The 72,089-nt window shown below is 34.1% G+C and overlaps 2 protein-coding genes across 3 annotated transcripts in view; one reads left to right on the top strand and one right to left on the bottom strand.

Moving 5' to 3' along the window:
• Positions 1-1,876, top strand: part of LOC145266929 (ubiquitin carboxyl-terminal hydrolase 8-like) — a 140,578-nt gene extending 138,702 nt beyond the window's left edge. The window contains exon 24 of the mRNA XM_080122728.1: positions 1,016-1,876. Coding sequence (XP_079978854.1) covers positions 1,016-1,063 — 48 coding nt within the window. The 3' untranslated portion in view covers positions 1,064-1,876. The remainder of the gene's footprint in view (positions 1-1,015) is intronic.
• Positions 1,877-15,264: 13,388 nt separating this feature from the next.
• LOC145266930 (nucleotide exchange factor SIL1-like) lies at positions 15,265-57,473 on the bottom strand. Of its 2 annotated transcripts, XM_080122730.1 has the most exons (11): positions 57,305-57,411; positions 57,033-57,096; positions 48,545-48,713; positions 45,143-45,232; positions 41,392-41,520; positions 36,804-36,922; positions 34,096-34,281; positions 31,456-31,577; positions 23,672-23,933; positions 17,373-17,440; positions 15,265-15,950 (listed from the first exon to the last, which is right to left on the bottom strand). In XM_080122730.1, the coding sequence occupies exons 3-11, from the start codon at positions 48,702-48,704 to the stop codon at positions 15,641-15,643; spliced, it is 1,446 nt and encodes a 481-aa protein (XP_079978856.1). In that variant the 5' UTR covers positions 48,705-48,713; positions 57,033-57,096; positions 57,305-57,411; the 3' UTR covers positions 15,265-15,640. The 2 variants fall into 2 exon arrangements, with proteins under 2 accessions (XP_079978856.1, XP_079978855.1); XM_080122729.1 differs by having other exon boundaries at positions 57,033-57,473.
• Between the last annotated feature and the right edge of the window lie 14,616 nt (positions 57,474-72,089).

The raw sequence follows: 72,089 nt of genomic DNA, 5'->3' as shown, positions 1-72,089 counted from the left end.
AATTTATCGACCGGTGTTGATTGTGACACCCTGAACTGATGATTCCCGAAAGGATGAAACACTGTCTGTAGGTATTTAATAATTATTATAGTAAATTATATTTTCTTTTCTTCTTCATAAGTTTTGGTTTCGATTTCGATTCAAGCTTATGCACCCAAGTCATGGATATATTTTTTATTTTTGAAATCATAACTTTATAATATATAATAATCGATAGAAAATTGACTCTATAATATCTGCATGAATTATCATATTTAAACATTTTATGACCAGGCTACACTGGTGTCCCTACGAGCTTAGATAAATACTTTTGCAGTTTTATCAAAAGAGCTACAATAATATCAGGGCGTCTCCATTTCATAAACATCCACAGAATGCCAACATCAATCAATATATTATGCATGAAAGAGTCTGCTGTGGAATTGTCCTGCTAGTGAGAACAATAGTTTGAATAATCCAAACAATACGAACTTGATAGGGTACTTGTACAGTTTAATCAAGACATTAAAAATGAAAATATTGAAAAAAGATTATATTGTATGTATCTGTTTTGGACTGAAGATCTCCGAAAAAAAATATTTCACTTAAATTGATAGAGTAGTTGGTTTTTTTTTTTGTTACAGCGGAAAAACACGTTTTTATGAGAGCACGTTGAAGTCAGCCATCTTTGAATGTTTTTAACACGCCACGGGGAGATAACTCAATTTAAAGTGCCGACACTCCCTTCCCATCTTTAATACTAGCTTTTCTTCCTAAAAATCAAACCTTTTGCTTGGTATCATAATAAATTGTTTTTTCGCTGTAAAAAAAAAACAAAAACCTACTTGATGAAATTAAGTTAAATTTTTTTCGGAGAACTTCATTCCATAACGGATACGTACAATATAAACTTTTTTCAGTATTTTCATTTTTTAATGTCTTGATTAAACTGTACAAGTACCCTTGATGGATATATTAAAATATGGATATATAAAAATGTTAAGTTTTTTTTAATCTTTTATTCTTTGTTTTTCAGACTTCGGCTGCATTTGTCCTGTTTTATTCCAGCATTGATATTTCATGAAAGCCGCTTGGTTTATAAAAAAAAATAAAACAACCACCCCTTTTTTTTTCTCTCTCCTCCCTCCTTCCTTCCCTCCTCCGGCCAGCCTCTAGACAAAACAGCAGGATTTTAGTTTTCTGCACCACCAACACTAAAAAAAAAAAACAAAAAACAAAAAAACAAAACAAAACAAAAAAATTAAATATTTAATTATTTCATAGGACAGAAGACTCGAGTGAAAAATCATGGTACACTTTTGTTTAGGACTACAAGTGAGTTATTATACCTGATCTTTGACCTGATTAGAAATATTAGTTATTCCCCTTGCTGATTTTTGGTTTTACGATAATCATTGAAAAATGTTTCCATATTACTAGTTGCCTGAGCGGGCCTACCTAATTTTAAAACAAAATTGTAACAATATATATTGAAGCGCCAATAACATGGTATAACAATAACAAATAAAGGTATGTCAGCTTAAATGCTGTTTAGGTCTAACTTTTAAAATCTCGCAATACAAGTCTATATGTTTCGGATTATTTTAAACTAGTGCAGTTAAGAGACATTTCTCCAGTGATCATAAGATGACATTTAAACACAGAATCGGGCTGGGTTGCGCGGCTTTCCAAAAACACATCACCATTCTAAAATCAAAAATGGTGCCACAATAACTGTTAAAGTAAAAGTTTATTTAATTTATGTCGTTCCAGTAGTTTTATACGACCTAGATTGTATCACATAGACTAAACAACTAGCCAATTGCATTGTGATCTTTCAAAATCACGTAATGCGTTTCATTACGTCCCATCGTCTAATCAAAAAAAAAAAACAAAATATCCACCCTCTGTCAAACTACTTCCCTGTCTTCTCTATTTGATACAATCAGAAGTAAAGCCCTTAAACTTTTTGGCCATGTCAAATGGTCAACCACTGGCGTGTCAAAGTTATGCGTTGAGGGTATGTTAGATGGCAAAAGAGGCAGATGAAAGCCAAGGAGAAAGTGGAGAGAGAATCTTTTTGATTGGACATCTCTCAACAGTTAGGCATCCATCAACCAACTTGCCCTAGATCGGAAGGAATGGCAAAAAATAAGTCATTTAGGGTCGCGATCCACATCAAACGGAAGATGCGACTCATGATGATATCTCTTAGTCTGTCTATCTATTCGTTCCACTTTTTCTCTGAAACTACTTATGATATCCGTTCGATGCAGAGTTAAAGATTGATGGGGATTAGATGCAAAGTATGAGCACAAAGTTGACCATATTCAATCATCCCATTCACATTGATCGCACACAGACGTATCGACAATCTGCTTTTGCATTGTTTTGCAGTCCTGAACGTGCTGCCTCAGAATTGTGTGAATTAATTTTTTTTTTTTACAAATGAATCCCCACTTATCAAGGCCCAGAGGCCACTCGAGGATAAGAATTAATGAGTGTACAGTAGTCAATGGGACAATATTATAGTAATCGTTAGTAGTGAAAATTTGGTAAACTGGATTACTTAAGGGGACTGCTTATCAAGAACTTGTTTACGTTGGACTTGAAGACGACTATATTCTAGTTAGCTGGAAAGCAGGGAAATGAGTTCCACAGGTGTGCGGTTCTTAGAGAGAAGCTTTTTTCATGGAATCTACGTTTAGGTTTAGGCACAGTTAAAGAGTGGGGGAAATTATTGATAGTGATTTCAGATAGATGAGTGTTTTTCGTGAAAATTTGGCAAGTGGGGGATCACAGATTGGAGCTCAGACGAGCACTTGCCATGAATCACTGTCATATTTTCGGAGTTCTGCATTGTGATATTTCTAAGTTTTATGCATTTTTATGACCATCTATATATATAAAAGGCAAAATGTGTGTGATCATTTTGTGTATGTCTCGCAAAGGCTTCTTTCGCACACGCTCCCGGGTTCGTTACGATCGCTTACAACTGTTTATATAGGTCCTATATAATAATATGTAGGATTTAGGAAAGCGCGTAGCGTATAGATTTATTTACATCGACTTTTACAAAATTATTGCTATTTTGGCTTCTCGCGTGTTGATTTCGTATAAAAAGCGAAACTAATTCAAAGTTAAAAACGTTCTTGGCATCGTGCTGGGAAACGTCCTGAAGCAATCAGCTTTGATCAATGTGGGGACAAAGTCCTCTTATATCAGGCAGTTGCTAATCAGTCTGGAAAATGGTTTCCCCCTCCCCAACATATGTTGGGGAAAAAAACAGTCAAACCCTAACTGTTCTATTTGACCTAATTATTGAGGTCAAATAGAAGCAGCAGAGTTAACTTTTATTGCTGCCACCTGTCAATAGTAAAATAAATAAATTCAAACGTGTTCCTTTGCATGTCGCGGTGGCCCAGTGATTAGCGTTGCACGTGTTTTTTTAACACTTTAATTTCCAACTTTGCCTCAAGGGTTCGATCCTCATACTCGCGTACCAAAACTTTTTATTTTTTTTTATTTTAACCCCCCCCCCCCTCCCGGGAGTTTGGATTTACCCAAAACCAAACACACCTCAAAACACCCGGGCATCGCCGGGTACCCCCGCTAGTGGCTTAATAAAGGGGAAAAAAAAGAAATTTGGCATAAAGCACTTATTCTAATCAACAGACTATAATTTTTGCCCGTTTTTCACAGGCTAAAAAGTTTATTTTAGTATAATGAAGGATGTCTGGCTTGAGTAAAAGCTAAGAAGTCAAAAGTCAAGTATTTTGGTTTGCTTGTGCTTCCCAAATCAAAAGAAAGCCTGAATTTTTCAATATGTGCTCAGTCATATTTAAAAAAAAAAGAAACAAAAACTTATTTTCACACCTACCAAACATTCGGAGTTAAGAATGCCAACAATTTAAAAGATGAATATGAAGAAAAAATACAAAAAAAAAAAAAAAAATAAAAAAAATATTTTTTTTTTTATCAAGACTCATATTGTAAAAATAACAAAAAAGAAAAATCCAAAAACAAATAAGGTTTGTATAATACGCACTTTTTTTCTTTCTGTTTCCTTATTTGAGTTTTGAAAATCTAAAGACAGTCCTATAAAATGATTCCCACCCCTAATTGGGGGAAAAAAAATTGTTATTTCTTTATTATCAATTCAGCACTACAGTTTCAATGTTTTATATATTTCTTTTTTAAAATTGATTTGTTCATTTTTTTTTTTGGTAGGGGTTCAGTATACTTGGTAATTTGCATGCAAAACGTTGAATGTCTTTATTTGTGATTTAATTTTTTTTTTTAATGAATAGTCTTTAGATTACGATAATGATTGAACAAGAAATTCTCAGATTGTTATTAAAAAAAAAAGTTTTAAAAACTTACTGTTCAGTTTTTAGAGGCTGCTTCAGTTTCTAAGTTGAATATAAAATGATTAATGATCCACTTTTCCTGCTTGAAATTCTGAAACCATGTCTGAATAGGGTTTTCTATTTTTCTTTTTTTTCAAAAATATTGTTCAGGTGAGAGTGGGGACAGAATTTTATGCTAAATTTACTTAGAAGACTGAACTTTCTTCAAAAAATTGAACAAGTAATTACAATTTTTTTTTTTTATGATCTGAAACAAATGATGCTGAATTGATAATATTTCGATCAAATAAAAAATTATGTTTATATATTAAATTTTTAAAATTGTAATTATTACATTGTTTTGTCATTACACTTATGGTGTTCTATCCTACAGGCCACTTTGTAATGGAGAATGAGAAGGCCTATTAGAAATATTGTACTTTCAAGGATTTTTTTAAGGAAACAAAGTTAACTATTCTGAAAATGATTTTATTCAATCTTCACCTCAAACAAGGCAATTGACACTTTGAAGTAGGGGGCTACTATGGGGAACAATTTGCGGGGGCATTATAAAGGGAGATGAGTAGAAAGATGTTTGTTCACATTACACTTGAACTTCTGCATATCAGTACAGTTGGGAAAGCAGTATCCCGGAAAGGAGTTCCAAATACTTGCAGTTCTGGGGAAGAAACTATTGGAGTAAAAGGCTTTCTTACACCTAGGGATCTCTACTGTAAAGGGGTGGGACTTAGTTGCTTGTTGGGTTTGTCGGGGGGTAGTCACATCGAGGAGGTACAAGTGCTTGCAGTTCGTTAGAGCATTCACCATGAAAGTATTTGTAGAACAGGCAGAGGGATGCAACATTTCGTCGATGGGACAGAGGCTGAAGCTTAGATGATAGTTCAGGACCTATCAGGTTTGCGATTCTCTTTTGAACCCTGTCCAGGAGTGAGAGACAAGCAGCAGATGCACCAGCCCAAATGTGACAGCAATACTCCATACATGGGTGAATGGTGGATACTTTCAAGCCTAAGTTATTTTCTGACACGGTAGAGAGAGCCCACCTTCTTTGCAGCAGCCTTGGCAATGCTCTCAATGTATCTATTCCAGTTCATGTTCCCTGTAAACGTTAGGCCGAGGAGTTTAAAGGAAGTACTTTCAGGCAATGTATTCTTAGCCATTGCTATTGGTGGTAGAATGATAGAGTACTTGGTAAAATTCAGTTGTAAGGCACTCTTTTGAAGGTTGAATCCTCAGTGTGGAAATTTAGTAAATTGGATTACTTAAGGGGATGGCTCATCAAGAACTGTTGACCATATTCAACCATCCCATTCACATTAGACCCTCTGCATAATCACTAGGGCTATGACAACAACATATTCTTTTCATTGTTTTTATCCTTAAGTATATATTGTTTAGACACAGTTAATCAACCAAGAACCACATCTGATATATAAATCTCACTGTGTGTGTGTGTGTCTGTCTCTGTTTTTCAAATTGTATCTCCTCCTAGACGGATGATCGTTGGATGACGTGCAATAGCTCAAAAGATTGCATTTTTGGTGCAGAATTTCATTAGGGCTATTTAATCGATTAAAATAATTGCTAAGGGCTTCAAAAAAGGGTTCAAACTTGAAAGCAATAACACCTTGATGATAATAGCAAAATGGTGTCATTGAAATTAAATTGACGTTTCTATATGGAATTGATACCCTTGAAGTTATTCTCGCGTTGCATTAATCGAACATTTCAAAATACAACCGCTAAGATACAACACACGGCTTTTTACAAACAGACATTTGTCCGGTGCTTCTCCACTATAGCACTCTGATGTAAAAACAAACATACTCTTACCTGTGACATACCGCAAATTTAGCACAACAGAAACTTATTTAAATAATTTTAAGTATGTGTTGTGCATTACCCACCCTTAGTAAGGAATTTTTTTTCGCATACGTGCTGTAAATTTCCTGTCCAATGAAGGTACACTGATTCCATACATATGTTGTGTAATACTCGTCCTAGGGTAGGTAAAATATTATTTTGCACAAGATGGCAAATGATACATAAACATAAAAACTTCCTCTATTCTAAGAATAACAGGTATGTTCAGAATTTTTCTTATTGTCTTATATGGTCCCAAGCAACGCCAGGTGGCCTTGCTAGTCACTGTATAAAAGCATATAAGATATCAATGGATACACACTCAAGAGTCAAAACAAGGAAAAGAATATGCCGTTGTCCTAGCCCTAATAATCACACACAGATGTACTGGCGATCTGCTTTTGCACGTTTTGTAGTCCTTAACATACTGCCTCAGAATTGTGTGAATGAATTTTTTTGTTTATTTTTACAAAGGAGTAAGCACTTATCAAGGTCCAGAGGCTACTAAAGGATAAAGGTTAATAAGTGTACATTAGTCAATGGAAAATGTTGCAGTAATCGTTAGTAGCAGAAATTGTGTAAATTGGATTACTTATTACATCCAGAACTTGTTTACATTAGATTTGAAGACAACCATATTGTAGTCAGTTGGAAAGCAGGTAATCAATCATAGTTGTAAATTACACTCTTTTGGAGGTTGAAGGTTCGATCCTCAGTGCGGAGCAATACTCAAAATACAGTTGCGAATCACTTAGGTTGGTTGGTTGTTTTTGTTTTACGGCATATCAACCCTTTTCGGGTTATTTAATGCCGAATCCAAAGATTTTGAAGAAAAAATTTTGAATAGAATATATTTGTTGTTTTCAAGTCGGTTTCTATTTAACCCATAGTTGGAACCCTAACAGGTACTACCACTCCGAGTCGGAGTGGACCTGGGAGCAATGGTAATTAAAGGGTGGCTCCACACTCCCCAAAGCCCACAAGGTGGGGCCTCACCACTGGATATAGTTTAAGGTCATATCCAGGACCCCCATTGAGGGACTTTTACCCTTTGCAGGGGAGCAGTCGGTGTATTCTAATGCCCCATCGACAGGGCCGTGAATCACTTAGGATTTCTTTCCGGTCAAGGCTGACAGAGCAAGAACATGCTACCTCCATGTATTAAATAAAAGGGGTTCCATTCGAAATTCCATGTAGATTCCCGAGTTTGACAGAAAGATTTTTAGAATAACAAGATGCACCTGAAAAATTTTAAAGGTTATCTTGTCTGAAAACATTGTGAAGATAAGTCGAGAGAACGGTAGTTCGAAGAATCCCAATAATACAAAGGTAACTTTAATTTTCTCCAAAAATTTCTGAATATCAAACATTTAATATGTGAAAAAAACATCTCGTTGCACTACTCCCTACCTAGAAGGCCTCCATAAATTACAGTAAACGCTTACATCTCTGTGGCATTGTCTTATTTGGGTTGAACGAAAGTAAAAAATAAAAAAATTGCCAATAGTTTCTCAGATGCATAATGAAGTGGCCTGTCGTAGAGTGCTATCATATATATATATATATATATATATAATATATATATATATATTTTTTTTTTTTGTATATTTTGGCAGCAAGTCATTATTCAAGCACGGCAGATTGACCATGACAGAGTTCTTCTTTTTTTTTCTGATTTTTTTTGGATAACTTTTCAATTCGATGAGCGATCTTTTTTATTTTGGCTGACAGGTTGTATATTATGGCGCCCAGAAAAAAGAACTCAGTCGTCTTCAATCTGACAATAAACAAAAATGAAGAAAAACTTTTATGTTGTACCGACTTGTTATGGCATGAAGAAGGTATATACCAAAAATCACAAAAATTGATAGAGTATTTTTTTTTGTTTACGAAAACAAATTCACTGTTTTGTATCGATAAGTGACAGACGAGGCCATGTTTATCAAGAGAACATAATAAGGGGAGGTAATCAGTGATTATTTTGAGTTTCTCCGTGCATTAGGGTTGTCTGCTCTTGTCCACCAATTCATCAATTTCGGTTTTTCTTTCATCCTCATAGAAACTGAGTAAAATTTGATTTTCTTGAATAAAAAAAACCTACTTGATCGAATTATGTGATTTTTGGAAATTTTTTGTCTTCATCCCGTGACTGGCACGTACATTATACAAACATTTCTGTATTTTCTTTAATTTTAAATGCCGCCATAAGTGGCAATCTGAAGAAGCACCATTTTTTTTTCTTTATTTTTATTTTTTTGCAACAAATTACGAAATATTAAAATAGCTGAGCTATTCATGCAGAGACAGAAATGCATTGATTTGAGTAATTGACACTACTGTATCCATATCAGAAATCCGATTTTCTTCGATCACTCGTAGACGTTTATGTAGACATTAAAATCTACGGCAACACTTTGAAAGTAAACAATGATCAAGATGTTTCTGATTCTCGCCCTTCTGACCTTGAGCACGTGGTGGAATGGGGAAAAAGGTGATTCGTTAATTTTAATGCATCCAAAACCAAGCTTCTCTCTTCTCATAATCAAGTTTACACCTGGCCCGAATTGAAATTAATGGACCATGCTTTGACAAGCTTCTGGGACCAACTTTCAGTCCTGATCTGAAATGAAACACGTACACCAAATCCATTGCCAAAGTTACCAGAAAAATGGTTGGATCACTTTTGATGTAAGAGGCAAATATATATATAAAAAAGCGAAAATGTATGTATGTATGTACGCTTTTCCTCGATGTCCACAAAAGGTTTCTATCAGAGAAGCGCTCGCTCGCTTCACAACTTAAAACTTTTTATATCATCTATAAATTGTAATATCCCACAGTTAACCACGGAGCTCGCTTGTCTATTTAATTTAATTGATTTTCAAACGTTAATTATTCCACATTTCCCGCATCAGCACGCGATACATTCGGTTTTCAGTATAAGCAAAAAGTGAAACTCGACTCTAATCACAGGCCCAGAGCCAGTGGTCTCTAGAGAGCTAAGTAACGTTTGGTCAATGTCGACCTCGTCATATCAGACGGTAGCTTTCATTTCGAGACGAGGGAGCGGGTTTTTAAAAACAAACAAACCGATTTATTGACCTCATTAAAAACTGTCCCGCACAAAATGCTAACTGCTGAATAGCTATCGCTGTCACGTCAATCAAAAACGCGTACCTGTTTTTTTTCACACTTTACTATTTTCCAACTGCGCGTCGTCAAGGCTTTTTTTCACGGGCACCTGTTTTTTTTCAAACACACCTACAAACACCCGGGCAACGCCGGGTACCCCTCTCTAGTCTATATATATAAAATCCAAAATGTGTGTGTGTGTTTGTATGTCTTGCAAAAACTTTTGACAGAAGCCACGGATTTTCGGCAGATGGGTATCATTTTCAAGCTTGAACCTTCGGCAGACAAATATCGAAAAATTGACCAAAAACATTCATTCTTTCACCCTCAACCAGACCCTTTTCTACCAGGAGGGGTGGAAAAAAAAAAATCGTATCTTCATGACAAGATGGCTTCTACGCATGAATTAATTTAAATATTATAAAAACCAACCTACATTCGCCCACGCGTTCATAGCGCAATGGATTAAGTGACAGCATCGTTAACTCAAGATTGCAGGTTCAATCCGAATTATCAGATATGTTTTTTTTTGATTTTTAAACTTTTAATATTGAAACAAGGTTATTTATACCATTTTTTCTGCTGTTTTTTTTTGTTTGTTTTTCCAAACACGTTCATTTTTTTTTCTTTTTTCCTTTTTTTTTTGGTTTTTGTTTATCCGATTTTTTTAAAGAAGTTTTACATCCGTACGCTGTTTTTTTTTTTTTTTTTCCAATTTTTTAAAAATGTTTAAACAGGGTTATTACTTCGCTTATTCTTTAACCCCCCCGCCCCCCCATACACACACCTCCAAACACCTGGGCAACGCTGGGTACCCCCACTAGTCTATTATATAAATATCAAACGTCTGTTTATGTGTATGTATGTATGTCTGCCTAAAACTTTCGACAGAAGTGACGGATTTTCACAAGATCGATATCGTTTTGAAGTGCGACCTTTGGATGACAAATATCGAAAAATTGGCTAAAAACATTAATTCCTTCACCCTCAAAAAAATAGGCACTTTTTTACAAACAGGGGTCGCTTTTTTCGCCAATATTTTCCAAAGTCATCCTCCTTTTTTCGATTGACTAACCTTAATAATAATACATCAGAGTCGATTGGCTAAATAAAGAATTTCATGTATAAGGACCATTGTGTGTCTATAGAGACAATAAGTGCAGTTTGATGTCAGTGTGGGAATTGTGCACACAATTATTTGCGAGGAACTGAAGATGAAGATTTGTGTGCAAAGTTTATCCCAAGAGTGCTCAGAAAGAAAGACATTGTCATGATCAAGATGGCCATCCAGACATTTCCTCACCCTCCCTATTGTCCAGATCTTGCCCCCTGTGACTTTGTTATTCTCCAAGCTCAAGGAAAAGCTTAGAGGCTATCATGAGAATTAAAGAGATGAAATGAGGGTCATTGACACACTCACACAAGAAGACTTACATGGGGCTTTTCAGAAGTTTTTGGAATGATACAACAAGTGCATTGCAGCCTGAGGAGATTACCTAACCCTCCCCATTTCCGGTTTGGTGATGGACGCAACGGCAAAGACATCACGTTTTTTTTCTTCACATTCTTTTCCTCCTTCCTCTACTACCACTGTTTTTTTTTTTGCTCAGCACACACCTCCAAACACCCGAGCAGTGCCGGCTACCCAGGCTAGTCTATATATATAAAAGCGAAAATGTATGTTCACATTTTGTGCATATCTAAGAAAGGCTTTTTTCAGAGAAGCGGTCGGTCGCCTAACAACTTTTTAAAACTCTTTATATCACATGTAAATCGTAATATCTCAGATTTAACAACGGAGCTCGTCTGTCTATTTAATTTGCTCGACTTTGGGAAGATAAATATTCAACAGTTTTCGCTCGCCGGATGTAGGTTAGGCCTTTTCCTATAATGTTTCCCCCCTACTCCCAACGTCTTTGGGGGGGGGGAAGCATTCCCTCCCTAAATGAAATGCTACCCCGCAGTCAAAAGTTGACCTCATTAAGTCATTAAAATGTGCACTTGCCAAATCCAAGTAATTAAATAAATTCAAACGTCTTTCCGTTAGCATCTCGCGGTGGCCCAATGGTTAAAACCGTCGCACTCTTTTTTTTTTCATACTTTAATTTACAACTTTGCCTCAACGGTTCAGGTTCGATCCTCATACTTACCAACCAAAACATTTTTTTTTTATTTTAACCCCCCCTCCCCAGAGTTTTGATTTACCCAAAACCACACACACCTCCAAACCCCCGGCCAATGCCGGGTACCCTTCGCTAGTCTATTATATAAATCTCAAATGTCTGTTTATGTGTATGTCTCGTTAAAACTTTTGACACACGCAACCAACACTGACAAAATTGATATTGTTTAAAAGCTCAGTCTCTTGGACGAACAATATCCAAAAATTGACCAAAAACATTGATTCTTTCACTGTCAACTGGGCCCGTTATTTTTACAACGAGAGGTAATCTTTTTTGTTTACATTTTTGACAGTCATTCAAGCCTCACGTGAACGACATCGCATAAAATAGGTTATTTTCAACGCGCATGACATCACAACTATGGTAGGCGCATCGATAAGACTGTTTGCATTTTTCACCTGTTCCTTTTGCACATTTTGGGTTTGAGCCTTCCTAATACTCGCTATTTTTAGTTGCTTTAATTCATTTTTCTTTTTGTTAGTGCTTTGGTGGCTCAACCAACCCCCTTACACACACCTTGACAACACTGGGCACGCAGATTAGTATGTCCAAAGATGAAGTACCATTGCGACATCTGGGGAGGAACTGCTCAGAACACCCTTTGTTACGTAATTGGTCCGGGCTGAAAAATTATTATGATTGTTATTGATATTTGTAAAAATAGAAAGGGAAAGAATGTATCAAGGCACAAGGTATTTTTCAGGTAAAAATTATTTGTTAAAATAATTCCCAAAAATGTTAACTTGGTGAAAAGGAATGTAAATTTTTATAACTAACAAACAAAAATGATACTTGTTTTCATTTATTTCTTCTTTTGGTACTTGTACAGTTTAATCAAGACATTAAAAAATGAAAATGTCAAAAAAAGTTTAAATTGTACGCATCCGTTATGGAATGGAGTTCTCCGAAAAAAAAATTTCACTTAATTTCATCAAGTAGTTTTTGTATTACAGCGAAAAAACAATTTATGATACCGAGCAAAAGGTTCGCTTTTTAGGAAGAAAAGCTAGTATTAAAGATGGGAAGGGAGTGTCAGCGCTTTACATGGAGTTATCTCCCCGTGGCATTTGTAAACTCCAAAGAAAAATTAAAAAATCCAAGATGTCTGCCTTCAACGCGCTGTCATAAAAACATGTTTTTTTCCGCTACAAAAAAAAAAAAAAAAAAAAAACTACTTGATCAAATTAAGCGAATTTTTTTTTTTTTCGGAGATCTTCAATCCAAAATGGATGTGTACAATATAACCTTTTTCTATATTTTCATTTTTTAATATCTTGATTAAACTGTACAAGTACCACAAAAATATGTGACAAAGGTGGATCATCCGATTTGTGTCTTTGGTCACATGGTCAGGGTGTTGTTGGAAGTTACTGGAATAAATGCTTTTTGTATTCTACCCCCTCCCCCCATGCAGAGTCGTATTTTTTTAATATGTTTCGTTGTTTGTTTGTTCCTGTGACTGTACCATGCAACATGTGGGCCCAAAAAGTTTGATATGTAGCAACGCTGTTAAAATGTAACGGCCACGCTACATAAGGAATATTACGAGAAAGGAAGATCGGTGATGTTTAAAAACAAAATCGACGGCCGAATGGTTTTATGTAAAAACAGAAACTGACTGAAACGAAATACGAAACCAGTATGCTAATCAATAAATAGAATGAAATTTGAAATTATACATTTATTGGTTCATGAAATAGAAAAAAAAAAAAAAAAAAAGCTTTGACCGCCAGTTTAAAAAAAATCCGATAACTCTTCCCTTGAATGATGCTTTAAAGGAAGGCAACCATTAAAAAGCCTATGAAATCAATTATGGGGAGATAACTTTCTTTCAATTACTTTTCCAAGATATCGTCAATTTTGTATTTAAAAAAAAAAAAAAAAAAAAAAAAGGTAACCTACAATATAGAAGTAGCCAACGTCTACGCTAGTTTTTTTTTTTTTTTTTTTGCTGAACTTTTCCAGATTGAACCAAATTAAAATAAAAAATATCTTTGTGATGAACGTAGTCATCACGGAACAAGAATGTCATCTTCCAAACATCACATAAATTGATCAAGTGCATTGCAGCCCGAGGAGATTACTTCGAAGAGGACTAGTGTCATGTGTAATATCTAGAAAAGTGCTCACACTAAAAACGTCTGGAAACTTATTCCAGGCAGCTCATATCTCGATATTACATAACAGTTTATAGAGCAGCTGCTCTTAGTGTTATTTAAAAGTTAGGGCTCTTGTACTTCCAGTCAGAATCAGCAGCCAGACAAGATACCAAGTTTGTATGAATACTTATAAACTCTCACAATTAAAATATCCACGAAAGAAAAGAAATAGCTTTTATTGTTTATTATTTTTATTGTTTATTATTAACACTTATTTACAATCAGACATCTTTATTACAAACAATGGTAAAAAATAAATATCAGAAACTAGAAAATAACTATAATACTTTATATACATATATATATTTTGGGTAACATACCCAAATTAAAACTGTAGGTTGGCCTTGAAAGGGAAACGTGACCAAGTGACATTATCACGCGGGACTTTTTGTTTTATGGATGAAAAACGTTTTTTTTTTTTTTTTTACTTTACTCCAATGTTTGTGGATAATTCTATTGTTCAATTACCTTCCCTCGGAAGATTGTGTCACTGGTAGAAGAAATAGGCTGGTTTTATTTCACAGAGTGTCTCACTGGAGGTGATTTGGATGGGAATCATTTATTATTTCCAAATTGAGCATATATATACTAGTCTCAACCGTAGAGATGAAAAGTGACCAGATGGATTTATCATAATCAACATCTCTCATTATATATATATATATATATTAGAATTTTCAGAATGTGAGAAATGATATCATTAGTTCAGATGTGTTCAACTGATGTGGACAGTTTGTTGGCTTTAATAGTTTGTGTGAATTGCGACTTTCTTTGACTGAAAATAATATAGAAGTATGTTTGAAAAGTTCAGGATATATATAGATGTATCAATTCCTGACAAACCGTAAAAGTTATATTATGGGGGGGGGGAAGTCAATTGAATTTAGTATCTCTCTCTCTCTCTCTATATATATATATATATATATATATATATATAGAGAGAGAGAGAGATAATTGATTTATTTATAAGGTATTCTGTGATATGTTTTTTCTTTCTTTTCACTCCGAGTGTTTTTTTTTTTTTTTTAAGAGAGAAGTTATCTGCCCTTTGTTCACATTGTTGTCGCCCCACATTTTGGGACGTCTTATTTGTAATTATTACTTTGTTATTTAAATAAATATTTAACTTTTATGCGCATAAAAATATTTAAATTATAATAAATTATCTGCAGCATTTTTTCTCTTAGGCATATTTCGTTAAATACAATAGAATTAATAGACAAAAAAAAAAACCGTCTATTTCCGATCCTTTCCAACTTCCGAAGAATGGTCTTCACTCCTAGCAGGAACTGGCTGATGTAATTACCATATTTGGTGTAAGTCAGAGTACTTTCCAATCCTTCTGGATTCATCATCAGGGATAGATTAATCTAACTGGTTTTGAACAATTTATAATTTTTTTTTAATGTGCATATTTTTTTCATTGGTTAATTTATTTTAATAACTTTACAAACATTTCAGGTTGTTATTACTATTGGTGAAGTTTATTTTTATGATAGTATGTTTTGAAGTTTAGTATTAAGTTAAGCAATGCTTCTAGTATTTGAAGCCTTTTTTTTATTATTTTATCTTTTTAAGTATATATATATATATATCCCTTATAACATTGAAACAATTTGGACAAAAACCAAGCTTGAAGTTATGCATTCAGCTTGCAATATATATACTGGTTAGGTGGAACGCAACTAACAATATATTAATTTTTATTCAATGTCCAAGCATCTTTTTTCAAGTGACCATTGGTCAGTGTGTCTGTGAAATGAGATTTCCACCAGCCTATACCGCTTCAGTTTGAAATCATTTTCATTGGTCTGTCAGGCACAAGTTTGAAATAACATTTGTCACAAAATGCATTTTATACTTTGTGTAGTCGCATTTCAAGTTGTTCTTTGGTCCGGGTGTTAGTCAAGTGGAAGTTTTAAATATTTCCATTGCTAAAAAGCATGGATCGAGTTTATAATTCTTCTTTGACATTTTCAAGCTTCAGCAGAATTAATGAAACGGATTGTGAAAGCGTGCAGAAAAACTCATCAACGTCATCATCGCTGTTGTTAGCATTTTTGTCTTCCTCGCATAAGTTATCGTATTTAGTTTCCAGGCGTTTCAACTGCGGAGCAATGAGTTTGAAACTTGGACGACAAACGGCAGCAAATTCGTTCATTGTCGCCAGGACTTTCTCTTGCGTGTCGTAATCTTGCAGCTCAAGGAGAGACGTGACCTTCTCACACCATCCAGTTTCGACCATCATCTCTAGAATGTCGATCCTGAATTAAGAAAAAGGAGTGGAAATTAAAACGAGGCAGAAGATAACGAAAGGGAAAAAATAATAAAGGGGAGTAGATAAGGCATTCGTGGATAGCGAGTGCACATGAAGGACAAAGCATGAAGCCACTTGATATAAAAAAAAAAAAAAAAAAATCACTTCCAGGTCAAAAATAAGACACTGCTTAGTTTGATATGAATAGATTCTAATCTAAAAAAAAAAAAAAACAGCAATTCTTCCCTCTTTGCCAGAAACAGCACTCATGGAATGTGAGGACTAAAGGACAAAATATGGTAATTATCTCTATATTAATATGATAGCGTGTGTGTTTTTTTTCTGTGTCATCCAGGTCGTTTAATTGTAATGACTTCCATTTCTAGTCATAAATAATTTTACCAAGAATTCTTCATAAGTTTTAGTTTCGGTTATAGCTGATGACACTCAAGTCTTCTATTTTTTTTATAAATAGTTTTATTTAAGAATTCTTCATACGTTTTGGTTTTGGTTGAAGGAACTCAAGTTTTATATATATATCTTTTCATAATTTTTTATTTCAGTTTCGATTAAAGCTAATGCAGCCAAGTCATATGGATATATTTTTTTTTATTTTTGAAATTGCAACTTTATAATATATAAAAATCGATAGAACATTAACTATAATAATATTACAAAATCTGCAAGAATTAAAATATCATATTTAAGCATACTTTACGACCGAGCTTTGCTGGGCGTCCCTACTAGCTTAGATAAATACTTTTGCAGTTTTAACAAAAGAGCAACAATAATATCAGAGCGTCTCCATTTACACTGAATGTCTACAGAATGCCAACATCAGTATGTTACATATGAATGAGTCCCCTGTGGAATTTCCACAGGTCCCGCCAGTATATATAGACGATGCTTCAGAATTTGTGTATTCATTCTTTTGTGGACCTGACAATGGAAGACCAGATAAGAACACAAAATTGGATTTAGAAAACAAAATAATCCAATCTTCGGAGATCTGTGGCGCAGTGGATATAGGCGTGGAGTCTTTACGGTTCCAGGTGAGCATTGTCTAGTTTCAATCCTACTCAAGTAGGCCAGCGGATTAGTTGACCACAACATGGTGAGATAACAACTATGGAAGGCAGTAATTACTGGGGATACAGTTGCAAGAGTCAGCAGTCCTATACCAACGCAGTTAATCACTTGAAGAAGGCCAGAGGGTAAGTTGGCCGAAACGTGAAAAAACAAAACAAGATGAGGATGAGAGTCTGTAAAAAGAATGAATACACAAAATAAGGGAAGCAAGATATATGGCGATGTGGAAAATAAACCCAATGTCCACTTTCTTTTTTCCATTCTCTTTAATCTGGGCCCAGAATTCGGAACATTTTGAAAACGGATAAACACATAAAAGGTAAGTAACAGACGGGCTTACTCGTTGTATTGTCTTAATTTTTCTTTTTGTTGAGTGTCTCCATGTTGAAAATTCAGCCAGGAATCTCTCTGCAAAGAAAAACAAATTTCAGAACTCAAAAAAAAAAAAAAAAAAAAAAAAAAAAAAAAATGGCTGCCTCCATAGAATCATATCAGAAAAGAAAGGGGGGGAGGGGGAGAGAAGAAACGGTTTTATACAGAGACCTATTTCCAACAGTGTTAGGATGTCAGGACATGGCCAATTTATGCTGAAGATTTGCATCCATGGAAATATTAAATTTATTTATAGCAAAGGATTGTTGTGTGTGTGTGTATGTCGAGCTAGCTAACAGCAAAACATCAGCAAAGTTGGCATTTTCTTGATCTATAACATTATGTCCCTGGCAACGTTCGCTAGCTCTGATCAAAAAATCTGGATGCTTGATAGCAGAATGTTAATACTTAGCTTTTGAATTGAGCTTTGTCAACTAAGCTCCAACCCCTGTCCCATCACTGCATTGTTGCCTCTGATTGTTTTACAAATATTTTAATGGAATGTGCTCTGATGAACTCGTTGCACTTGTGCCCCCTTAACGTACATATCCCCGACAAACACGCTTAGCAACAAAATCTAACCCCTTCACTGTTGAGGTCCCTAAATGCCAGAAAGATTTCTATTCTAATAGTTTCTTCCCTCGGACAACTAGATTTTGAAATTCCCTTCCTGCTACCTGTTTCCCTGGTTGTACTGATATGCAGAAGTTCAAATGTAGCATAAACCAACATCTTGTTAATCTTTCCTAGGTATGGTCCCAAATGATATCCCCGCCCTTACGTCCAAGTGGCGATATGCTTTGTTAGGGATGAATGGGAGTTAAAAAAAAAAAAAAAAAAAAAAAGTATATTTCAAAGATAGGAGAAAAATAGACCCCTTAATGATAACTGAAATGATAGCTCCCCAGTAAGTTTTTGTCGTTGCTTAACTTCAGTAATCTGGCAAGAACCAGTGTGTTAACGTGATTATGCTGTATGCAGGGGAAGGTGAAGAGGTGTAAAAAAAAAAAAAAAAAAAGTGGTAGTAGCGGGGGTGGGTGGGTGGTGATCAAAACAGTGTCGAAAAAAAAAAAATGTGATGTCTTAGCCAATGTTGCCATCGCCTGACCAGAAATTCTGAACGTTGAAATTAAGCGGAGTCAACCGATATGATGACTTGCAAAAATGGCGACGCAAAAACCGACCCTGCCTTGTAGAAAACTGCCAAGTTGAGGGTGAGGGAATTAATGTTTTTGGCCAATGTCTTGATATTTGTTGTCCGAGATGTCGAGCATCAAAACGATACCAATCTCGTCAGGATCTGTCGCGTGTCAAAAGTTTTTGGCAGACATACATTTACATAAACCGACGATTGAGATTTATATTATGGACTAGCAGGGAGTACCTGGCATTGCCCAGGTGGAGGATATTGGCACAAGGATGAAGCGATGTTAAGAATTGCTTCCACGTGGTTAAAAAGAAAAAGAAAGAGAGGTGGGTAATTAGTTTTCCTCGCTAACCATTAGGCCAAAGAGGACAGTGAATTTGATGAGTTGGGTTAAGAATCATAGGAATCGCCACACGTGCAGAAATGAACGTTGGTTTTAAACCGGAATGGAGGCCACGTAAGCTTCCTGCTTTTTGTTTAATTTATTTGCTTCCCCACAAAAGCAAATTAGACACAAGGTCGTTTTTAATGTGGGGAAAAAACAGCTCCCTCCAAAAAAAAGGGGGCACTCTGGCAGTATCCAAAAAAATTAGTAATTGTCTCAGTATGAAGGGTTTCCCCTACATCGACCAAAGACCAATTAACTTAAGTGAAGTACAGCATCAGAACAGGTACTTCACCTTGATCCCAGCTGGAAGGCCAAGCTTCCCATTTGCGTTCGAATAGTTTTGCTTTATTATACGATAAAGACAAACACTAGAGACGACAGCATGGTGGGAATATTTTTTAACTCGATAAAAAAGGGGAAAAAAAAAAAAGGAAAGAAATGATATCCGTTTGCGAATCTTGGATATTATGGTCTCGGAAGTATAGGAAAACTTCTCACGGAATTTAGCTGACAGCGGAACACTGATCTGAAAAGCCTTCCGCGGACGTACACAAACTTTTATATATATGCCTTTTATATATATATATATATATATATATATATATATAGACTAGCCTGGGTGCCCGGCATTGCCCAGGTTTTTGGAGGTGTGTGTTGAGAAAAAAAAAAGTTGTAGTAGGCAGGCTCAAGCTTATACCGAAAAAGGAGGAAAAGAACACAAAAAAAAAAAAAAACCTGACGCGTTAGTTGTTGCGCCCATTGCCAAACTGGAAGTGACGAATTAAGGCCAGTCAATTGAAAAGAAGGGAGGACTTTGAAAATATCGGCGAAAAAAAACCGACTCCTCCCCGGAGAAAAGTGCCCAGTTGAGGGTGAAGGAATTAATGTTTTTAGCCAATTTTTCAATATTTGTCGTCCGAAGAGTTGAGCTTCAAAACGATACCGATCTTGTGAAAATCTGTCGCCTCTATCGAAAGTTTTAGGCAAACATACAAATATTGAAACAGACAGGTGAGATTTATATGATAGATAACAAAAGCTCTAAGTTAAATAATAATTCAACCTAAATGTTTTTTGCATGAATGTGCCCAACTACTAGGATGAAGTAAAATTTCCTTATTCTTACGTTTTTAAAATGATATTTTTATTGTATGGGTGCTACCATCCTTTATCTAAAACTAGCGGGGATACACAGCATTGCCCAGGTGTTTGGAGGTGTGTGCGTGTGTGTGTAACAATGTTAAACTTCTTTTACAACCTAGCTTAGATAAATACTTTTGCAGTTTTAACAAAAGAGCTACAATAATATCAGTGTCTCCATTTACGTTGAACATCTACAGAATGCCAAGATATGAATGAGTCCCCTGTGGAATTTTCACAGGTCTTGCCAGTGAAAGATGAATTTAATAACATTTTTTTGTAAATTAAGTTTGCAGCCATTTATTGATGATTAATTTTTGTCACATAAATATTTAAAAAAAAATATTTTAATTTGATTTTTAAAGTTTGAACTTGTGATAAAATTTGTTACCTTTTTCATTTTTTTTTAATACCATTTGTCAGAAAAAAAAAAAAAAAAAAAAAAAATTTAAATATATTTTTTTTTAAAAACTTTTATTAAAACTTTCATTTTTGTTAGGCTTATTAAAAAAATAAAGGCTTATTAAAAAAAATAAAGGCTTATTAAAAAAAATAAAGGCTTATTAAAAAAATAAAGGCTTATTAAAAAAATAAAGGCTTATTAAAAAAAATAAAGGCTTATTAAAAAAATAAAGGCTTATTAAAAAAATATAGGCTTATTAAAAAAAATAAAGGCTTATTAAAAAATAAAGGCTTATTAAAAAAATAAAGGCTTATTAAAAAAAATAAAGGCTTATTAAAAAAATAAAGGCTTATTAAAAAAAATAAAGGCTTATTAAAAAAAATAAAGGCTTATTAAAAAAAATAAAGGCTTATTAAAAAAATAAAGGCTTATTAAAAAAAATAAAGGCTTATTAAAAAAAATAAAGGCTTATTAAAAAAATAAAGGCTTATTAAAAAAATAAAGGCTTATTAAAAAAAATAAAGGCTTATTAAAAAAATAAAGGCTTATTAAAAAAATATAGGCTTATTAAAAAAAATAAAGGCTTATTAAAAAAAATAAAGGCTTATTAAAAAAAATAAAGGCTTATTAAAAAAATAAAGGCTTATTAAAAAAAATAAAGGCTTATTAAAAAAAATAAAGGCTTATTAAAAAAAATAAAGGCTTATTAAAAAAAATAAAGGCTTATTAAAAAAAATAAAGGCTTATTAAAAAAAAAAGGCTTATTAAAAAAAATAAAGGCTTATTAAAAAAAAAAAGGCTTATTAAAAAAAATAAAGGCTTATTAAAAAAATAAAGGCTTATTAAAAAAAATAAAGGCTTATTAAAAAAAATAAAGGCTTATTAAAAAAAATAAAGGCTTATTAAAAAAAATAAAGGCTTATTAAAAAAAATAAAGGCTTATTAAAAAAAATAAAGGCTTATTAAAAAAATAAAGGCTTATTAAAAAAATAAAGGCTTATTAAAAAAAATAAAGGCTTATTAAAAAAAATAAAGGCTTATTAAAAAAATAAAGGCTTATTAAAAAAAATAAAGGCTTATTAAAAAAATAAAGGCTTATTAAAAAAAATAAAGGCTTATTAAAAAAATAAAGGCTTATTAAAAAAAATAAAGGCTTATTAAAAAAATAAAGGCTTATTAAAAAAATAAAGGCTTATTAAAAAAAATAAAGGCTTATTAAAAAAAATAAAGGCTTATTAAAAAAATAAAGGCTTATTAAAAAAAATAAAGGCTTATTAAAAAAATAAAGGCTTATTAAAAAAAATAAAGGCTTATTAAAAAAAATAAAGGCTTATAAAAAAAAATAAAGGCTTATTAAAAAAAAATAAAGGCTTATTAAAAAAAAATAAAGGCTTATTAAAAAAAATAAAGGCTTATTAAAAAAAATAAAGGCTTATTAAAAAAAATAAAGGCTTATTAAAAAAATAAAGGCTTATTAAAAAAATAAAGGCTTATTAAAAAAAATAAAGGCTTATTAAAAAAATAAAGGCTTATTAAAAAAAATAAAGGCTTATTAAAAAAATAAAGGCTTATTAAAAAAAATAAAGGCTTATTAAAAAAAATAAAGGCTTATTAAAAAAATAAAGGCTTATTAAAAAAAATAAAGGCTTATTAAAAAAAATAAAGGCTTATTAAAAAAAATAAAGGCTTATTAAAAAAATAAAGGCTTATTAAAAAAAATAAAGGCTTATTAAAAAAATAAAGGCTTATTAAAAAAAATAAAGGCTTATTTAAAAAAATAAAGGCTTATTAAAAAAATAAAGGCTTATTAAAAAAAATAAAGGCTTATTAAAAAAAATAAAGGCTTATTAAAAAAATAAAGGCTTATTAAAAAAAATAAAGGCTTATTAAAAAAAATAAAGACTTATTAAAAAAAATAAAGGCTTATTAAAAAAAATAAAGGCTTATTAAAAAAAATAAAGGCTTATTTAAAAAAATAAAGGCTCAAAATGCAATTTTACAGGTAGTAAGGAGCTTTTAAAATATTTTCTCTTTCGGTCTGAGCTGGTCGTGTTCAACTTTTGTGGCCGTCACGACAATATGAATCAACGATCACCCTAAGGAAGCTTTGAGTTGGATAGGCCTGTGTTGAAAGTACGATAACTCTTACCATAGACCCTTTTATGATTACCTCTCTTTTATGTTATAATCCCATAATCCTTTTGTTCTCTCCCCACTTCCTCTTCCCGTCTCAAATAAAAAAATAAAAAAAAATATACTTCTCTTCATACCCGTCACAGACGTGTTTGGGTAGTCTTTCAAATCTTTGTTTCAGTTCCTTTTCTCTTTTCACTGAAATGCAACTCGCAACATGTTATGGACTCAACTGCTGCTCAACTCCCTACATAGTATCCTTGAAAATTATGTCCTGGAAGTCAAAAAGGCAACCTATGGTCACTATCCACGTGCGAGGCTGAGTACGTAGCGCTGGCAAAAGCAACCATTCAAGGAAATGGATCCACACTGAGAACACATCTCCATCAAAATATTCGGAGATAATCAAAGCGCTATAGCGCTTTCTAAGGACCCCCTTCATCGGCAGAGATGTAAACACATCGACATTAAATACCATTTTATCGGAGAAGCTCTGAATAATAACAAAATACAATTAATTTACCGTCCAACAGCAGACATGATCGTCGACATCATGATAAAACCCCCAACCCGGATGAAGCTGGACAAGTTTTTATTCCGACCCTAAACTGACACTAATCTGCTCTCACATTTTGTTTTAAAGAAAAAAATAAAAAATAAAAATAAATAATAGGCTATGATGATGTACCCGTCTTGTATCGAGGATTTAATTTTCCAAAATTACATAAATTTATCAAGTAGTTTTGTTTTTTTTTTTTGTTTTTTTTAACTAAAATAAATCAAGAGAGCAAGGGTGTTGAAAGTAAGTACGATAACTCTTATAGACCCTTTTTATGATTACCTCCCTTTTACGTTGTAATCCCATAATCCTTTTTTTCTCTCCCCACTTCCTCTTCCTGTCTCAAATGAAAAAATATATACTTCTCTTCATACCCGTCGCACACGTGTTCGTGTCCTCCTTCAAATCTTTGTTCCAGTTCCTTTTCTCTTTTCACTGAAATGCAACTCGCAACAGACTGCAATAAACAGACGGTTGTATACGGTTAATGCACTCACCTTTTCTCGGTTAAGATCCGTCAGAAGTGTGATCACCTGGATACGCATCTTCTCTGTGTACGGTTGTGTGAAAAGCTGTGAAAAGACGGACAGTCCACCCAGTGCGAGAAAACGTTTTTGGGCATAAGGAAAATGTCTTATCAATGCTGAAACTGCATAAAGTGCTTTCTTGCGCACTATCATCGACATATCTGTTGACAGAATTGTAATCAAGCGTTGTAGAATACCTGCCTCCATTGCTTTAATTTGGACCTTCGGGTTACTGGAATGAGAGAAGAAAAACGAAAATAAACTAAAATTGGCTCTCCAGTAATCAAAATGCTATTTAGATTCAACTTTTAAAATTGTCAAGGTTTTATTTAGAAAATTATTTTTAACGATTTTTAATAATTTACTAATAATTATAGCCATGACTGATTTTGATCTTTATTTCCGGCAAAGTTGTTAAGGGAGAGGTAACCAGTGATAAATTTTAAAGACTTGCTTCCTCATAAAATTTGATTTATTTTAGTTAAAAAAAAAAAACAAAAAAAAAACAAAACTACTTGATAAATTTATGTAATTTTGGAAAATTAAATCCTCGATACAAGACGGGTACATCAAAGATTGTTCTGTATTTTTTAATTAGGTTGAATTCTGGACTTGCACCAGAAATTACATTTTTAAATAAAACACATGTCGAAATTAGTAAAAAATGATGGAGTAGAAGATATGCTAGAACTATACAAAAAAATAAAAAAAGGAAAAAAAGTGTTTGTCTATAATTGGGCCTAAAAAAAAAATATTTCACAAGAAAAATCTGAAAAAAAAAAAAAAAAAAAAAAAAAAAAATGTACGTACTTGTCACTGTATGAAGATGTCATATTTCAAAAATCACATAAATCGATCAAGTAGTTTTTATTTTTTTTATTTAAGAAAATCAAATATTATGACACATTCTAGCGAAGAATTGCTTCATGCAAACTTGTTTGCGATTGTCGGAAATATAGGATAAACAAGGGTAGATAATTGACAAAAATGGCAAAACCCTTTATTTTTTTTCTAAAATAAGCACTTTTTTTATAATATAAAAGAATTAACTTATTTAATAAATAAATTGGCTTCTTTTAATAAAGAGAATGTCGAAAACACTGGGTTTTTTTTTTTCGTTTGAAAATTTCTTTTTCAAAGGGTTTTGCCATTTTTATATTTTCATGTTTTTCATGTTCGCTTAATAAAGTCTATTTAAAAAAAAAAAAAAAAAAAAAACTGTTTTAGACATTCTTTTTAGGAAAAGAAGTCGTTGTGTTAATTTATTATTTTGTATTTGTACTATAAAAAAAAGTTTTGGACATTTAAGAAAAAAAAAAAGAAAAGGGTTTTGCCATTTTTTTTCCAAGTCGATTGTCTGCCCTTGTTGATCCTATATTTCCGACAATCGCAAACAAATAAACAAACAAAAAAAAATTACCATGATCGATTTATGTGATTTTTGGAATATGACATCTTCATGCAGTGACAAGTACATATATTATAAAAATTTTTTTTTCAGATTTTTCTTGTAACTCGTAGACAAGCACAAAAAAGGCTTCACCCGCTTTTCCATCGACGAAATGTTGCATCCCTCTGTTTTACAAATATTTTAATGGTAGGTGCTCCGACAAACTACAAGCCCTAAATATCCCCGACAAACAGCAAAATCCCACCCCTACACAGTAGAGATCCCAAGATGCAAGAAGGCCTTCTACTCTAATAGTTTCTTCCCTAGGACTGCTAGACTTTGGAATTTCCTCCCAGGTTCCTGCTACCCTAGCTGTACTGACATGCAGAAGTTCAAGTGTAATATAAACAGACATCTTGCTGCTCAACTCCCTACATAGTATCCCTGAAAATTATGTCCCAGATAGTAGCCACTCTACATTCAAAGTGGCACTGTGCCTTGTTTGGGATGAAAATGCAACAAACAAACAAAACATCATTATTTTTGTATATTCTTGATCCATCGTTTTCTAATTTAAAACATCGAAAGTTATAAAAATAAGGGAGATAAGTCAGTTTGTCAGACGGATTGGCTGCAATTAAAGAAAACTTTAAAACTGCATTATTCGATAAATTTTATTTTTGCTTGTAATTATTTTCCTCTGTGATCATTTTTCATAATCGTTGAAATTTTTATTAATTTCCACCTGACACGAAATTACGTACTTAAAATGCAATTTTTTAAAATATCCAATTAAATAATTTAAGGGAGAAAACTCTCTGCAACTTAAAATATGAATTATCTCCCTTAAATTTGATAATTTAAAAAAGAAAAAAAAAAAACATTTCTTCTCTAACATTTTGTGATCATTTAAAAAATTGTCACAAATAGCAACGATTTTAAATAATGAATCAAAAAGGGAGATCACTCATATTTAAAAAAAAAATTGTCAAAAAAAAAAAAAAATGCCGTTTCCGTTGCCGTTTTTTGTTATGTAACAAAAAAAAAAAAACTAAGTTTCTTTAATTTAACGACTACATTAAAAACCTCAACCACTGACCTGAGAGTTCTTTGCTCAAACTACTCAGTTTAACATTCATAAGCAACAAGAATTGGAACAAATACATTGAGGATATTGCCAAGGCTGCTGCAAAGAAGGTAGGCTCACTCTATCATGCTAGATAATTACTCATACCAGAGCCACAATTTGCTCATGCGTGGTGTATTGTTGCCACATCCGAGCTGGTGCGTCTGTCACTAGTCTCTCACCATTAGACAGAATCCAAGAAATACTGTCAAATCTAATAAGTTCCACACTGTCAACCAAGATTCAGCTTCTGTCCCATCACCATAATGTTGCATCCTATATTGGTGCCTGTTTTACAAGTTTAGGGTGGCCTGTTTAAAAGTAGCCCGTTCCTCCAATCTTTCTCTTAACGACCAACTGACACCACATGACAAAATGCAATTCTTTTTCCAACAAGATGGCGCTACATGCCACACGTCTCACAGATCACATGACACGAGTTCATGACATGTTTACGGAAGAGAGAACAATAAGCAAAGGGTTATGGCCACCATGTTCTCCGGACTTGTCATCGTGTGATTTTTATCTTTGGGGTACTTTAAAACAAAAAGTTTATGCAAATAATCCTCGCAATTTAGACCAACTAAAGGAGAACATTGCCAACGCTATCAGGAGGATCACCGAAGATCTACAGGCAGTATCTACAAACGTTGTTGAACATGCCCAGAAATGCATAGATGTCAACGGGGAACACTTCAAGCAGCATCTTTTATAACACAACAGGTAATTTAAACAAGAAAAGAATGTTCCTCCTCTCTACTACATTTTCTGGGTTACTTTTAAGTGGGCCACTCTGTACTTTAATGAAATGTGCTTCGATGAATCATAGCACTTGCGCTTTCCTTGACATACATCCTCGCGACTCATCTGATATGCAGCAAAATCCTATCTCATCATTGTTGAGGGTCCTAGATGCCGGAAAGTCTTTGACTAATAGTTTCTTTCCTTGGACTGCTTGACTTTGAAACTCTGTTTCCTGCTTTGGTACTAACCTGCAGATGTTTAAAATGTAAGGTGAACAGACATCACTCTAAAAACATATAAGAGATTAACTGATATATACTGGAGAGTCAAAATAATGAAAAGAATATTCTCTTGTCATAGGTCTAGTCATAAGCTTGATTGGATTAAAAATAAGCCAATCATTTCTCAGAGGTTGATATGATTAACTTCTTAAGCTGAACAGGATCATATCTCATATCGACAAAGGAAAGACATGTTCACCGACAAAACAGTTCTTTTAAATCAAAATGATGCCAAGGGCGGATCCTCAGCTGCTTCGTTTAGTTGATGTGGATTAAAGTTTCAAATTATTTATCTATTACTTATTATTATTCCTTCCTAGCAAATTACCGGTTTGCAAACCTCAACTGGTTAAGGAGTAGATAGGCTCTGTCTATCGCCTGGCTTCCATACTCCTTCTTTGCCTATTAGTCAGGCGCAGAGACACTATCACAGTGATTCGACAGAAACACCCAGCGGTAGATCTTGTTTCTTGTCTAGGGCAATGAATGCCGTTTTCCCACTCCCGACACACCCCACCCCTAAAACTGGGCACTTGGGAGTGCTTGAGTACCATATATGCCTGAGCAATTAGATTGGATTGATCTTCTTCTGAGGGGTTGGGGGTACTGGATTGACAGTTCCTGGCTGCTGTTTCCGACTGGTAGTACAGGTGCCCTAACTCTTTAGTAGCGCTTAGAGCGGCTGCTCCATCAACAGTTGTAAAATATTGGGATGCTTGTAGTGCCATGTCGCGCATGGAAAGGAACCCTGCACTCATCCCCGGTGGGCTTTCCCGAGGCTACAATCCTAATTGAAGAAAGGTCAACTGATGGCCTACTTTTGATGCATGTCTGAAGCTCTGCATAACCTCTTGTTCAGCTCCCCCTTACCTAAACTGAAACTCTTTAAAAAATATGACGACAGTACAATCTAAAAATAAGCTTAAACCATGCTTAGGGTCAAACAAATCCAACTTGCCTCCTCCCTTGAGGCTTGCATTCACAAATATCCGTGGGCTTAGAACTAATTTAGCTGATGTTGAAGCATTTCTCCTAACAAATACCCCGTATATCTTAGCGCTAAGTGAGACTAACCTACACTCTTTCATCCCCTCTAACTACTTTAACATGCCTGGATATCTTCCACTCTGCCATAAGGACTCTGACAAACACATGCACGGACTTGGAGTTTACATTTATAATACCCTTCCTCTGACTAGAGAAACAAACCTAGAATCGGATGATCAAGCCTTTATGTGCTTTAGACTAAACATGCAACATAACATTAGCTACTTTTATTTTCTCTTCCAATCTCCCTCAACCCAGGACTGCACCATAATAAACAAAGTCTCTGACAGCATAGACACAGCACTTTCCCTCGACACTAGCGCACAAGTACATTTATTTGGCGACTTTAATGCCCACCACAAAAACTGGCTTGGTTTCTCTCTTACTCAGATGCAGCGGGCAGCACAACTTATAGCTTCTCTATATCTCACTCCCTATCACAAATTGTTACGTTTCCAACCAGTTTCCCTGACTAGCAAGAACAACACACATCACTTCTAGATCTGTTTTTGACCACAGTTCCCGATGATTGTATAACAAATGCCGACAGCCCACTTGGGAACGCTGATCATGCAGTGATAATGGTTGAAATTGCCCTAAACTCTAGTGCCAAAACTGAAGAATCAGTGCTCAAAACAACGAGATATTATAAAAAGGCGGACTGGGAAGCCATCAGAGATCTTATCAGAGACGCCCCATGGGGAAATATTTTTCCTCTTCCTGCTGAACAGTGCGCAAACGAGACCACTGAATGGTTCAAAACTGTAATCGAAGCGCATGTTCCTATGCGGAAATTTTATAGTAAGCCCCACTCTCCCCAATGGTTTACTTCGACTTGCGCAACTGCCATTGCTCAAAGGCAGCATGCATACCGCAGATTTAACCGACATAAGTCCAGTCCAAACAGACAGAAGTATATAGAAGCTAGAAATAATGTTAAGAAAGAAATAGCGACAGCTAAGAGAAAATTTAGGGAAACCACTAAAAAACGCATCGAAGTACAAAAACTAGGAACTCGTGACTTCTGGAAAATCTACAACAGTGTAGTAAATAATGGGCAATCAACAATTCCCCCACTAACCAATGATCATGAGGTTGTTTCCTCAGCAACAGAGAAGGCTAACATGCTTGCGAGTCAGTGTGTCTCAAACTCCACACAGGACCCTTCCAACCACCCCCTACATGACTTTCCTATGCGGACAGATGCCACACTAGACGATCTGAAAATCACCCCTGCTCAGGTGCATGCTATCATAAAAAACCTTGACACTTCAAAATCATGTGGACCAGATCTCATCCTAGCTGTGCTGTTAAAAAAATGCTCAGCCGAAGTAGCTCCAGTTCTCTCCGAAATCTACAACAAATGCCTTAATGAATCTTGCCTTCCGGGCTGTTGGAAAACTGCTTCTGTGGTACCAGTATTCAAGAATTCTGGTGAAAGAACTGACTCGTTAAATTATCACCCCATTAGCCTCCTCCCACTTCTTGCCAACATATTTGAGACCTTAATTAACCATGCTCTAGTCCATCATCTTACAGATGCTAAACTTCTGACCGACCAACAATATGAATTTAGACAAGCCCGTTCCACAGCAGACATCCTAACTAATCTCTGAACATATATACCATTCACTGGACAAAGCGGGGGAAGGCAGAGCGGTAGCTCTAGATATATCTAAGGCTTTTGACAGGGTATGGCATGAGGGCCTCCTCAGGAAAATTAGATCATACGGTATCACTGGTAGAATACTTAACATAATTAAATCCTTCTTAGATAAGAGAAAAATCCAGGTTGTCCTCGACGGTCGTACATCTAGACAGTGTGATATAAATGCAGGAGTGCCTCAGGGGTCTATCCTTGGACCTCTATTGTTCCTGATATCCATAAATAACCTCCCCGACAAAATTGCCTCTGAGATGGGTATATATTGCTGATGACACCACACTCTATAACAGGCACGACAGGAAAACAAATAGAACACATTTCTAAAGAAATAGCAGAAACACTAGAGGAAGACCTCCAATCTGTAGTGGAATGGGGACAAAAATGGATGGTCACGTTCAATGTCGCCAAGACTAAACTAGTTTCATTCAATAATTACAAGAAACCTTCTCTACCACCAATAGCAATGGCCAACGACTTTATCTAAGAGTACATCTTTCAAACTACTTGGCCTAACATTCACAGAAAACATGAGTTGGAACAATTACATTGAAAGCATTGCCAGGGCCGCTGCAAGAAAGGTGGGCTCTCTTTACCGTGCTAGAAAACTACTAACGCCCGAAAGTATCCTGTACCTCTATAAGGCAACCATTCGCCCATGTATGGAGTATTGCTGCCATATTTGGGCTGGTGCATCTGCTACTAGTCTCTCGCTCCTTGACAACGTTCAAAAGAGAGTCGCAAATCTGATAGGCCCTGAACTGGCATCTAAGCTTCAGCCTCTGTCCCATCGACGAAATGTTGCTTCCCTCTGCCTGTTCTACAAGTATTTTAGTAGTGAATGCTCTGACGAACTGCAAGCACTTGTGCCCCCACAACGTGAACACCCTCGACAAACTCGAAAGGCTGCTAAATCCCACTCCCACACTGTAGAGATCCCTAGATGTAAAAGATCTTTCTACTCCAGTAGTTTCTTCCCCAGAACCGCTAGACTTTGGAATTCCATTCTAGGTTCCTGTTTCCCCAACTGTACTGACATGCAGAAGTTCAAGTGTAACGTGAACCGAAATCTTGCTGCCCAAATCCCTACACAGTACCCCAGTAGTTGTTGCCCCTGATAGTAGCCCCCTACACCAAAGTGGCAAAGTGCCTTGTTTGAGGTGAAAATGTAATAAAAAAAATAAAAAATTTGTTTGTTGCATATTAGATCTGAAATCGCTAAAAAAAAAAAAAAAAAAAGAAAAAGAAAGATGAATTTAGTATCGAAAAGTTAAGGCAACGAAAGGTTCAGAGTTGATAGAATACCCTGTTACAAGTGGCAACATGCTGTCTTTGGGATAAAAAAAAGAGTATAAAAAAAAAATGCGATTTCAAAATTTTGTAGAACAGACCTCACACACACAAAAAGAATGTGGGTTGGGTAATTGTAGGGGAGTTATGGTTAGGTTAAGCTGTGTGTGTGTGTGTGAGAGTGAGAGAGGGATCTGTGTGCTTTCCTCTGACCTTTGCATAGCAGATCCAAGTACAAAAGCGGTGTCATGTCTCAAGTCCGGGTCTGTACTGTTCAGTAACTTCACAAATTCGGACATTCCTCCAAGATCCATAAAAAGTAACGCATTGTCTATCTGGAATAGAGAAGCATATAGAAATGCATTTTATTATATATATATATATATATATATATATATGCTGTCCTGCCTTGGCTTTAGGGACATGTTTTTTGAATGAATTTAATTATTTACGAAAGTGCATTTTTACCTAAATGCGAGTTGGGAATAATTTTCCCTTTTAACCAATTTGGTACATGGGGAGCGGTATATATATTATTTTTTTAAAAATGTAATTATCCACTGACATGTGTTTCGTCGTCTATGACCCATCAGAGTGGCTGCATCTAGCGAGATTCGAAATCGGGACCCAACGGTAATGAGCCTAAACCCTTACCCCTGGACCATCTCGCCGAGTGACTGGAATGTGATTGATAATCTAAAATTAAAATTCAAATTAAAAATTAAAAAATCTGTTTCATAAGAAGGAACACAACAAAGTCAATAGTTTGTACGATCGTTTCGGAAATGATGTTTTTATTGCAATAGACGTTAAGTTATGGACTATAATTTTGGCATATAATTTTTTTTGAAACAAAGTTTCCTCGTCAGCAAAAGTATTGGGTGGGTTTTTTTTATATAAAAGACACCTAGCATTTTTTAAGTAAGGCAGATGTATCTTTTAATTGTTCACCTTTTGAAAACCGTAATTATCGTCAAAGCATTCATTTGGATGTTGATTGTAACTTTATATATATATTATTCAGAATAATGAAATACAATAAATCTACTGGTGTATAAACATCGAAAACTCATGGGTTAAGGAAATATATTTTACTATACTGTATTCTTTGTCTTGCATACAATAAAATTTCTATATTTGGAATTTAACTCAAATCACAAATTTTAAATTCCTAAATAATTATCGTCAAAGCATTCATTTGAATGTTGATTAACTGCAAAAATTTTTATAAAACTTGAAAATTTACAGGTTTTTTTTTTGTTTTTTTTTGCATGACGATAATTACGGTTTTCAAAAGGTGGACGATTAAAAGATACATCTGCCTTACTTACGGTTTCGATTATCTGTAATTATCAGGGGTATTCTGAGACAAAACTTAACTAAGATCTTAACCTAGAATTATACATTACAAAATTTTAAAGAAAATCTGTTCAGCCGTTTCGGAGTCTATGAGGGGAACGAACACACACAGACAAAGTTGCATTTATATAATTGTAGAGGTAAGATATCAGCATTAATTAAAATATAATATTTATGCATATTTTATGACCGGGCAATGGCGGGTGGCCTGGTAGTATTCTATATATGAATGTGTAACTCTGGACTCTGCACAAAATTTTTAACGGAATCTTTATTTAATCCGCAGGGATAGCATACTCTCATTTCATCGGTAATTTGCAATCGTATTTTGAATAGCACCTGCACTGAGGATTGAACCTTCAACCTCCAAAAGAGTGTCACTGGCAACTAAATTTTACCAAGTACTTTAACTGATATGCCACGGGTCTTAGTAGATTAAATAAAGAGTTGCATTCAAAGTTCCGTGCAGATTCCCCCAAGTTCAACAAGATACAACTAAAGAAAGTCCGATGTTACATCGACCGAAACGTTATGAAAATAAAACTCAAGATGAGAACAGTAGTGCGAATAATTCAAACTAACGGGACCTGTGAAAATTCCACAGGGAACTCACTCATATGTAATATATTGATGTTGGCATTCTGTAGATGTTCAATGTAAATGGAGACGCTCGGATATTATTGTAGCCATTTGTTAAAACTGCAGAAGTATTTATCTAAGTTAACAAGGATGCCCGGCGTAGCCCAGCCGTAAAGTACGCGTAAATATGGTATCTTAATTCTTGCAGATTTCGTATATATTATTATTGTAAAATGTTTTTTGACTTGTGATGGGGATATGAGACGAATGGATTCGCCAATCATTTTTATAACCAACGGCTGTGCTAAACAACCAATGAAAACGTCGCAAAATTATAAAAATTGTCAAATTTTGGATTCAATCAGTTCGCTGTTTGCTACGTCGTGGACCGCATTTAATTCTTTGCCGCCATCTTGGTTACTGATCTGAACTACGCCGCCATCTTTGTTCAGCATAATATCTCAGAACTTAAGAGGTTAACTATACCACAGACCGCATTTGATTCTTGGTCGCCATCTTGGTTACTGATCTGAACTACGCCGCCATCTTTGTTCAACACAATGTCTCAAAACTTAACAATTATAGAGTTAATGTTGCATCGAGTTTTATAAAGTTGCGATTTCAAAAATAAAAAAAAAATTTATCCATATAACTTGGGTTCATCAGCTTGAATCGAAACCGAATCCCAAACTTATGAATATATATATATAAAACTTTAGTTTGTTCAGCTATAATTGAAACCAAAACTTATGAAGAATTCGTGGTAAAATTATTTATGACAAGAAATGGAAGAACATAACAATTAAATGACCTGGATGTAAGCGTGAAACAGAAAACAACACACGCTATCGCATTAATATATAGACAATATGAATCATCAATCCTCATTTCAAAAATGCAGAAACATAGCTTTACCTTGTGCAACGAAAATTCAAGTTCGGCCAAAATTTTTCGTAGCGCTGCCTTATCAGAATTCTCTTTCAGTTGGTCAAAAAGTTCAGTCACAACCTCGCCTTCTGTTTGAATCGCCGCATTCAGTTTGGTAAAATCTTCTTTTAACTCGTCATAACTTTTATATGACTTCTTATCAGGTTGATGACTCTAAAATAATAGAGAAAGGAATTAAAAGGTTAAGGTAGTTTGCTTGAAGCATTGTTTAGTGTGTATAAAAATTTTTTTTATAGAAGACAATAAAATACGGAGGCGTAACAGAGAAACAAATCTTAAGATGTGGCATGATATGTAGTAAGTGCCACTGCGTTGTCAATCTCCCCCACCTCTATAGCTGGGAGGTGATTTGGTCAATCGCAGAGGGATATGGAGAAGAGACAACAATGCAATTCCCCAGGACTCATTCTCTTTCTCAGCCGGCAAGCAGAGGGTGAGCACGTATATTTTTGTCTCTCCTAAAAGGGGGGGGTGAAGGGGCACCCCCTCATTCTCAGCAGTTAGTTAAGGTTAGTTAAGCTTGATAAAAGTTTAATTGTTAAAAAAATCTAAAATTTCAAGTGTTTAGACCCAAAATTGGCAGAGGAGTTTAGTAGAGTTTTCAAAGGTCAAATCGTTGAACTTTGACCCCTTGACAGCGAAATTCCTGACCAAAAACCGATTAAAAAGGTTTTCCCAAATCTCAATACCCCTTATGTCAAATCTCGAATCTGTAGACAGAAAATTGACAGAGTAGTTTGGTAGGGAAATGTACACATACAATTTCACTTTTATAGATAGACTAGCGAGGGGTACCCGGCGTTGCCCGGGTGTTTGGGGGAGGGGGATTAAAAAAAAAAAAAAAAAAGTAAGTATGAGGATCGAACCCGAACCGTTGAGGCAAAGTTGTGAAAAAAAAAAGTGCGACGTTAACCATTGCCCCACCGCGACATGCTTACGGAAACATGTTTGAATTTATTTAATTAGTTGGATTTAGTTGGTGCTCATTTTAATGAGTTAATGAGGTCAGTTTGACTGCGGGATTTCATTTACTGCTGAACGCTTTTTTCCTCGCCCCCAAGATGTTATAGGAAAAAGAATAACCCACATGCGGCGAGCGACAAATATTGAATATTTATCTTCCCGAAATCGAGCAAATTAAATAGACAGGCGAGCTTCGTTGTTAACTGTGAGATATTACGATTTGTATGTGATATAAAAAGTTTTAAAAAGTTTTTAAGCGAGCGACCGCTTCTCTAAAAGAAGCCTTTTGTTAACAAACAGAAAAAGCGAACACACATACACATATTTTCGCTTTTATATATATATAGATTTTCTGTTTTTAATTGTAATATATTTAATATATTGTGAACATTTTTTGTAAAATAAAAAAGTTAGGACTCTCTTACATACAGGGTGTCCCAAAAAGATGCATACACACTCCTAAACTGTCTTTGCACTTCAACAGTAGCATTTAAAAAAATTTTTTTTTTTATTCAAAGGTTAGTCTGGCTGCCATCGTTAATGTTTACTCCAATATTCTTATTTCATCCTTGAAATATATAAGTTTCAATCATAATTTCGATTTTTCATTAGTGCTCCATAATTTTGGATAAGGCTATATATACAGAGTGTCCAAAAAAGATGCATACACACTCCTAAACGATCTTTGCACTTCAACAGCGTTTACATGCCTCCAGTAGGATTTTAGAATTAATTTTTTCTTCAAAGCTGCAATCATTAAGATCGATGGAGTTTAATTTAATCTGCAAAGAAAAAAAAAATCTTCTGGTTTAGAATTATTTAAAGTGCGTATACATCTTATTGGGACACCCTGTATAATACAATTTGTTGTTTGATCTGCCTAAACATCAAAACAAAGTCTGCCATCTTCCCAGCCAGAACACAACAGGAAGAAGACATCGAGGAACAGAACCATTCAGAAGAAGAAACACCTAATTCCAGGTTTGCATTCACTCTTTAAAAAAGACATCCACATAAATATACTCATAGTGTCATATATATTAGTTGCGCTAATCACTAAACGATCAAGCCCATAGTGCTATATAGGTCGATCTTAGTATAGAATTGCTAATTGTATCAGAATCGGTAAAGATATTGGAATCATCTGTACACACACACAAGCTTGACAGAATGCAAAATAGACTTCGTGGCTTAGTGGGGATGCTCTATTCTCTTCCCTGCAACCTCTCTCCCATAGAAGAGACGTTGCGAGCCTGTCTTTGTTTTATCGTTATTTCCATGGCAAGTGCTCGTCCGAGCTCAAATCTCTGGTCCCCCCTCGCCAATCCTGCATGATAAACACCCGTCTAGCTAAAACCACTGTCAGTAATTTCCCCTACTCTTTATCTGTGCCTAAATCAAAACGTAGATTCCATGAACATAGCTTTTTTCTGAGAAGTGCACACCTGTGGAATTCTCTTCCATTTGCCTGTTTCCCACCTGACTACAACTTGGACGTCTTCAAGTCCAACATAAACAAATTCCTGATTAATCGCCCCCTTAAGTAAGACGCTTTATCAAATATCCAATACCAACTATTACGATATTATCCCATTGATTATTGTACACAAAATAACCCTGATCCCCGAGTGGCTCACGAGCCTTGATAAGTGGTAATCCCCATGTAAAAAAAAAAAAAAAAAAAAAAAAAAAAGTAGGGTTAGGGTTAATACCTCATGAGACTCATCGGATTTTGCTTCTTGTTCTTCAAACGTTTTGTGCTCTTTGAACTTTTTCATGGCGTGTTTCAGTTCATTCCGAGTGAAACTCTTCCCCTTCTTATTGACCATACCTGTGATAAAATAAAATAAAATTGCAAATGTTTGTGACAGTTTCATTGGATGTAATGTGTAGGGCTAGGACAACAGCATATTCTTTTCCTTGTTTTGACTCTCGAGTGTGTATCCATTGATATCTTATATGCTTTTATATAGTGATGTGGTTCTCGGTTGATTAACTGCATCTGACTGTGTCGGATATATACTCGAGAGTCAAAACAATGAAAAGAATATGCTGTTGTCATAGTCCTATGATGATGATAATGATGATGATAAGAAAGAGTATTGTTAAGAAAGATTGTTATGGCATTGATTTAACGCACACACAATTATTTGTGGATATCATCTATATATATAAAAGCGAAAATGTGTGTATGTTTGTTTTTTTTTTATTTTTATTTTTCTTCCTTTGAAGATTGTAATGCCGGGTATGGGGCAGCCAAACCAGCTGCCAACATTGCCCCGCTTTTTTATTGAAACCAACCGAGAGCTCTTTTTAGTATCCCCGCTGTTCCCTTAAGTGCAATTGTCTGAATCTCTTTTGCACTTGGTTCACCAGGAATATTAGTTAGGTAGGACTTCAGGTTCTTCTTCATAAGTCCTGTGGCACCTATGATAACTGGTATGATCGATATCCCCTTTAGGTTCCAGGTGTGTATGTATGTTTGTGTGTCTGCTAAAAACTTTCGACAGACAACAAAAATTCACAAACTTGGTCTCATATGAAAGTCCCACCTTCCGGACAACAAATATCGAAAAATTGGCCCAAAGTGACCATCAGAAGTGCGTCAACTGATCGATTTTCTGCAGGGGGGGGCCCCAAAAAAGTGACATTTTAATGTTAAACATTACATATTTTTAAATCGATTTATAACTGCCCCAAAAAATACGGCCGCCAAGTCTTCTACATAAAGTATACACGCGGCCGTTTATTTTGGGTCAACTTGTATTTAAAACCCGCTGAGTCATGTCACGTGATCTTGACGTCAGCAACCTCTAATGGCGGTCTTAATTTACAATTTAAAAATGTTGTTATCGGTAAAAAAAAATTAATTAAAGCTAAACTATGAACTTCTACGCTATGGCAACGTTACCAAAGTTATTACCACATTCAAAATAGTTAGACTCGATAGTTAAACGAAAAATAATAAGCCAAACATGTGAAGTAAAAAAAAAAAAAAAAAAAAAAAAAAAAATACACTTACAAAAAATATTAACGAACGAAGTTTTTAAAAATAAAAACAGCCAGACGCCATTTTCCAGTCTTTAGAGTAAGGCAGACGAAGTGAGAGAGAGAGAAATGTCTAGACAGATTCGACAGGGGGGAGGGTCAACAACGCATGCGTCAGATGACGTCATGACCTGATTTATTTAAATAGTTGATAAACCGAACAAACTTTATATACGCCGCTTTAGCGTAGGTAGTTAAGGGTTGGTTCATTATCTAAACATTTTGGGTTTGAATCGTTGTGTGAGATGTCTTTTTTTTTTTTTTTTCGATTTTTTACATTTAAATATTGAATTGTATTATTTAAGCCATTTTTCACGTAACGTTCGTTCGTTTTTCTGTTTTAATTTGTGTTTTACCCCCCCCCCCCGCTTAATTAAAATGTTGTTTTCTTTTCTTACTTCGCTTATAACAATGCTTACATCGTCATCATCGTAACGCACAACGACTTTCAAACATCTTTCACTTATGGCTGGCCAATTTTATTTTCAAACTTCGCCTCAGGGATTCGGCTTCGATCCTACCCCCCCCCCCCCGGTTTCTTTTTTATTTAACACCACACACCCCTACAAACACCCGGGCAATGCCGGGTACCCTTCGCTAGTCTATATATAAAAGCCAAAACGTGTGTTAGTGTGTGTGCATTGTGTGCATACAGAAGTATGTCTGCTAAAGGCTTTTTTCCCGCGGCTTCTCGGTCGGTTCACTCCTTCGTAAAACTTTTTATATGCTGTCTAGATGATAATATGTATGATTTAACAATGGGGGTTGCACATGTATTTAATTTGCCCGACTTTTAAACATTATTTTTTCCAGATTTTTAGATCGCCACGTGTTCCTTTCGCTATTGGGTATAATGAAAACGAAACTGAATTCGAATTAAGCAATGTAAATGTTTGGTCAATGTTGGCTTTTCACCGTCATATCAGACGATTGTTTTCATTTGGACAACACTCTCCAAAGTTAGGTTTTCACCTCATTAAAAACTGTCCCTTAGAAAATGTTAACTGCTGAATAGCCATTGCTTACATCGTCGTAAATCTTAACTCTGCAACTTCTATTTGACCTCATTAAGCGGGCACCTGTCAATTCTACTTAAATAAATTCAAACTTTCACTTACTCTTTCTTGCTGGCTGAGCGGTTAACGTCTCACGTTTTTTTTTTTTCAACTTCACCTCAGGGCTTCGGGTTTGATCCTAATTACCTACCAAAACTTTTTTTTTTTGATTTAAGAGCACACACACCTCCAAACACCTGGGAACGCCGGGTACCCTCACTAGTGAATTGATAAAGGAGTCATCTGTTTTCTTCCATGATAATTGGGTTGACATCAGCGACCATTAAAAACACATTAGCTGAAAAATTGACTTTTTTTTTTTTTTTTTTTTTTTTTTTTTTTTTTACATGGAGGTCACCACTTAAGGCCCAGAAGCCACTCGGAGATAAGGGTTATTGCGTGAACAGTAATCAATGGGACAATATCGTAGTAATCGTTAGTAATGGAGATTTGATGAAGTGTCTTACTTAAGGGGGTGGTTTATCAGGAATTTGCTTATGTTGGACTTTAAGACATCCAAGTTGTAGTCAGGTGGGAAACAGGCAAACGGAAGAGGCTTCCACAGGCGTGCACTTCTAAGAAAGAAGCTTTGTTCATGGAATCTATGTTTTGATTTAGGCACAGATGGGGGGAAATTACTGACAGTGGTTTCAGCTAGATGGGTGTTTTTTGTGAAAGATTGGCGAGGGGGGACCAGAGATTGGAGCTTGGACGAGCACTTGCCATGGAAATAACGGTAAAAAAATGACAGGCTTGCAATGTCTCTTCTGGGGGAGAGAGGTTGCAGGGAAGAGAAAAGGGCATAACGTCTTGGATTATAACGATATCACAAAAAAAAATGTTAGAAATGTTTCTTTTTGGCAATTTGACAAGTCTCATTTCAATGCCACTCTTGTTAAGAAAAACAGTTAGCTTAATTCCTCAGGGTAGTTGAATTTGTTTGTGGGTCACCTGAAATATAGGCCAGATATTATAAGTTTCTTTGGATAAGAAAAACAAGATAGCGGATACTGAATTCAAGTGCCCATTTATCGTTGTTCGGATCTTAAGAGAGAAGGAAATTCGATTATCCTCAAAAGATAATCAATTTCTTTATTGTTTTTTTTACTTATCCGTAATGACATTTGGGAAAAACTCTTGATTATGCAAATGAAGCAAAAGGAGGATAGACCCTCCTATGTGAGTGATGGTGAAAGGTAAAGACCTAATGGAGGGTGAAGGCAATGGGACCCTCCTGTTGAGAGTGGCGGTCAGAGAAGATACGGCTTTGAGAAAGAACAAAAAAAAAAAAAATTTTCTTTAGAGCTTGAGAATTTTAAAAACTGCCTGAGATTGGTTTACTGAGAATTGTGGAATAAAATTCTGTGGATCGGGAGGCGGGAGGTGAAGCCCACCTGATATAATGAAAGGCAAAAATAGCCTTAAGGACATACTCTGCCTGACCGCCAGAACACCAAAACCATTCAGAGACAAAAAAAAAACCCTCGACTTAAGTCTCACTTGGTTCCAAGCCATTAAATCTTCACCAAAGAAACAAACCCCAGATTTAGGATTAACCTCCCTAAGTTTACTAATAGAAGCCGCCAGTTCTCGAGTATCAGAAACTTATGAATGATCAGAGATTTGTAACTTTCAGTGAATAATTCTGCTTATTTTTTATACAATAAGCTCAGTTATCGACTTGTTATCCTTTTCTTTTGGTGTGAAATGACCTCTACTTTCCAGTGATGTCGACTTAAGAGACTAGGGATGAACAGATCGTGCACTATCAAAAACAATGTAGGAAGAGTACCCGCCTGTTTGTGCGGATCCTCTCATCAACCAGGGCCCTCGTTGAAGAAGCAGCCCAGTCCCAGCGACCAAACAAGACCCGGAGCAGACAAATCTGGTGACATCATTTGTTGGACGTTGTTGGCGAGAAAGGGGTACATATTGAATGTTTCTTTTAGAGGCAGCAAATTTTAAATTAATTTTGAATTTTTTTAAAAATTTGAACTTGTTTCAGTTCATTTTGAGTGAAACTCTTTACCTTATTGACCAAAAAGAAAACAATATTACAATATTATGACAAATATTGGATGTTTCTTTTAGAGGCAACAAACTTTGAATTAAAAAAAAAAAAAAAAAAAAAGAAAAAAAGAAAAACAAAGATTAAAATAAAACCCGACCCCAATAAAAAGAGAAATCAATCATTTACCTTCCTTGTCTGCTTTCTTCCAATAACTCAGTCCATCTTTTCCATCACCTTCTCCATCCATGAGTTTTGCTTCTTTTAAACCAGTTTGTAAATTCAGTCGGACATGCAAACCTGGAGGAATCGCCTGACCTAAAAAAAAAAAAAATAAATAAAAATTTATTATTTATCGTTTGTCACAAGTTTTGTTGTTTTATTTTACAGCATATCAACCATTTTTTTTGGCTTATTTAATGCCAAATCCAAATTTTTTGTTGTTTTATTTTACAGCATATCAACCATTTTTTTTTGGCTTATTTTATGCCAAATCCAAATTTTTTGTTGTTTTATTTTACAGCATATCAACCATTTTTTTTTGGCTTATTTTATGCCAAATCCAAATTTTTTGTTGTTTTATTTTACAGCATATCAACCATTCTTTTTGGCTTATTTTATGCCAAATCCAAATTTTTTGTTGTTTTATTTTACAGCATATCAACCATTCTTTTTTGCTTATTTTATGCCAAATCCAAATTTTTTGTTGTTTTATTTTACAGCATATCAACCATTTTTTTTTGGCTTATTTAATGCCAAATCCAAATTTTTTGTTGTTTTATTTTACAGCATATCAACCATTTTTTTTTGGCTTATTTTATGCCAAATCCAAATTTTTTGTTGTTTTATTTTACAGCATATCAACCATTCTTTTTTGCTTATTTTATGCCAAATCCAAATTTTTTGTTGTTTTATTTTACAGCATATCAACCATTTTTTTTTGGCTTATTTAATGCCAAATCCAAATTTTTTGTTGTTTTATTTTACAGCATATCAACCATTTTTTTTTGGCTTATTTTATGCCAAATCCAAATTTTTTGTTGTTTTATTTTACAGCATATCAACCATTCTTTTTGGCTTATTTAATGCCAAATCCAAATTTTTTGTTGTTTTATTTTACAGCATATCAACCATTTTTTTTTGGCTTATTTAATGCCAAATCCAAATTTTTTGTTGTTTTATTTTACAGCATATCAACCATTTTTTTTTGGCTTATTTTATGCCAAATCCAAATTTTTTGTTGTTTTATTTTACAGCATATCAACCATTCTTTTTTGCTTATTTTATGCCAAATCCAAATTTTTTGTTGTTTTATTTTACAGCATATCAACCATTTTTTTTTGGCTTATTTAATGCCAAATCCAAATTTTTTGTTGTTTTATTTTACAGCATATCAACCATTTTTTTTTGGCTTATTTTATGCCAAATCCAAATTTTTTGTTGTTTTATTTTACAGCATATCAACCATTCTTTTTTGCTTATTTTATGCCAAATCCAAATTTTTTGTTGTTTTATTTTACAGCATATCAACCATTTTTTTTTGGCTTATTTTATGCCAAATCCAAATTTTTTGTTGTTTTATTTTACAGCATATCAACCATTCTTTTTGGCTTATTTTATGCCAAATCCAAATTTTTTGTTGTTTTATTTTACAGCATATCAACCATTTTTTTTTGGCTTATTTTATGCCAAATCCAAATTTTTTGTTGTTTTATTTTACAGCATATCAACCATTCTTTTTGGCTTATTTAATGCCAAATCCAAATTTTTTGTTGTTTTATTTTACAGCATATCAACCATTTTTTTTTGGCTTATTTAATGCCAAATCCAAATTTTTTGTTGTTTTATTTTACAGCATATCAACCATTCTTTTTGGCTTATTTAATGCCAAATCCAAATTTTTTGTTGTTTTATTTTACAGCATATCAACCATTTTTTTTTGGCTTATTTAATGCCAAATCCAAATTTTTTGTTGTTTTATTTTACAGCATATCAACCATTCTTTTTGGCTTATTTTATGCCAAATCCAAATTTTTTGTTGTTTTATTTTACAGCATATCAACCATTTTTTTTTGGCTTATTTTATGCCAAATCCAAATTTTTTGTTGTTTTATTTTACAGCATATCAACCATTCTTTTTGGCTTATTTTATGCCAAATCCAAATTTTTTGTTGTTTTATTTTACAGCATATCAACCATTCTTTTTGGCTTATTTTATGCCAAATCCAAATTTTTTGTTGTTTTATTTTACAGCATATCAACCATTTTTTTTTGGCTTATTTAATGCCAAATCCAAATTTTTTGTTGTTTTATTTTACAGCATATCAACCATTCTTTTTGGCTTATTTTATGCCAAATCCAAATTTTTTGTTGTTTTATTTTACAGCATATCAACCATTTTTTTTTGGCTTATTTAATGCCAAATCCAGCAATTTTTGAAAAAACAAGTGAAGCATACATGGTCCCTTTGAGTGCACAGTGAATGAGGTGTAAAAAAAAAAAATGACTAAGTTCAGCATTCTTTTGGGAGATTTTAGAAATCATGGTTAATAAAATCTTTATCTTCATTTAAAAAAGAAAAAAAAAAGAAATAATTAATATTCACTTTACAACATTTCAAAAAGAAAATTGCCACATTCCTGAGGAACTACCACCAAGAGACATTTTTTATATCTGGCTTAATATCTTTAGTTTCGAATATTGGCAATGTTTGAATAAAGCTCTAACCCTCTCTTTTGGGAGACTTTATAAATCATGGTTAATAAAATCTATGGAAAGACAAATTCTAAGTTGCCTCAACTTACTGTTTTTTTTTTTTTTCTTTTACAAAGAGTTTTAGCAAAAAAGAAAAAAAAAGAAAAAAGCAATTTGTTGTGCCTTGCTTTGCTGTGGATAAACAGCGTATGAATAGAGAATCAGCAGGAGCAATTGTCATACATTTGTCGTGCCTTAATTTGTGTACATAAGTAAAATTGCTTGAGATGCTTAATGTATTAAAGTTTCGAATACTAACAGTGTTTGTATGAAGCCCTAACAAACCCTTTATGGAGTGGAACGATAAATTTGTTGCCCTAAAGAAAACAACACTACAGCTTTATTTTAAAACTTTTATTGAAAAAAAAATCGATTCAGGTAATTTGATTATGTAGTAGAGCAGACATCTAATCAACGTGGTCGCCTTCAGTCTCAATCACCGCCTTAATATGGGTCTGGAACTGGTAGCATGCCCTTTTCACAAGTGTCGTCAGATACTTGGCAGATGATGGTGATCAAGCTGGCTTTGGTGTTGTGGGAGGTCATGTTGGTGATGTTCTCAATGTATGACCAAACAAAGTAGTCTAACGGGTTCAGGTCGGGGGGAGGGTACAAAGTTGTAGCACTCTTTTTGAAGACAAGCCTGGGTGTCTTTAGACTTGTAGGTTGGCGCCGAGTCCTGTTGCCACACTCAGCGTCTACCATCGGCCACCTGATTACACTAGGGAATCACTACATTATTCAGCACAGCAAGATACATTTAGGTGTTGACTTTCAAGCCGACTTCAAAGATGTGAGGTGGCATGATGTGGCCCTCACTTAAAACCACACCAGAGACTATAACTGCAGCTGGAAACTTTGTTTCTTTGTTGCTATTGGGCTAATGTGTGGTCCTGTTCAGTTTCTGGAGGTCTAGATTTTACCCCCTCTTTGAGAAAATACTATTTTATCACTAACTGCCTGAGGCACCCTACTGAGAAATGCCGACAGCTGCACAGGTATTTTTTGTAAGTCAGAGTGCACTAATCCAAGTGCACTGTATTTTCAACTTCACACTTGACCTCGTGTCAAACTTCCTTGATAGGAGTTACCAAAAAAAAAAAAAAAAAAGTTACAAAAAAAACAAAACAAAATGTTACCAAAAAAAAAAAAAAAAAAAAAAAACAACAACAAAAAGTATAAAAACCTTTGTGGACAGTCTGCCATTCATTCGTTGGTTCAAATCGTTCGTATGTTTGTCCTGAACTGTCAGGTTCCGTATCAATGCTGACTCCATCTATATATATAAAAAAAAAAATGAAACCAACTATTACAGCTGATTTGTAGTATCATAGTTCCTCAGTGTTGCTAGTAGCTATTTTTCGGATTTCAATGCAACTATAGATTCTGATTTTTAAAGAATGGTGAGGATTTCAAATTGAGATTTGAAACTTGACTACGAGTACCATAATGGGAAAATCTCTATGCCATTTGAACATGAAAAGAAAAATAATGCGACTTATGCAGTATAAGAACTATGTTATCATTGAAATTGTCCAGGCGGTTTTGGGAAAATGCTGGTAGGTGCTGAAATGCTGAATGCCTCTATACTCTAAGAAAAACTAACATTAAAAAGCATTTCTTTGCTATCATTGGTTTATTATATTAAACATTTTTAAATATTTATCTTGATTTAAACAAAAAACCAAAAAATTTTTTATCTTGATTTAAAGAAAAAAAAGCAAAAATAATTTATCTTGATTTAAACAAAAAACCAAAAAAGATTTTATCTTGATTTAAAAAAAAAAAAAAAATTATCTTGATTTAAACAAAAAACCAAAAAAGATTTTATCTTGATTTAAAAAAAAAAAAATAATAATTTATCTTGATTTAAACAACAAAAAAAAATAATTTATCTTGATTTAAACAAAAAACCAAAAAAGATTTTATCTTGATTTAAACAAAAGAAACAAAAAAGATTTTATCTTGATTTAAACAAAAGAAACAAAAATAATTTATCTTGATTTAAACAAACAAAAACAAAAATAATTAATCTTGGTTTAAACAAAAAACAAAACAAAAATAATTTATCTTGATTTAAGCAAAAAAATAATAATTTATCTTGATTTAAAAAAAAAAACAAAAATAATTTATCTTGATTTAAGCAAAAAAAAATAATTTTTCTTGATTTAAGCAAAAAAAAATATTTATCTTAATTTAAACAAAAAAACAAAAACAAAAATAATTTATCTTGATTTAAACAAAAAAAAAACAAAAATAATTTATCTAATCTAAATATTTATCTTGATTTAAAAACTAATCTAAATATTTATCTTGATTTAAAAACTAATCTAAATATTTATCTTGATTTAAAAACTAATCTAAATATTTATCTTGATTTAAAAACTAATCTAAATATTTATCTTGATTTAAAAACTAATCTAAATATTTATCTTGATTTAAAAACTAATCTAAATATTTATCTTGATTTAAAAAAGAATGACTGACCAAGTTTTATGATTTCAGGTTCAAATGAACAGCTACAACAGGAATTGAAATACACCCTACTAAAGCTTGATTCTCACAGCTGGTGAATTTAAAAAAATGTAATCTGGATGTGAGAACATTTTAGAAAAACGATATGCAAAAAAAAAAATGTTTTAAACTCAGAAATAATGCCACAGAACCTTATGGAATGCTCCAGACTGCTTTTGGACCATCTTGCATGAATAGAGCTTTCATTTTTGAGTGACATAAGAGATTCAAGGAAGTAAGGGAGTCTGTGAGGGATGATGATAGGTGTGGGAGTCCTCTTGTGTGAGCGTGTCGATGACCCTCGTCACAGCATCTTTCATCTCCTCAATTGTTGTATAACAAAAGACTCTGAGGTTGTCCTTGAGCAAATATCCAAAAGTCACCGCGACAATGTCTGGACTATAGGGAGGGTAAGAAACTAACTTGATGCCAATCTTAGCCAAATAGTCTTCAACAAGGATGGAACACACTTGGAACAAACTTCACGCAAATCTTCCACATTTTCGGTTCTTTGCGAATAATTGTGTATACAGTTCCCACACTAACATTAAACTTTGTTTTATCATCACTTCCATGGCAAGTGCTCGTCTGAGCTCCAATCTCTGGTCCCCCCTCGCCAACATTTCATGATAAGCACCCGTCTAGCTGAAACCACTGTCAAAACTTTTCCCCACTCTTTAGCTCTGCCAAAACCAAAAAGTAGATTCCATGAACAAAGCTTCTTTCTCAGAAGTGCACGCCTGTGGAACTCTCTTCCGTTTGCCTGTTTCCCACCTGACTACAACTTGGATGTCTTCAAGTTCAACATAAACAAATTCCTGATGAACCGCCCACTTAAGTAAGACACTTTATCAAATCTCCAATACTAACGATTACTACGATACTGTCCCATTGATTACTGTACACGCAGTCTACTTTTTGATTTTGGCAGAGCTTATCCTGAGTGGTTTCCGGGCCTTGATAAGTGGTGACTACCTTGTAAAAAAAACAAAAAAAAAAAAAAAAAAATTGCACTTAATGTCTCTATAAACACCCGATGGTCCTTATACATGAAATTGTTTATTTTGCTAATCAACTCTCGTGTTCTGACTTCCTTACTACTCCCACACTTCATCCCTCACAGACTCCCTGCCTTTCTTGAATCTCTTATGCCACTCAACAACTGATGCTTGATTTATGCAAGATGGTCCAAAAGCAGTCTGAAGCATTCCATACGGTTCTGTGGCATTTTGTTCCAACTTTAAAACAGAATTTTTTTGCATATCGTTTTTCTAAAGTGTCCTCACATCCAGACTGCATTTTCGAAATTCACCAGCTGTGACAATCAGGCTTTAGTAGGGTGTATTTCGATTCCTGCTGTAGCTGTTCATTTGAACCCGAAATCATAAAACTTGGTCAGTCATCTCATAAGTTGTATAGCAATAACATACTGAATTTTCAAGAGTCTACAACAATTTTAAATGCCTGTACAATAAACGTCTGGAAACTTATTAAAGACACCTCGTATCAACTGAATTGTTATGTCACAGCCATGAACATGAAAAACGATGAGGTAGAAAATTAATTATTAATGGAAATAGTTTTAGAAGAAAATTATTGAAAATTGTATTTTACAAAAAAAAACAAACAAAAAACAAACAAAAAAAAACAACTGAAGAGTTCTAATCGTAATAAAAAGGGAGGTAAATCTTTTCTGAAAACGGAAAATCTTTGGCCAATTTAGCAAAACTTAATTTCACTAATTGCCTTTGAAATCTGCTTTCATTAATAATTAATTTCCTACCTTATCGTTTTTCACAATTTTTGGATATGCTCATTCCTCATTACTGCAACATGACAATTCAGTAGATACTCTTGGTTTTACTTGAAATTCAATATTTCAATTTTCGAATTTCGGTACAGTAACAAAGAAGAACCAAAGTTTAATATTAGTAACAGTATAAATCTTTGTAAATTTCACAAATGTCTGAAACAACAAACCCATTGCTTGCCAAACCAATTAGTTACATAATTCAAGAGATAGTAATGTTGCGACTAAGGATGTGCAAAAAGTGTTTGAAAATAGAAAACTTACCAGAATTCTGCGTTGTCTCTTCTGGATTATCGACAGCAGTCAGTGCACTATTTCTGTGCGTGGAAAGGTCAGCTAGAGTCAAACTGAATACACAAGTAAGCAACACGAAGATGCTGACCAAACTACCAAGTTTGGTATTAATGTGGATGGGTTTTCTCATGATGCAAATCTGGAATCAGGAAAAATTTAAAAAAAAAAAAAAAAGTGAAAAGTAGATAAAAAAAAAAAAAGGGGAATAACTCTTGCTTGTTTTAAGAAAGAGTTATTTCTCTTTCTAAACCACAGTTTAACCTAAACCTGAAGAGCTCTCGGTTGGTTTCAATAAAAAGCAGGGCAATGTTGGCAGCTGGTTTGACTGCCCCATACCCTGCATATTCATAGTAAACCCATCAAACAGGTCACCCAATTCATTTATTTAAGGCATAAACTGACTTTCTCCAGTGATCACGAACACAGAATCGGTTTGAGTTCATCACCATTTTAAAATCAAAAAGGGTGTAGATAACTATTGAAATAAAAGTTTATTTGATTTAACTCCTCCCAGTAGTTTTATAGGACCTTGATTGTATCACATGAACTAAACAACTAGCTAATCACATTGAGGCGTTTCAAAATCACTTAATGCGTTTCATTACGGGACATCACCTGATCGAAAAAAAAAAAAAAAAATATCCACCCTCCGTTAAACTACTTCCCTACCTCCTCTATTTGATAAAATCCAAAGTAAAACCCTTGAACTTTTTGGCCATGTCAAATGATCAACCAATAGCCTGTCAAAGTTATGCTTTGAAGGTATGTTAGAAGGCAGAGGAAAGTCAAGGAGAAGGTGGAGAGAGAATCTTTTAGATTGGACATCTCTCAACAGTCAGGCATCCATCAACCAACTTGCCCTGGATTGGAAGGAATGGCAAAAAATAAGTTGTGGCTTCACAATTCATACTAAGCAGAAGATGCGACTCCTGATGATATTCCTCCTTTAGGAAAGAGTTATTCCCCTTAGTTGAGGCTATTGCAATTGATTGTTTGGTGCCACAGGCAGTGGTGTAGTAAAAGGGGGGGGGCTCCACCCTAGGCGACACATGCCAGGGGGTGGCATTTTGAGAGATTAAAAATAGAAAAAATTAAAATAAAAAGCTAAAAAATCTGTAATTTTGTAGCAAAATGAGTTCTTAAGGCCGTAATATGTTTTTGTGTTTTATGTGTGTAATACCGATTTTAAACGGATTTTAGATTCTCGATTGTAATTCCATGAAAATAAATATTTTGAGAACTTTTCTAGAATTTTGAAGGTTAACAGATTATCAACGGCCAGCGAGGGTGGTGGATGGTAGTCAACTCTCATGACCGCCCTGGATGGCAAAAATAGTTGCCACGCTACTGGGCACAGGCCGTTATTGGAAGAAATGAAACCAAATTCTTAATGAGGGTGTTCTTTTTTTTTTTTTTTCTGAATTCCACGTAGAACTTTTGCGGCTTTCAAAGTTTATATATTACTAGTTATCACGAATCAGCTTAGCGTTCCTATTTACTGATCTCCCTGCGAGGTCAAAGTTAGGCACAAGGTCGGTTTCTAATGTGGAGGAAATTTCAGTTCTACAAGAATTGGCGCAAAAATAAAATTTGCTACAGAATAGAATGATTTTTCCTTCACTGACACAGGAAAGAATAAATTAAGCGTAACATCAGAACAGATACAATTTATTCCTAACCAAAAACCCAAGGAAACCAGCTTAAGTTGTATTCTGTGAAAATGGGTGAAAGTAGTGAAATTTCTATTCAATTTTAACTCATTTATTCTTGAGTTATTTTGATAAAATTAGGATGTAAACAAAAGTTCAACCTCTTTTTCATTTTCAAATATTATTAATAGTTTTTTTTGCATATTACTGTAAATAAGGTTGCTATTTTCAGTAAGTGACGATTTATTTTTTAATGTTAATATTTTTGCGCACCATAGTGCAAGCATGTGCAAGTTTTGAAAATATGGCAATTTAGCTACACAATTTTCTGCGTTTCATTCTCGTGAGAATTTGCCAGAAAAAAAAAAAAAAAATTAAGATATTTTTAAAAAAAGTGAAAATTAAAGTCAATTGAAAATCTAAAAAACAAAAAATAAAAATCAATGAAAATCAATAAAAAAAAATCAATGAAAATCTAAGAAAAAAAAACAATGAAAATCTAAAAAAAAAAAAAACAATGAAAATCTAAAAAAAAAATCAATGAAAATCTAAGAAAAAAAAACAATGAAAATCTAAAAAAAAAAAAAACAATGAAAATCTAAAAAAAAAACAATGAAAATCTAAAAAAAAAAAACAATGAAAATCTAAAAAAAAAACAATGAAAATCTAAAAAAAAATCAATGAAAATCAATAAAAAAAAATCAATGAAAATCAATAAAAAAAAATCAATGAAAATCTAAAAAAAAAAACAATGAAAATCTAAAAAAAACAATGAAAATCTAAAAAAAAAATCAATGAAAATCTAAAAAAAAATTAATGAAAATCTAAAAAAAAAAACAATGAAAATCTAAAAAAAAAAAACAATGAAAATCTAAAAAAAAAATCAATGAAAATCTAAAAAAAAAAACAATGAAAATCTAAAAAAAAAAACAATGAAAATCTAAAAAAAAATCAATGAAAATCTAAAAAAAAAAAACAATGAAAATCTAAAAAAAAAAACAATGAAAATCTAAAAAAAAACCAATGAAAATCTAAAAAAAAAAAACCCAATGAAAATCTAAAAAAAAAACCCAATGAAAATCTAAAAAAAAAACCCAATGAAAATCTAAAAAAAAAACCCAATGAAAATCTAAAAAAAAAAACCCAATGAAAATGTAAAAAAAACCAACGAAAATCTAAAAAAACCAAAAAAAAAACCAATGAAAATCTAAAAGAAAACCAATGAAAATCTAAAAAAAAAAAAAACCCAATGAAAATCTAAAAAAAAAAAACCCAATGAAAATCTAAAAAAAAAACCAAAACAAAAAACAATGAAAATCTAAAACAAACAAAAAAAAAACAATGAAAATCTAAAAAAAAAAAAAAAAAAACCAATGAAAATCTGAAAAGAAAAAAAAAAATCAATGAAAATTAAAGGAATGAGCATTCAAAAATGAATGAAGATAAAAAAAAAACTATTATATATGTTCTCTCAGATGGTCATGTGACTTTATCATTTTGAACATGGCAGATGAGTGACTGTTTGGGAATACTAGATGCTGTATGTAGGAGTACGTCACTCCCCCCCTTACAAGAATTGCAAAAACCTAACAACATCAACTGGGGACTGCTTGTGAAGTTAATTATCACTTAACATTTCCTATTTTAGTGGTGGAGGCTGGTTGAACCCGCTTACGGTGAATGCTGCTGGCACTGGCTAACCCTTGTACTGATCTTCCAAATAATATCCAGAGATATTTTTCTGAACACTATGCAGACAACTGTCTATGGCTGCACTCTGAAGAGCATTGACGATCAACCATTTTGCTGCTTTTTTTTTGATCTGGATTGTGTGGAGCAATGGGAAACAAAAGTAGCTTTGTATATTTAACATCCGTTTACACTTTGGCATCAAAGATAAAAATGCTTGAACTCGTTTCTGCGTATGTCTCTCTGCACATGTACTCGCCTGCATTAATAAAAACAGATAAAAACATTCTAAGTAAATCAGATGAACTTCTCCGAATTTATCAAATTTTTCAATCCACCCTGAATGCATAAAAAGCCATATTTTTCTTCAATAAACCAATTGAGTCAAAATCCACAAGAGTCGAAATTATAGAATAAGGGACAACACAATGGAGTTTCATTCTATATTAATAAACACCTTTATTTGTTATCTTTGTTAGTAGCGTGTACAAGAGAGAAACGGATTAGTAGGTTGAAGTGTTCTTGTGTAAAAATAGATTTAATATATTGCCGGCTTGTTGAGGAGAGAACAGTTCCGGTTACACGTGTTTTTTTTTTAATTTTTTTTTATTACATATTCACCCCAAACAAGGCACATTGCCACTTTGGTGTAGGGGGCTACTATCAGGGGAAACAACTACTGGGGTACTATGTAGGGATTTGGGCAGCAAGATGTTGGTTCACGTTGCACTTGAACTTCTGCATGTCAGTACAGTTGGGGAAGCAGTGACCTGGAATGGAATTCCAAAGTCTAGCGGTTCTGGGGAAGAAACTACCGGAGTAGAAAGATCTTTTAGATTTAGGGATCTCTACAGTGTGGGGGTGGGATTTAGCAGCTTGTCGGATCTGTCGAGGCTGTTCACGTTGTGGGGGCACGAGTGCTTGCAGTTCATCAGAGCATTCACCATTAAAATACTTGTAGAACAGGCAGAGGGATGCAACGTTTCGTCGATGGGACAGAGGCTGAAGTTTAGATGCCAGTTTAGGGCCTACCAGATTTGCGACTCTCTTTTGAACCCTGTCAAGGAGCGAGAGACTAGTAGCCGATGCACCAGCCCAAATAGCTAGTAGTGGGACAAAGGAGGCCGGTTAAAGGAGAAAGAAAGAGCAAAGTCTTCCGTGTAATTACGTATGTAGGAGCGTGCGTCCGATAGTAGAGATGGGACAAAAGGTTAGTGTCTTGTGGTAAGAAAGCGTGTGTAGAGTGCACGTGGAAGCAAGTGTCCCCTCTCGCCAATCTTTCACGAAAACCCCCCGTCTAGCTGAATCCAATGTGAAAAGTTTCCCCCACTCTTTATCTGTGCCTAAATCAAAATGTGGATTCCATGAACAAAGCTTCATTTTTAAAACTGCACGCCTGTGGAACTGTTCCGTCTGCCTGCCTCCCACCTGACTACAACTTGGATGTCTTCAAGTCCAACGTTAACAAATTCCTAATGAACCGCTCCCTTAAGTAAACACTTCATCAAATCTCCACACTAACGTACTGTACTTGCAATAACCCTTATCCCTGAGTGGCTTCCGGGCCTTGATAAGTGGTGACCACCATGTAAAAAAAAAAAAAAGTGTGAGTTTTTAGAGAGTCACTGATAGCTTGTACTCACGTTCGGCCTGGGGCCAAAGCCCCACGCTAATGTCTGCTGCCAGCTGAAGCCAGGAGGAAAGAGAGAGAAAGGTTTGTGATTTCGCCTTTTATGTACTCGGTCACATGATTGAGAGCTGGCTTGTGATTGGATAAGCCAGGGAGAAAATGGATTTAAAATCTTCAGTTGTGAGATAATTCTCTCCTGCCTGTGATTGTAGCAAGTTTCAGCTGCTACAAAATCCACAAGAGATCTGGGATTGGTGTCACCTCAGACCCCCTCCGCCTCTCTGTCAGATCTTGGGACTACTGCTGTCATCTCAACTCAACCACACAGTCATAAGCATATGCATGCAGACATTGTCAAACACAGTCTGAGATATTCTCTCACCTCAATGAGAGAATGGCAGAATGAGAAAAAACAATCAGAAATTACAACAGGCTCACCTTTAAACTTTAACGTTTAATTTATCAACGTAAAAAGATCCAAATTGCAAAAGATGTGTCATCTTTAGCTCTCTGCCTAGCTGTGCTGGTAACACCCGGAAAGGGTAATAGTTCATAGTTTATCTTCGCATAATGCAAGATACAATACTCCACTGGCGAAGAAAAGGTCGATGAGTTAAGTGATGCCTTCCAAAGATGAATGCTGCTAGTCCGGCAGTCCACATAAAGTTCACTGTGCATAACCGCTGACAAAGGACAGGTCAAAATGTGGACCATAACTTTGTCTCTGAGAAACATTATGAGTAATAATGAAAGTTAAAATTCACAGAGAACAACAGTGTGCGATGAATATAATATTTCGCCCAACGTTAGGGCATTGCTGTTTGCAAATGATAATAACATTTCACCCCATGTTAGGGCATTAATACGTCTCGATGAGACAAGGGAGTTTTGAGGCTATAAGCCTTGAGTGAGTTTCTGTATGTCCATTCCGACCTGGCGTCTCTGGGAAAACTGCCGGGCTACTGGAAAGATGAATTTAGCGCCAAGAATAGCCTTGGACGTTAGTAATGTAGTAAAGTTAGTAATGTCGTATAGCAGTGTGGGGGACATATTGGGGCACATATATAACACTCATAATGATGATGATTGCAACGTCTTGTCAGACGAGTGCCACTCCCTCAGACATTTAAAATCCATGAGTCCAAATGCCTGAGGGAGTATCTATACAAAGACGATGTTACAGAGTCTTAGCTTTGTACGACAGCTAAGTCTCTCTCTCGGTTCAAAATGTTGAGATCCAGCAACAAGCAAGAGCAAGATAGCCAGCAACAAATTAAACTGCAGACCAGCTTAATGCGGGTACTGGTCTCCCGCTTTATAGTTTTTTAAATCAGAGATTTGCTTCTCCTAGAAAGGTTGCCTTCACCATGGCTTATGGTAGCCCTTTCCACCCCAATACACATATACACACACACAAATATACACGGTGCTAGTTGGCCGTTGACCCAGAAAAAGAGTTCATTTGCCCTTTGGAAGGTCTTGTTTTTAATCCTCCAGGGAGACTAGCCGCCCTCCTCACCAAACAAGTCTGGTGGGGGAACCAGTTTAGTCGCCGGTGACCCGACCATGAGGCAGGTAGTACTGGATTACATGGTACCAGTAGCATATGACATGACCTGACACTCATAATACAGACATAACTACTGCCATATCTGGGCAGGAGCTGCTAAAAACAGCGTATCCTGCCTTGACAGAGTACAAAATAGACTTCGTAGCCTAGTGGGCGATGCCCTTTTCTCTTCCCTGTAACCTCTCTCCGACAGAAGGGACATTGTGAGCCTGTTTTTGTTTTATCATTATTTCCATGGGAAGTACTCATCTGAGCTCCAATCTCTGCCCCCCCTTGCCAGTCTTTCATGAAAAACACCTGTCTAGCTGAGACTACTGTCAGTAATTTTCCCCACTCTTTATCTGTGCGGCAGCGAAAAATCACGATGAACGCTACCCGACTGATCTCATTAAAATTAGATTTTTCTTTGAAAAAAAAAAAATAAAATAAAATAAAAATAAATAAAAAACCCTACTTGATCAAATTAAGTGATTTTTTTTTGTATGAAAACTTTATATGCTGTTAGAAATTCGCTCAATATATGTTACCGTGACATAGGCTGACATATATTCGGTGGGTTTTTAACAGTATTTTGTATATATTTTTAATTTTTAACTTCTTTTCCCAAACTTACTGTGTCAAAGAGAGAGTCGGGCACCATTTTTAACTTTCCAATACGTCAATAAACACTGTATGTTTTTCGAGCTGAATAAACATGTTACATTAAATAAAAACACTAAAAACATATCCAGTTAGGTAGAAAAGTAACTTATCTTACCTTTGATAACATTTATTTGCTATATATTTGTTTTTTGACAACTTTTTCGAATCTATGTGTACAGTAATACAAACCCACGTTATTATTTCAGCGCGGTTAGGTGTGTCAGAAATTTCGTGAAAATAGTGAATAATTCCACCCCATCTTTCCAAGCTTATAACTCCTCGAAGTAATTCAAGCCCTAATTTTTTTTTTTCAATTAAAGGAGCAAGGACCAAAGTTTCATTAAAAAACAAAAAAAACAACGTGTTCTTTTAAAAAAAAAAAAAGGTTTTAAACTTCGGACTTTACAGGTAAATTTCTAAAAAACAGTACTTTTTTTGTTTTAAATTTGAATATATTATTTATTGACCTTTTCTCTTCAATTTGTGATATATAACACTTTGGTACATAAATTAATTATTTACTTTTTAATAGACATTTAAAAATGGGAGGGTGAATTATTCGACCCCCTGTCTTTCCAAGCTTATAACTCCTCGAAAAAATGTAATTCAAGCCCTATTTTTTTTTCACTTAAAGGAGCAAGGACCAAGGTTCCATTAAAAAAAAAAAAAGAAAAAGAAAAAACAAATAACGTGGTTTAAAAAAAGGTTTTAAACTTCAAACTTTACAGGTAAAATTCTAAAAAAAAACACTAGGTTTTTTTTTTGTTTTAAATTTGAATATATTATTTATTGACCTTTTCTCTTCAATTTGTGAGTAAATTAATTATTTACTTTTTAATAGACACTTGAAAATGGGGGGGGGGAGGCGTGAATTTAAAAAAAAAAAAACGTTTGTCTAAAATATTATATTCGGTTTATTGGAAAGAACATAAAATTTCACATTGACCCTGAAAATATCGTAAAAATAGAATCAATAGAAAAATTTTGATAGATTTTTAAAGTTTAAAAGTTTAAAAATATTGAGTTGGGAAAATTCATTACTGTTTAAAAAAAAATAAATATTTCTATTACTTTTAAAACAACTTTAATAGTTTATTTTGGAAGTATAACCCATAAAGAAAATAAACAACCCACTTTTAACAGAGAAATTACGAGATTTTTATATTTTATTCGAAGTTTTGTGTTAGGGGTGTCAAAAAATTCCTACAAAAATTCTGATATACACCTACAGCGCGGTTAAATACGTACCATATAAAAATAACTATGATTTTTACTTACCGTTGTTTTTTTTTTTTTCTTTAAAAAATATTTCCTCCTCTTCCTTCAAGTCGATATTTTTCTTCTGTTTCCGTGTATACAAAAAGGGAAAAATGAAAATCGAACAAAAATTATTTTGTTTTCAATCCAAAAGTGAAACTAAACGAATAGAAATCCGCGACAATTTAAATAAACACAAGTTTGTCAAATTAAACTTATTGGGTTTTAAGCAATAAATCACTTTTTTTTTCGGAATTAAATAATTTGCATATACACGTGGAAACAATATTTACGGAATGGTAAGTGATGATGTAGCACTAGGGACTTAAATACCCCAAATATAAGGTAATTGTCGGTCCTTATTGCATCAGAGGGGAGAGTCATTTTCGTTTGGAACACGTCAACTATAAACAAGGATCTAAAAAAAACACGTGGCCTTTCTACATTTGTCGTTATAAAAATAGTGAAATAAAAGTAATTGTTGGACAATTATAATTTATAATTTTTTAAATAAAATTATTTAAATAAAACTTATCATAAAACAACCTAATAATCATTAAAAAAATTCTTTTAATTTCTTTTACGCTTTTACTGCGGACCGGATATCCATTTTCTGCTGGACTACTTTATAATTTAAAGACAGAAATTTCCGTTCTGCTTTAAATTGAGCCGGCAGATCTAGTTAAAAAAAAACAAAAAAAAACTATATTGTTTTAAGCAAAAACAATTTTACCTACTAAATTGTCATGTCGAAAATAGTAATATATCAAAAAATTATGACAATCCATCCAGTAGAAAGTTATTTATTGTTAAAAGTAATTTTTACGGAAAATTGGGTAAAATTGTATTTTTCGTAGATGTTTTAAAGTAGATGATAAAGAGTTCACACACAGGGGACATAACTCGAAATGATATTTATGGCTTCTAACAATTCTAACCTTTACCGATAAACTTTTATTTCTCTTTTTAGGTTTGTATTACTTTACACATAGATTCGAAAAAGTTATCAAAAAAACAAATATATAACAAAAAATCTTATCAAAGGCAAGATAAGTTACTTTTCTACCTAACTGGATATGTTTTTAGTGTTTTTATTTAATAAACATGTTTATTCAGCTGGAAAAAACTGTAGACCTAAAGAGAGAGTCGGGCGCCATTTTTAACTTTCCAATAGGAAAGTTAAAAATGGCGCCCGACTCTCTCTTTGACACAGTAAGTTTGGGAAAAGGAGTTGAAAAAAAAAATAAATAAAAACTAGGCAAAATAGTTAGAAATAGTTTTTTTTTATACAATATGAAACTGAAGCCTAATCGATGAATTAACAGAAAAAAAGTAACAAAGTGAAAATTGCGGAATTTAGAGGGGGGGGGGAGGCAATCTCGCCAACGTCCGCCAAATATTGAATTTCAAGCGAAAAAAAAAATAGTACAGTAGGGATCGGATAAGAAGTCTCTTATATCCGGGTCACACTGTGCATACATAATTAAAGGTTTTGTTTCTAAATTTAAAAAATGAAAGTTTCAAACATCATAAAAAAACGTATCCAAAACCTAATATTCCCCAAAATAGTTTTTATATATGTTTATGAAAGTATAGAAATTAAATTATTGAAATCAAATAACAAACTTTCAAACATCATAAAAAACATATCCAAAACCTAATATTCCCCAAAATAGTTTTTAAATATTCTAAAAGTGTTTTCAATAATTAAAAAAAAAAAGTAGCACAAAAAAGTGTATTCAATAATTCTCTTTTTAAAAAAAGTAGCGCAAAAAGGTGTTTTCAATAATTTAAAAAAAAAAAAAAATAAGGAACGCAAAAAAGTGTTTTCAATAATTCTTAAAAAAATAAAATTAAACTAATTTCAATAATTCTTAATTAAAATAAGACAAAAAAAAAACAAAAAAAAAAAAACGTCAAAAATAACGTAATAAATTACGAAAAACGCTAAGGTGGTAAAATAATTATTAATAAAAATCTATTTTCAATGAAATTTATATGAGGAATAAATTTTGTCCAACATTTTGAATTAGGTTCATCGCGTGACGTAAGCAGCAGAACTTAATTACCTCCCTTGTTAACTTATCTCTTTTCTAGTAAGCATAATATAATGATTTTTCGCTTCCTTTCACAAATTTCTTTTTTCTTTCATAATTATTTTTCTATCCTATCATTTTTCGTAAGTTTTAGATATGTTACTATTTGAGCCCTGGCAATTACGTAGATACAATTGGTTTCGCTGGAAATTCGATAGTTTTTTTGTTTGTATAATATAGAAGCACCTTACGTCACCTTATTGTCATATTGGGAGGTGACGGTGATCCAATGGTTAATGACACGGACTGATAACCTGGGTGTTTCCAGTTCGTTCTTCAAAAATCACTTTCACTTTATATGTTGGCAATCTTCTTGTAGTTTCTTCCGGGAGTGCTCAATTTCTAGGAAGAATTCTGAGTAGAAAATATCGGAGAAACCAATGTCAGCCATAGAATTTTTAGATTCATATGAGATGATGATGAGTGTCACATCACTGCAAAAAAAAAAAAAAAAATAGAAGAAAAAAAGAAAGTTTTTGTAGTAGACCTACTATCCGTCCTAAATCCCTGGTCCCCCCTCGCCAATCTTTCACGAAAAACACCCGTCTAACTGAATCCACTGTGAAAAATTTCCCCCACTCTATATCTGTGCCTAAATCAAGACGCGGATTCCATGAACAAAGCTTCTTTCTTAGAACTGCACGCCTGTGGAACTCTGTTCCGTCTGCCTGCTTCCCTCCGGACTACAACTTGGATGTCTTCAAGTCTAATGTTAACAAATTCCTAATGAACCGCCCCCTTAAGTAAACACTCCATCAAATCTCCACACTAACGTAATGTACTTGCAATAACCCTTATCCCTGAGTGGCTTCCGGGCCTTGATAAGTGGTGATCACTGTGTAAAAAAAAAAAAAAAAAAAAAAAATGGGATACTGTTGCCACATCTAGGTAGGAGTTGCTCAGAGGATCATTTCCTGCCTTGACAGGGTTAAAAACCGACTTCGGTATCTAGTGGCCAATGCCCGTTTTTCTTTCATTACAACCAGTAGGCCCCCAAAATCAACAGAGATGAGATCATTTCTGTAATAATCCGGTCCTTGTTGATTTTGCATTGAGTGTAAAAAATTCTGTGCAGTTCTAGGCGGTCCACCATCCCAGACTTTTTGCACGTCAGAGTGCCCCTCTTCTGGGACGCTGATTTCTCAATCCCACTTTCCGTCCCTGGTGTCCATCACCCCCTCCCCCATTTAGCCCCAAAAGTCCTCTAGGCCTTAACATATTTAAATTTGAGTTCAGCACCATACAAAAGAGCTAAATAGACATACACAGAAAATTTTTGACAAATATGGTAAAATAATCCCCAAAATGGAGTGTTTTTATTAGCTCCAAAAGATCCCCTGAGTTATCACAAAGTATAGACAAACAAAATTATATAGAAATCAGTTAGTTACAACTTTTCAGAAAGTTTTATAAAAATCCAAGGCATCAATTTTTTTAATAAGCACAAAAATGTCAATTTTAGCTATTTTAACCTGAAAAGCACCCCTAAGGGGGCAACTGGAGTTTTCCCGGAAAATCCGTTCTGTTACTCGTTTTTACTCATATAATGTTTAATGTTTGTTCAAAATTTCAAAAAATTCTAATGTGTAGTTATTGAGAAAAGTGCGGGCAGACAAACGGACAAGGATGAATTTGCAGGTCCATCCTCCTTTTGTCGGGGGACCAAAATATACAAGTTTTTATTTTATTTGAAAATTTATAAGCTTTTGCAGTTGAACGAAAGTTTTTTTTTTTAATTTTAAAAATGGAAGTTTTTTTTTTTATTTGAATTTGTATAATAAATATATGTTTATGAAACTATAGAAATGAAATTATTGAAATCAAATAAAATTTAAACATCATAAAAAACCTAATATTCCCAAATAGTTTTAAAATATTTTAAGGTGTTTTCAGTTTTTTTTTTTTTTTAAAAGGAGCGCAAAACAAGTTTTTTGAATAATTCTTAAAAAACAAAACAAAACAAACAAACAAAAAAAAAACAAACAAAAAACCCCCCAGAAAACAAACAACAACAACAAAAAAAATTAATTTCAATAATTTTTAATCAAAATAAGTCCCGAAAAAATTTTTTCAATGATTATTAAATAAAAAAAGAACGATTGGAAAAACGAAAACAAAAGACACGCACAGGGGAAAACTAGGTGTAAGAGAAAAAAGTGAAAAAACTGACTGGCTATAACCTCATAGGGCTGCTTTCTAGCTGACTACAACATGATCATTTTCAAGTCCAATGTAAACAAGTTCTTGTTGATTAATCCACTTAAATAATCAAATTCTACCCAATTTTCATTACTAAAATCATTAAGCTGTTGTCTTACCAACCACGTGACACTCATAAATCCTTATCCTGGAGTGGCCTTTGGGCCTTGATAACTAGTGATTTCTTTATATATATATTTATAGTGATGGATAGCAAGAGAAACAAACAGGCCAATGTTCGAACTTCTGTTTGAGAGTAAAAAGAAATTCGTCATAATCGTGAAAATTTTTTAACTTCAATGAGTCGTCTTCAGGCGCGTGTTGAATTAAAAATTGCGTTTAGTGAATTTATTGAAAATTCGATTAAAGTCGTTTAAAAGCACTTAAGCGTACCCTCTCCTCCCTTATATTGAATCTGATTGATGGTCGGTTTGTTTATGCGAATAGGTGGGATTTCTATAATAGGGAGGCACAGGTTACAATATGAGACGGCTAAAGTGGCGGTATTTTTTTAACTAATATATTTCCGAGTTTTGGGGGTGTTGTGTGCTACTAGATGTTGGTAAATAAAGCTGTCAGGGGAAGATAGGTGACATGTACGCCAGCGAGAAGTACTAGTCCTAGTCATGCCGGTATACAAAGTGTTTTTGGAGACACATTCTTGTATAGAACATTGGAAAACATATATGGCTTTACTAGATTGTAGCAAATTATCATCGAGTGTCGGGTTATTGCGGATTAGTAAGTTAGTCGTTTTGGAAATTTTGTAATAAATGGTAAAACACAGCTTATAGTTTTTTTTTCTATGAGGGACATGTGTTTATATATGCTATTTTTAAAATTATTTTTTCATCGATTTTATAATTAGCATGCATTTGGTCACAGTAGAATAGGTCAATATTACATATATATATGTAGCATCTACCCCGAAAGTTTATGAAAAATTATTTTTAAGGAGCTGTTCGTCGTTTTGCCCGGCGAGCAGCTCACTTCATATATATATAAAAACATCACGTTCCAACCTTAGCCATTACCGTTTGACCTATACTAAGTTGGTTATGAAATAGTTAACTTATAAATGTATTTATATTTGCGTATGCGTACAAGGGAACTTTAAGTTGCCTTACGCCTGTTAAGTTCCAATTTCTTTAAATTTTGACACCTGAGCAACTATTTTTACCGATTAAAGACCTATAAAAAACAGTCTACAAAAATGCAATCATCTGACCTGTAGTAGTCAATGTCTACACATTGATGTACAAAATCAAAATGCAGAAATGCGACTGTACGCATGTCGCCGGCGCATCACTATTCTGAATAAAAGCAAATATTACATTTTGGACCAATCAAAAAACTTTCTGAATTTATTGGAAATGGACTTTCGGGGGCGGGGGGTCACTTAAACCCTTTAAAAGTCAGAGTTTTCTTCATTAAATTATGGGAACCCAGTTTATCTCAGTCTGCAGATTGGTGTCGTTGAGCACCCCACCGTGGGCGCCTATCTCTGCGACATCTTTTTCTACTCAGACACATATAAACATTAACGAACACACACACACACACACACACACACACACACACACACACACACACACACACACACACACACACACACACAACTCATTGACTTATTATCGTCTGCCAAGTTGTATAAATTTTATTCGTTGAAATATTTCCAATCTTTCTCACTAAAATATTTGATTAATATAAAAACAAAAGAACATTATTATAAACAACTTTCAATGAATCATAATTTATTTAATTGAGCAGAGAAGTTTTGATAACGATTTTTATAACCCCTGGAACTCACGGCTCTTAATTAATCGATCAAAACTTTTTCTAATTGCTCAGCCAATCAACTTCCTTGTTTTTACAAGAAATCTAAAAATATTCACGAACATTCTATGTTTTTCCTATTACTGTAAACCTTCCAATTTAAACATATACAGATTATCTCTTTTGTGAATTTATGCCTTTTTAACTCATTATTTTGTCTTGTTTACCACATGAAAATGTCTCTCATTTTTCTCACATTTGATTTAAAAATCCTGAAAACCTTTGTCACTGAAAATGTTTCTCTGAATTCGGATCATCCCCAAAATACTTCCCCCTATTACAAAACACACTAAAGTAAAATCCTAAAACTGGCATGAACACATCCCTAAAAACAAAGGACACGACATCCCTAAAGACTCTCCTCGTGCCGGTCTGTGATCTCATATCTCGGAAGAGATGCAGTTTGAAAAAAAAAAAAAAAAAATGGAGACAGACAGAACAACATAATCAGTTTTATAGATCAGATTTGTATTTTTGTTTTACTTTCACTTTCACTTTCTCATCACGTGTTCCTAATTTACCACGTGTTTTTTGTTTATTTTTTTCTCCACGTTTGTTCATTTATTTTTATTCAGCCATCCACTTTGCGATTTACCTTCTTACTACCCCTCCCACTACTACCTCCCGCATATTCCTCACCACCCGCCTCTCACTCTTCTTTTACTTCTCCACCCCCACCCCTTCATGTACCTACTGCGTACAGCATCTATTACTCCCCCTGCTCTTAAAGTTTTTCCTTCCTACAATGTAAAAAAATTTCAAATTCTGTGGACTAAAGTCTATTACTAAACGAATATGGTCGAACCGATCGACCGGAATATCTTAGTTCAGTTTTAATGATGTGTTTGTGTCTTAATTTCTATTAGCACATTGCCCTGTTTATCTATCAGGATAAGGGATGAACAAGGGAGGCAACTCCAGATAATTCGAACTTTAATAATTCGAAGTTTAAAAAGCTATTCTTAGGAAGAGAGGATGCGCATTCGACAAAAAAAACAAAACAAAAAAAAAAACCCAACTTAAATTCGCTTTTTTTTTCCTTATAAAAATATAACTACTTGATCAATTTACGTGATTTTTGGTGTATGATATTTTCTTTCCGTCACAGCTATGAACATGAATACATATTTTTCTTTATTTAAAATTTTTTTTAATATCGGGATAATTTTGGATAAGCACCAAAACATTGCTATGAGCATAATGATAAAAAGAAACCTAGCGTTTCTGATTAAATCTCGAGCAAAAAATATTATATGTTCGATTATAAAAACCGACAATCATGAAGCTTAATTGATTGAGTCACTTAATATCGATTTTATTGGTATATGAACATTATCGAATTTTGATATATAAAAATGTCTGATAAAAATATTAATAAGATATATATATATATATATATATATATATATATAATTATTTTTTACTATAATAATTAAATACCTACAGACACTAGTGTTTCATCCTTTTGGGAATCTTCAGTGCAGGGTGTCACGATTAATACCAGCCGAATGATTCGAACCCCGCAACACGAGACATCTCTGGCTCGATTAGTGAAGATCTAATCAATTCGGCTACCATGAACCGCGTTAAATAACGTTGAATTTAAACATTTTAATTTTAAAAGTTCATTTACGTCAGTCAGACATTGATCTAATCGCTATACGATGATCTATGCATAAGAGCTAAATTGACCGACTTTAATTCAACTGAAAGTGCTCAACGATAAGAAACGAGTTTTCTTAAAGGGTCTGTCATAAATATATATATATATATATATATATATATATATATATATATATATATTACTGTATATGGATGACTATAAATTTCATTATCTTAGGCTGAGCATGTTGATAAAAAAGTTGCCACTAGTTAAACATGAAGACAACAAAAATAAAACTACTTGGTTAATTTACGTGATTTTTGGTGTATGATATTTTCTTTCCGCCAAGGCTACGAACATGAATACATATTTTTCTTTATTTAAAATTTTTTTTTTTAAATATTAGGATAATTTTGGATAAGCACCAGAATATTGCTATGAGCATAATGATAAAAAGGAACCTAGCACTTCTGATTAAATCTCGAGCAATACCGGGTCTTCCTACTAGTTTGGTATTTAGTTAATAATAATATAGTTAATAATAATATAGTCAATAATAATATAGTTAATAATAATATAGTTAATAATAATATAATTAATAATAATATAGTCAATAATAATATAGTCAATAATAATAGTCAATAATAATATAGTTAATAATAATATAGTTAATAATAATAGTCAATAATATAGTTAATAATAATATAGTTAATAATAATAGTTAATAATAATATAGTTAATAATAATATAATTAATAATAATATAGTCAATGATAATATAGTTAATAATAATATAGTCAATAATATTATAGTCAATAATAATATAGTTAATAATAATATTGTCAATAATAATATAGTTAATAATGATACAGTTAATAATAATATAGTTAATAATGAAGACAATGAAAGTCTAATTTTAACATTTAATAAACAACTTTATTTGTTATCTTCGTTAGTAGCGTTAGTAGAAGAGAGAAACGGGTTAGTAGGCTGAAGTGTTCTTATGTAAAGATAGAATTGACATACTGCCGGCTTGTTGAGAAGAGAACAGCTTCGTTTACACGTATTTATAGCTAGTAGTCGTCGATACGAAGGAAACCAGTTACAAAAGAAAGGGCAAGGTATTCAGTGTGTGTATGTGTTGTCGTGTGTGTGTATGTGTTGTTGTGTGTGTGTGAGTGTGTGTCGGTGTATTGACGAGAGCAATTCTGTAACTTTATAAAGAATGTTCGTTTGGGTACGTGTACGTCGCCATGTTATGATTGTTGTACTCATGTTCAGCTTGGGGGTCAAAGCCCCAGGCTAATGTGTGCTGCCAGCTGAAGGCAAGAGGAAAAAGGAAAAAGAGTTTCAGATTTCGCCTTTTATGTACTCGGTCATGTGATTGAGAGCTGGCTTGTGATTGGATAAGCCAGGGAGAAAATGGATTTAAAATCTTGAGTCGCGAGAATTAGCTTCTGCCTGTGATTGTAGCGAGTTTCGGCTGCTACAGGTATATATGATACTACTACTACTACTACTACTACTACTACTACTACTACTACTACTTATGATAATAGTACTACTACTACTACTACTACTAATAATAATAATAATAGTAATATAAAATAATGAAATTGTAGTGTTAGCATAAACTGGCACCACACAGAATAATTGAGAAGTGTTAAGGAAGATGGAAAGGAAGCACTCACCAGACCTCTACTGGATGAGTGCATGGAGGACTGGGATCTTAGGGAGACTTATTGTCACCCAAATCTCTGTGAAGACCAATGGTCACTACCAACGAGAAATCAATGTTAAACAATAAGTCTCCTGTGTGTGTTGAGTAAGTTGCTGGAATCCATATTAAATAGAGAAATAGTCAACCACCTCAGCAGAAATAACCTTCTTTGTGACACACAATATGGTTTCCGTTCTGCTTGATCTACAGCAGATGTGCTAATGGTTATATCTCATAGGATTAGTGATCTCTCGGCAAAGGCTTCATTTCTAGGACAATTGCTCTTGACATATCAAAGGCCTTCGATAAGGTATGGCATAAAGACCTACTTCGCAAGATCTCCAGCTACGGTATAACTGGAAATGTTTTCTCAATCATTAAATCATTTCTCTCTGATAGGCTCATAAGAGTAGTGGTTGATGGGCAGAAATCAGAAGCCCACAGTATTAATGCTGGAGTGCTTCAGGGGTCTATCCTGGGCCCAACTCTCTTCCTGATCTACATCAATGATCTCCCAAATCACATGCTTAAATCATTCATTGACATCTATGCTGATGACACGACCATCTATGACAACACATCAAAGGCCATAAATGACAATGTTCTCTCTGATTCTCTCTCCTCTGATCTTGAGCATGTGGTACAATGAGGTAAGAGGTGGCTCGTTACCTTTAATGCATCTAAAACCAAGCTCCTATCTTTACATCATAAACGCTGTCCCCCATCTGGCATCAATTGAAATGGATGGCTCTCGTCTACGGGATGGCCCATGTTTTGATAAGCTTCTGGGTTTGACCTTTACTCCTGATCTGAAATGGGACACATACATCAAGTCTGTGGCCAAGGACGCTGGGAAAATGGTGGGATCCTTCTACCGCTCCAGAAGGTATCTCACTAATGATGCAATTCTCTATCTATATAAAAGCCAAGTACGTCCAAGGATGGAGTACTGCCGCCACATCTGGGCAGGAGCTGCTAAAAACAGCCTATCCTGCCTTGACAGAGTACAAAATAGACTTCGTGGCCTAGTGGGGAATGCCCTTTTCTCTTCCCTGCAACCTCTCTCCCACAGAAGAGACGTTGTGAGCCTATCTTTGTCTTATCTTTATTTCCATGGCAAGTGCTCGTCTGAGCTCCAATCTCTGGTCGCCCCCTCAACAATCTTTCTCGAAAAACACCCGTCTAGCTGAAACCACTGTCAATAATTTTCCCCACTCTTTATCTGTGCTTAAATCAAAACAGAGATTCCATGAACAAAGCTTCTTTCTTAGAACTGCACACCTGTGGAACTCTCTGCCGCTTGCCTGTTTCCCTCCTGACTTCATCTTAGATGTCTTCAAGTCCAACATAAACAAATTCCTGATAAACCGCCCCCTTAAGTAATGACACTTTATCAAATCTCTGATACTAACTATTACTACGATATTATCCCATTGATTACTGTACATGCAATAACCCTTATCCCCGAGTGGCTTTTTCTCTGATAAGTGGTGACCTCCATGTAAAAAAAAAAAAAAAAAAATGGCCGCTGCAAAGTTTATCGAAAGGGGTGGAGAGAACTGGAAATCTAGGGAGACTTGTTGTCATCCACACTCCAGGGAACACCACAGATTGTTCTCAGAGAGAATTGTTTGATGACGGCTTGTGTGAAAACTACTACTACTACTACTACTAAATTTGCAAATGGTATCAAAAAAGGTGAAGAGTACCGGAAATCTGAGAAGAGTTATTGTCATTCAGACTCCAGGGAACGCAAGTTGTTCTCAAAGAGAATTCTTTGATGATAGCCTGTGTGAAAATTCATAGTAATAATGCGTTTTCACGCAAATTCCAGTGAAGACCAATTTGCCGACGAGAAATCAATGGTAAACGGCTGTTGCCATAAAGCAAACTAATTTGTAAAGGTTATCGAAAGAGGTGGAGAGTACTAGAAATCTGGGTAGACTTGTTGTCACCCAGACTCCAGGGAACACCACCGGTTGTTGTTAGTGAGTGATCCCTGATGATGGCCTGTGTGAGATATTTTATCTAACCTGTTTTTGCTTCCAGTCACAAATTAACATAACAATTACAACACACCTATATAATTCGACACAAATTTTATTCGTTCTTTGTTGAAAAAAAAAATGCCTAATTTTCCTCTGAATAGAGTTGGTAACAACCTCGAAAGGTAATAGTCTTTTATCTTCACCAGGAACTGATATTCAGGTACAGACAGCACTGTTCGAAGATTGGATTAATTACGTTGAAGGGATTGGTATGACGCCTTCTGATGAAAAGATTCAATTCTCGACTTGAGTCGACATTACAGAAGTTCATAATTAATGTTCAGTTGAAGGAAATGTCATTAACGACAGGGCAATAATTCTGACCTTAAAATAAGTCTTTGTGAGATATATATAATAATAACTTAGGCTAATCATTTAGGCTTTAAAATAAAGTCTCAAGGAGACGAAAAGTTAGAGGCGTCCAAATGCTTCATATCCAGAGGGAGTTGAGTTCATCCTTCTGGTTCAACTGTCTTACTGGAACTGCCTGTAAAGAGAAAAGGCCACGAAAGCCCGCCAAGCTCATCGCTGCCGGTTAAAACATTGATCAATTTGATTGGTCTAAACAAAGACAGTGGATGACCAATCAGTCAATGAGGTACTTGCTTATAATTGTAGAATTTCTCACATTGTGTGAGAACTTCTAATAAGTACATAATAATAAGTACATAATAATAATAATAAGTACATAATAATAATAATAATAATAATAATAATAATAATAATAATAATAATAAAAATAAAAATAATAATAATAATAATAATAATAATAATAATAATAATAATAATAATAATAATAATAATAATAATAATAAAAATAAAATAAAATAAATAAATAAATAAAATCTAAGACAGATAAATTTGAAAAATGTTAACGATTTTACCAGGCAAATCGTATATGTTTGCGTTTCGGCATTTAGCAGTAACGATAAAAGAAGAGGAAGAAAAGAAGAAAAAGATGATAATGATGATGTTGGTGATGATGATGCTGTTGATGATGATGTTGATGATGATGACGAAGAAGTCATTGGTTCTCTCGCTTTTCCTTTTTCTCATCAATTCCAGACTTACGACCTCCTGTTTCCTGAATATACAAATTCGATACATTTCCTATTTTTCCCCCGAGGAGTGCTTAAAGTCTTTGCGTACGAGTCGCTCGAATTCTGTGAGATTTGACGAAAAAAAAAAAAAAAAAAAAAAAAGATTTCAAGAGACCCCCCCCCCATCCTATTTAGTTTTTATTAAGTTTTGGGACATTTCTAGCCAAGAAAACCAAAATATATATGAGGTGAAAAAAAAAAAAATAAAAAATAATTGTTACCAAAGGCAAGATAATTTACTCTTCTATCTACCTATTTTTGTGTTTTGTTTTTTAAAAACTTATTTTGAAGTATTTTTTTTACTTTGAAAAAAAATAAAGGATCTTGTTAAGACAGAGTCGACAGATCGATTTAAAAAAAATGTCGTTTTAAGCAAAACCAACACTACGCACTTAATTGTCATGTCGAAATAGTAATATATCAAAAAATTACGAAAATTCATCAAGTAGAAAAATATTTATAGGTAAAAGTAATTTTTACGGAAAATTGGGGTAAAATTTCATTTTTCTTAGATGCTATAAAGTAGACATTAAAGAGTTCACACAGGGGACATAACTCGAAACGTAAAATTTAGACTACACCAACGCCTATAGCGGTATACTTTTTTTTTTTTTTTACTAGAAACACAATAACAGTTGTCTTATGCGATGAATTTTCGTAATTTTTGGATATATTACTATTTTCGACATGACAATTAAATACGTAATATTGTTTTTGCTTAAAACAGCAAATTAAAAAAAAAAACGATTTGTCGACTCTATCTTAACAAGCACCATAAAAAGTAGGGTCAAGTCTGTTAAAATATCATAAAACCAAATAAATGGCGGTTTTGTTATAGTCATTTGGACCCTCGATAATCACTCAAAAGTCGAAAATTAAACAAAATACTGGTAAATCATTACGTTTTCGCACAATTAGTGACATTTATTGGATGGGTTTCAATATCAAAAACTGCCCAAACTATGAGTGTTAGATGAATATATTCTGACCCAGAAAAGGGGCGATTATTACTTTTTTTTTGTTAGAAACAATACTCATGGAACGTGAGGACTAAAGGACAAAATAAGGGGAGTGTACCTATTTACTATGCCTCCCCACGGGACAGAGTTAGACACCAGGGTCGTTTTTTAACGTGGAGAAAAGGTACAAAAATAAAAATTGTCTCAGTCGTGAAGGATTTCTCCTCCACCGAAAGAGAACAAGAAATAGCAGTGCAGCATCTGAAGAACAGATACTACACTTTGATCTTGTCCCGAAGGCAGAGCCTCTAGCGCTTGTAGCAGCAGCAGCAGCAGCAGCAGCAGCAGCAGCAGCAATTTGGATCTTTTTACTTTAATAAAATTTACGTTGAAGTTTAAAGGTGAGCCTGTTGTGATTTCTAATTGTTGTCTTTCATTCTGCCAAGGGCAAAACCGAGGCGAGATAATATCTGACACCGTTTTTTTTTTTTTTTTTTTTTTTTTTTTTTGCAAAAGATGTACCATCTTTAGCCTTCTGCCGAAACAGAGCTGGTAACACCCGTAAGGGTAGTCGTTCATGGTTTATCTTCGCGTTTGCAAGCTGCAAGACTCCACGCTGTTTGAAGAATAGCTGCAAAGAAGTCGATGAGTTAAGTGATGCCTTACCAAAGATGAATGCTGTGAGTCCGGTAGTCATCATGGAGTTCGCTGTAAATAACCGTCCGAATGGTGTGCAAAGGACAGGTCAAAATGTAGACCTTAAATTCGTCTTGGAGATACATTTTATAAGTAATGAACAAAGCCAATCAATCGTATAGCACAAAAGTGTGTGAAGAATACAATATTTCGGCCAACGTACGGGCATTGGTGTTTGCAAATGATAACATTTTGCCCCACGTTAGGCATTAATACGTCTTAATGAGACAAAAAAGGTTTTGAGGCTACATGCCTCGAGTGAGTTTTCTTACATCCATTCGACCTGTTGTCTTCGTGAAAACCGAGGCGACATGAAACAAAAATAGCGCCCAAAAATACGACTCGGCAGTTAGTAACAGCAATCAATCTGATAGGTCCAAACAAAATCGTGGCAAGTCTAACCAACCAATGAGGAACCTGCTTATTTCTGCAACATTTCTCACACCTTCAAACCTGCTGACCGGCGCTAACCCCAACCCCTTTCATCTTTCAAACACGACACATGAAATCATGTCGTCTTTTCTAGGGCGACAATTTTACTGTTCCACCTTGTATACACATTTTACAATAGGCTTCAGATGATATCAAAATATCTGTGGCTGTCGAGCTATATTACAATGCTTCCATTAACAAAACCCCTTTTTTTCTCGCTTGAAGTGACCTTTGCATCTCCAATTGATATCGAACCCACTGACCAGTGCTAACCACCCCACCCCTTCAAACACAACGCGTGGAAAGCGATTAACTTACCAGCCGAGATGTTTCGACACCTTCCAGTTTTCGTCAACAGAGAAATACTTTTCAACTAAAGTATTGGTGACT

This window comes from Euprymna scolopes, chromosome 42, assembly GCF_053919585.1.
Source record: "Euprymna scolopes isolate OS-2025 chromosome 42, ASM5391958v1, whole genome shotgun sequence".
Taxonomy (NCBI): Eukaryota; Metazoa; Mollusca; class Cephalopoda; order Sepiida; family Sepiolidae; genus Euprymna; species Euprymna scolopes.
This window is presented reverse-complemented; position numbering and strand designations above follow the sequence as displayed.

Coding starts and splice junctions, on each gene's coding strand:
- LOC145266930 (XM_080122729.1), bottom strand. CDS start 48,704: ATGAGAAAACCCATCCACATTAATACCAAACTTGGTAGTTTGGTCAGC. Junction 41,521..45,142: donor ATGGCAGACTGTCCACAAAG/GTTTTTATACTT, acceptor TTTTTTTTTTAG/GTCAGGCGATTCCTCCAGGT. Junction 15,951..17,372: donor AAATTAAGACAATACAACGA/GTAAGCCCGTCT, acceptor TTCTTAATTCAG/GATCGACATTCTAGAGATGA.